General features: G+C 39.1%; 2 protein-coding genes across 3 annotated transcripts; both read right to left on the reverse strand.

Moving 5' to 3' along the window:
* Positions 1-5,319: 5,319 nt before the first annotated feature.
* Positions 5,320-20,816, reverse strand: RBP1 (retinol binding protein 1). Of its 2 annotated transcripts, none has more exons than XM_054386058.1 (4): positions 20,744-20,816; positions 19,965-20,143; positions 8,977-9,078; positions 5,320-5,373 (listed from the first exon to the last, which is right to left on the reverse strand). In XM_054386058.1, exons 1-4 carry the CDS (start codon positions 20,814-20,816, stop codon positions 5,320-5,322), a joined length of 408 nt encoding a protein of 135 aa, XP_054242033.1. The 2 variants fall into 2 exon arrangements, with proteins under 2 accessions (XP_054242033.1, XP_054242032.1); XM_054386057.1 differs by lacking the exon at positions 5,320-5,373 and adding an exon at positions 8,428-8,507 and having other exon boundaries at positions 8,979-9,078.
* A 1,359-nt stretch (positions 20,817-22,175) lies between these two features.
* NMNAT3 (nicotinamide nucleotide adenylyltransferase 3) lies at positions 22,176-41,076 on the reverse strand. The gene is made up of 5 exons (XM_054385994.1): positions 41,044-41,076; positions 37,156-37,292; positions 31,089-31,272; positions 26,817-26,926; positions 22,176-22,664 (listed from the first exon to the last, which is right to left on the reverse strand). The coding sequence occupies exons 2-5, from the start codon at positions 37,262-37,264 to the stop codon at positions 22,255-22,257; spliced, it is 813 nt and encodes a 270-aa protein (XP_054241969.1). The 5' UTR covers positions 37,265-37,292; positions 41,044-41,076; the 3' UTR covers positions 22,176-22,254.
* Between the last annotated feature and the right edge of the window lie 31,013 nt (positions 41,077-72,089).

Genomic DNA, 72,089 nt, shown 5'->3' on the forward strand with positions numbered 1-72,089 from the left:
GAACACATCTTACTGAGAAGTTGGGGGTAAAAAAATCTGAGTGGTATGGGAAAAATAGGGAATGGCTGCTTCATATTTATTAGAGGACAAGAATTAGGATGAATTACATTATAATTGCACATACTAGGTTCAAGGAAACAAAAATAAGTGTTCTCTCAACAACTGACAGAGGCTGTTGTGTTTGTTAAAAGCTTAGATTGATCCCAAAAGTGACTGAAGAGTTTTATGAAAGAAAAACATGGGGAAGGTTATCACATACAGAGCTAATATCTTCTTGCTTGAGCTATAGATCATTAAAGGCTGGGAGAACATTGTGGTGTACAGCATTAGCCCTGTTATGTGGAAATCATGGAGGGTGCTGTTATACATACATGGCACTACAGAATATGCCTGAAGTTGAAATGCTTTAGCAACATTAAAGGTGTTCACAAGATTAATGAATACCACTCATTTAATAATATTAATTAATATTAAATTGACTTTTATTTGTATTCTTTTCTGTCACCAAAATATTTTGCTATTCATTAAGAAATTCTGGATTTCTAGAATACAGAAACAAAAAATTAACAGTCCTTAGACATACATGTATATAAATTATATTATATTTGATTTACACTCATATCAAGAACAACAGAATCAACAATGGAATCAACAGAATCAATCAGGTTAGAAAAGACCTCAGAGATCAAGTCCAACCTATCACCCAATACCTAACACCTCATGACAACTAAACCATGGCTTCAAGCGCCACGTCCAATCTTTTTTTGAACACCTCTAGAGATGGTGATTCCACCACCTCCTTGGGCAGCACATTCCACTGGCAAATTACTCTTTCTGTGAAGAACTTTCTCATCTCGAGCCTAAACTTCCCCTGGCATAGCTTGAGACTGCGTCTTCTTGTTCTGGTGCTGGTTGCCTAGGAGAAGAGACCAACCCCCACCTGTCTACAACCTCCTTTCAGGTAGTTGTAGAGAGCAATAAGGTCTCCCCTGGGCCTCCTCTTCTCCAGGCTGAACAGCTCCAGGTCCCTCAACCTCTCCTTTGTGCTCAAGACCTCTCCCCAGCCTCGTTGCCCTTCTCTGGACACGTTCAAGTGTCTCAATATCCTTCTTAAATTGAGGAGCCCAGAACTGGACACAGGACTCAAGGTGTGGCCTAACCAGAGCTGAGTACAGGGGCAGAATGACTTCCCTGCTCCTGCTGGCCACACTATTTCTGATGCAGGCCAGGATGCCATTGGCCTTCTTGGCCACCTGGGCACACTGCTGGCTCATGTTCAGCCACTGTCAACCAGTACCCCCAGGTCCCTTTCTGCCTGGCTGCTCTCCTGCCAATCTGACCCCAGCCTGTAGCTCTGCATGGGGTTGTTGTGGCCAAAGTGCAGAACCTGACACTTGGACTTGTTAAATGCCATCCTATTGGACTCCATCCATCTGTCCAGCCTGTCAAGGTTCCTCAGCAGAGCCCTCCTACCCTCCAACAGATTGACACTTGCCCCCAACTTGGTGTCATCTGCAAACTTACTAATGGTGGACTCTATCTCCTCATCCAGATCATCAATAAAGATATTAAACAGGACTGGGCCCAACACTGATCCCTGGGGGACATCACTAGTGACAGGCTGCCAGCTGGCAGTGGCACCATTCACCACCACTCTCTGAGTCTGGCCCTCCAGCCAATTCTTAACCCAGCACAGAATGCACCTGTCCAAGCCATGGGCTGACAGCTTGGCCAGTCTTCAAGTACTGAAATATTTTATACCATTGTTAGTCCCACTAAAAGTAATATGTTTTGAATTATTCATATAAACCAGACAACAAATAATTTTCCAAGTGAAAATACAATCAGTACAGATTATGCTATTAGATCGAACATAATCAACTTTCATCCTTCCCTCTCCTCCTGCTCATAAAAGACCATCTTGTTTTCTTTATGGATCATGCCACTCAAAGGGTTTCAGTTCTGTACCTGATCAGCAGAATCTAGTCACTGGGAGCATTTACCGGGGAAAAGAGCTTTGTGTTCAGTGAGGCTGTTTCCTGAGAAAATAATTATAGGAACGTATGGAATAAAACCTGTGGCATTTGGGTAAAGATGGGAAATTATAAGAAAGCCAATAGAAAACTAGATAAATTCTAGACCTTCTTACAAAGACTATGCAACACTAATTGGAGAGTGAGTTGAAGAGAGAGAGAAGAGGAACAGGAGGAAGTAAGAGGAGCACTAAGTGAATTGTAGATTGAATACCTAAGACTGGAACAAATTTTAACATCTATGCTGCAGTCACTCAGATCTGTAAGGAAAGGACTGAATTTTGGGGAAAGAAATAAATTAACAAGATAAGAAAGATATACAAATTCAAACTTGTGGATGCATTCCAGTAGACATGTCATAAGTATAGTGGGCTTATAATGAAAAGATCTGCACAAAATATTTCCACAATGTTGCAGAAAGTTGAAGGTGACATTATCAACCCCCATTTAAAAAAAATTTTTTTTCTTCCCCCAGGAAAAATCAGGTGCATATCTGAGAAATTTTGGATGACCTTTTAGCTATAGTACTGTTACATCCCTCAGATAAATTGTTTGATTTATCCCTAAATTGTTAAATTGCTTGATTTATCCCTAGTGTTTAATTCTCTGTGTCTTCAGTAAAGCTAAACAGGTTGCTTATAGCTGTATTACATATTGATGCCCCTGTTTTCAGGTAAGTTTGGCCAGCCTGAACTTTCAGGCTCTGAATGTTGCTCTGTTGCACCACGTATGCTAATCTCTCTACTTCCATGAAGCTGAAACTTCATATGCACATTTCTCCATGTGCAAGTGTGTATTCTGTGGTGCCCTTCATTGAAAAGCCACAGAACTATAAAACATGGCAGTGAGCTCCTTAATCATATTCAGAAGATCACCTTGAAAAGCCCACAGTACTCTGGGAACTGAAGTAAAACAATCATGATTATGAACACTTTTGTCACCTAGAGTTTTCTGGACTGGCCATATTAGCAAGAGTGGATTTAATTTTTAGAAGTAGTGAAATGAACCCTTTTGCATTTCCATTCACACTGCTGCTGTGAGCAATGGTTGTTCCTTGCAAATTTAAAATGTCCATTATCTGAGAGTAATGCAGCTGTTCAGAAATACAGGATTGGTGTTGTCAAATCATAGCTGAAATTCTGTGGACAATCAATGAAGTTTCATTCCTGAGAAGTGAGCAAATCTGGATATGAAATCAGTGTGAAGGTCTTGGCTAAGTAGCTTTGAAAGTAGTCACGGAGGCTGATGTTTGTCAAGTAATTGTTGAATGTTATGCATTCAGTAGGCAGCTATTTTATAGAGGAAATTTTAAATTACATTTTATGACACCAAGCTGTTACAGGTTTAAGGAAATAGCATGGGTTGTTTTACAAGCGTTATTTGGAGAGCATCATCATGGAAGCAATGTATGAACACAATTTCCTTTTCCAAAGGAAATGGCTGCCTCAATAGAGATAAGAGGCTACAATTATAATGACAAGCAATTGAGATGATTTGAAAAGAATATTCAAAGTTCACTATTTCTGATGTTTCTTTGTTTCACATCTGTGAACTGTGGAAGTGTTTGTTGAGCTTGCTTTTTCTCTATTATTAGAAGCAGGTTACATTCCTTCTGGTTGACACACCATTTGTCACTAGCATGGTGCTAAATTTGCCCTTACACAAAATGACCCAAAGGCGAAAAGCTATCTGATTACAATAATAATAGCTTTTAAAAATTGGATTTACTTAGCTTGATGTTAATTGATCCACCTGCAATCTTCTGCAAAAAAGAGTTTGTGAATGTTATGCAAGACAACAGGGTGCTGCAGGAAAAAATTAGAAGACATCTGCTGAATTAAGGGTTATGAACTGCCAGGTTCTGTTGAAGGAAAACTACATTTCAAAAAAAATCTTAGTGCTGAACATTTAAAAGAATGATGCAAAGTTTAATTGCAGGTAGTGGTGTGAGCCATCTTGTGTAGTTTCAGTTTTCACAAGAAGGAAATAGATTGGTGAGCTAAAAAAATTCAGATCTGCTATAAATGGGAAGTTGGAGTTCATTCCTTGTTTTCCATTGCTCTCATTTTCCTTGGGGTTGAAGAGTGGAGAGTATCTGAATGGTCTCCATGGTTATAAAATCAGTACTTTAGAAAAAAATTTGGAAAAAAGTATGTTTAGGTATAACTTCCTGTGTTCCAGGTTGTGCCCATTGCCCTTTGTCCTACCACTGGGCACCACTGAAAAGAGTCTGGCCCCATCCTCTCAACAGTCACCCTTTAGATATTGATGAGTATTGATCAGATCCCCTTTCAGCCTTCTCTTCTCCAGGCTGAACAGCCCCAGATCTCTCAGCCTTTCCTCATTCCACTGATGCTCCAGTCCCCTCAGCATCTTTGTAGCCCCTTTGCTGGACTCCCTCCAGAAGTTCCCTGTCTCTTTTGAAGTGGGGAGCCCAGAACTGAACACAATACTCTAGATGTGGCCTCACTACGACACATGAGGAGGGAGAGGAGAACTGACCTCAACCTGCTGGTCACACTCTTCTCCATGTACCCCAGGGCACCATTGGTCTTCTTGGTCACAGAAGCACATTGCTGGCTCATGGTGAACTTCTCGTCCACCAGGATTCCCAGGTCTTTCTCCACAGAGCTGCTTTCCAGCAAGTCAAGCCTTAACCCCTAATTTAAGCATACAGTTATATACAGATCCTTGCAGCCATCTGTTTGAATAGGTAGATATTGGCTACAGTATTCAGAAAAGAACTGCCCCTTGGCCATGCTTCTGTAAGTCTTTCCAGACTATTGATCTGTACCTTTACTTATTTTGAGAAATTAGATTGTTCTTTTTGATGGAATGCTTTCAGTGAAGTACTGCTCCATTGGAGCTGATGGCAAAACTCTCATTGGCTTCACTCAAATCAGGATTTAAGTGTAAGCCACATACCACAAGCTCTGATCTCATCTCTACAACATCTCTACAGTTCAACACTGGAGAACAAGACTCCTTGAAGGCCCCTTGCTAAGGCCTTTTATACCAAACAGTCGTATTTTGGTGTGGTCAAGAAGTATGGTCTGCACGCTTTTATAGTGTTTAGTATATTTAATTGGCATTTCTAAAAATAGTTTTATTTGCAGTTATTTCTTTAAAATTGTCAAAAATATTTTATTCATTCTAATGATGCAGTTCTAATGTGATCTTCGTTTCTGTGTTTGCTCTTGTCACTGATGATGCTCATTGCTAGCATTTGGAGATTTGGTGGCAAGTGTAAATTCTACAGTTCTTCAGTTCCGTAGCAGCAGTAGGATCACTGGACCTTCTTAAAGACCTGCTTACACTTGACTCCACACACTCTTATTTCCTAGGAAGACAAAATAATTAAAAATTACAATTTTAACATAGGACATCTATATTACACATTCATCTGTATGTCCAGCTTATTTTGAATCCAGAGTTTTCTGTCAAATCACACTGGGTAGCTTGTACATGTTTTAGCCTACTTCCAAGCCTTAAAAGAAATCAGCTGGTTTGGATTTTTTTTTTTTCTGGTGAAAAGTGGAGCAGATTATTTTGGGATTTCAGATCTCCAAGGACAAAATATATTCCTAGTGCGCTGTTTTCAACTTGCAGTTTGTGAACTGCTCACGTCTCTGAAATGGGCATTCTCTATTTGGTGATGGATTTGTACAAACAGTTCTGAATCTGTGTGTAGATGACAAAACTAGAAATCAGCTGAAAGCCCACTATGATCACATCCAGAAAAGGACAGGTAGTTGTGTACAAAAGACGCAATCTAGGTCTATAAACCACAGCACAGCAGTTGAGTTGGGACGGAACTGGACCATACTAGATGCCTAATGCTCTCTACTCTTCCTTTGTGTTCACAAGAGCTTCTCAAAAATCCCAGCTTACTAGTCATTGGATCATCATGAACTGTGCATAAGTGGCTGTAGTGATGTTCACAGCTTGGACACTAATCTGCCAGGCCTGCTGTTGTTCACCTAACCTCACTGAAGATCCAGTTTAACCTTCTCCATTCCTGAAACTATTTAAGTTAGACTTGAGAAGCACACATAGTATGTGTGAGGATGTGTGCAGGGACTTCTGGTTTTGGTAGAAGGAGAAAAAGGGGTAAAACTTTTTAAGGAACACAGACACAAAAGGTTATGTATGAGCTAGCAGAAGGGATGTACCTTCTATTTCAAGGCAAGACTTTTAATAAAGCTGTCAGAATATTCTGATGAAAAAAGAGGCAGAGTTTCCTGATAAGTAATGCACATTTCTTCACGGGGGACTTTGCTAAAACAAAGTATTAAAAAGACCTTACATTGAGTCACAGAATCGCAGGATCACAGGATGTTAGGGGTTGGAAGGGACCCAAAGAGATCATTGAGTCAACCCCCCCTGCCAGAGCAGAACAATACAGTCTAGCTCAGGTCACAGAGGAACGCATACAGACGGGCCTTGAAAGTCTCCAAAGAAGGAGACTCCACAACCCCTCTGGAGAGCCTGTTCCAGTGGTCTGTGATCCTTACAGTAAAGAAGTTCCCCCCTTGTATTGAGGTGGAACCTCCTGTGCTGCAGCTTACATCCATTGCTCCTTGTGCTTTCATAGGGAGCAAGTGAGAAGAGCCTGTCCCCTCCTTCCTGACACCCAGCCCTCAAATATTTATAAATGTTTATTAAATCCCACCTAAGTCTTCTCTTTTCCAGACTAAAAAGCCCCAGGTCCCTCAGCCTCTCCTCATAAGGCAGTAACATCACTGGCCTATATTGCTAGGCCCTAGCAAGAGAAAGCCCTTCATGATGAACTGATGAAACAAGCAGACTGATACAGTATTTTAGTTAGATTTTAGTTAGGACCTGTTTTGTTCACTTCTATATGGTTAACACAGAAGAAGGAGTGTGCAGCAAGGGCTAAGAGATCTGCTGACAGTGACAAAAACTTACAGAACAGAAGCAATCAATATAATAGGAAAGGGCAATAAAACTCAAAAGGAAATGGAGAATGGTCAAATAAGTCACTCACATAAAGCAGAATCTAAGGAGGAAAAAGAACTACAAAGTACAGACCACAGAATAAAATGGAGAAAATAGGAGGCGATAAACTACTAAATGATGTGGTACTACTCTCTATAGAACTGTGGAAAGAATTAAATTAACACTTGGCTCATTGTGTAAAGTTCAACAGGATCATAAAGCTATCGAAGTATCAATTTTTTAGAGGTAACTGCCCATTGTATCAAAGGACTCACAGGAGTACAAGACCTAGTAATCTTGGCTAGTCAAAAATGAGATACTAAATGGGACTCTTTTACTGTGTGCTTAATGGAAACAGTTATATTAACAAGGATTCAGAGAAATAATGAGGACATCTTTTGAAGTTACTGAAATATAAAACGTGACAAAATTGAAATATCGGGGACTGGCATCTAAAATACTTGGATGCTTCTTTTGCATTAAGTAATTTTGTACTGACTATGGTGTACACATGAGACCATTGTGCTGAATTGTACAAATACCAATGACCTGCATGGACTGGCAAGTGTGATACAGTACTTTTCAGTCTTCTGAAAAAGCAGCCTCAGATCAGCCAGGTTACCTTGGGGTACTTAAAGTGCCACTAGACATGTATGTTTGTGCAACTGAATCTAAATTTATGACCTCTAAAATCAAACTCTTGACAGGGTAAAGTATAGAAAGTGATCTGGCCTGGAGGTCCATGGCTAGGCATGGTATGGTATGGTAAAGCAAGAATCAGAGTTCAGAGAGCAGAAATCAGAGCTAAAGACATTAGTGTTGGACACAGGAAAGGGGAGAGGTAATGACTGCAGAGCTGGCCAGAAACAGAAACCAAGATACAAAATACAGAGAAGTTCAAGAGCAATTAGTGCTATTGCTGCATATGGGTGTAGATAAATGCATGGATGTGTAGGACTGAGTGCATCAGGGTGTAAGCTGATCTAGACCAGGCATTGTAAATGGCCAACTGTTGTGAAGCTGGGAGGTAGTGCAGAAAGTGTTAGTATATAGATAGAGTGAATACATATATATGGGAAATTCTGGAGTTTCTGCTTTATTGCTTCTTGCTTCCTCCCTCCTTTCAGTGAGCCCTAACCTCAGCTATAGTGAGCACTTGCATAGTAACTTTCTCCCTAACTGTATTCTATGAAGTATGTAGTACAGATGGTAAGATCTGTCATATACATTCCTTTCCCAAGCTGGTTTTCATGACTTCTAACACTACCTCAAAACTGTTCAGCAGTAAGGAGTTTAGGGTACTTTTGCAAAGATTTCATAATTCTGATACTGATTTGAATATTTAGAGAAAATCCACTTAGCCTGTGAATGCTAATAGAAGAGCAGTGAACAAAAATGAGGGCTGAATTTTATTATTTCAGTAGGAAACTACCTTTTACCCAAAGTGATGAAAGAGTGAGGATGCTATAACTACATGACAAAAGACTAGGCATCTTGTTTCACGCCCTGTCAAGAAAGATAAAAATTATGACCTGAAAGAACACAGTATTTAAAAAACTTAATTGCTGTTTTAGTTCTCCAGGCTAGAATGCAGCCTGGCCTGCGATTATTTTAAAACAATAATGGTGCATTTTCCTCTCATGGCTTATTGTTGGACGCATAATTTCACCAGTTCCCATACTATGTATGTCACAGACTGCACAAAGGACATTGTTAAATGTCTTTCTCAGTGTAAACATTTCAAACCGGTATGTCTAGCTAGACAGTTAACACAGAAAGAGTTCTGCTTTGAAATCAGACAGTCTTTTTAAGGGACATAAAAGTGTAATGGCTCCAAGTGAAACAGCTGCTTTAGAAACAAGTCAAATGTCACACCAATACATAATTATGTCAAAGTAATACGAGATAACACAGCACACAGCCTGCTGCATTACATCTAACCATTTTAATGGGCTGGTATTTAAAACCTGTTACATGATCTTACCAGGTGCATTTCATCTCCTTCAATCCATTGGGTCCAACCACGACCTTCCTTTTCTCCATTCTGTACACAAAGAAGCTTATCTCCATCCCATGATACGGTGGTCTAACAAATAGATATGTTCAGTGTTACTGTGGTATTCCCTAGTATTATGATTAGTTCCCTTAGAAGCAAAACTTCTAATATAAGAAATGATTAATGCATCTCATAAGAAGAATAATTGTAGAGTGTTGTAATACTTTAGATAATTACAAAGGAAATGAGCTTAAATACAAAGCTGCTGCCTGCCTGTAAAAACCTGGACAGATAAGATAAAGCTGTTTAAATGCACAAAGATCATAAAAATCATTGTGTAGAAGCACACTCCTCTCTCCCTGCTGACAAATACAACAGCAGAAGGGATGTGCAACCTAACACCACATTTACAAAAGGAGCTGAAAACTTGAGATTCGGTTTTTCTCCACTATAGGAAGTATGCCCCAGATGTACCTGAAAAAAGTACCCACCAACAGGCAGCTACAGATGAACAAGGCTTTTACGTCTTTTCTCCCATGTCTTAATCTGCCTTCTGTTTTCAAGGAGAGTGGTTTGGAAGTATCAGCAAATTGGTAACTTTGCCAGCATCCTGCTTTGTAACTAGCTGCAAAAATACTTGAGCCAGGCCTGGCAGGTTGAGAGTGAGACTGAAGCATTGTGGGATCCAAAAAATTGCTTTTATGAATGCTGCTGTTCTGAGTGGTTTAGTAGAAGCTGACTCATAAAACTACTTAAATGTGTATGGGTGCATCTTAAAGGTTGCAACTCTGCTTAGTCTTTAGTGCCAATTTCTCCTTCCCATCTCTCTAAGATAAAGAGAAGCAAAACTCTGCAAATGTATTTAAAGAGGGAATAGTGACAATTTGTACTGCTTGAGGATAGTTTAACATCAATGGCTCATGGTTTTTAAACCAGTTTGTTTGAAGCGAATCTAAGGACTAAATATGGAATTACTGTCTACCTTGTACAAGTCTTCAGCCACTGCATATATGAATAGTCAGATAAGGAGAGAGGACGAATTCTGATCTATCATTAAAGGAAAATTTTCTGCATCCATCCTGTGTAGTACCTGAGAAAAATCATCAGCCTTATATTTGTCATTCTGGGAGCTAAAATCAGTTCAACATTCAAGAACTATGCAGCCCTATTTATTTAATTTGTCACAAACAATTAATTCTTAAATGATAACCATGATAGCCACTATCTTTAAATGAGTGCAGCCAGCAGTCTCCACCCTAGGAATCCTTAGACTAAACAAGCATGGAAAATGAATCAGTAGAAAGACAGAGAATCATAGGCAGAGCATGGTTACTGATCCCATATAGTCTGTTAGCACAGTATGTGGTCTCTGAAAGACAAATTCATATCCTTGCTAAAAATCTCTTTGATTTGGAAAATGCATTCACAGATTCTTCTGTTCTCTCTTGTAAAACGCTGTATTTAACCCAAGTACTAGATCACATTTTTTTAAAAACAGATAGTTTTGCATAAAATGCTAATGCAGGAAGGAACAACACACCTGGGAAAAGCTGTAGTTAAAGTGCAAATGTGTGTCTGTTTTGAATCTGTAGACATCCAGTTTGAGACAGAAGATAACAAACAATACCAAGTGAAAAACGTTTAATGTATACGTTAATATGACTAAGAATTTCTGATGAATCTAAAAAAGGACTATATCAGAAAAAGAACGTAACTTCTACTCATGAGTTGTAGATGTGATAAATACTGTGGAATAAAGGAGCATTTGTCTATGCAACTTTGCTTAGTAACCACACTTTTATTTATCCAGTGAGTATGAGCTTAGCATAGTTTAATCAAAGGCAATATACCAGCATAACATAAGACCCAACTTTATTAGTACCACTTCAGTTGTGGAAGTTATTAGATATTCAAAGTCAGTTGTGGAAGTAATAGACTTGATAATATTCACTAGCTTGGGGGTAACTGAGAAATCTTTCTAGCAGTGCAAGGAAATGTTAACTTTTCCAGACTGAAACTGAAACTGTTTGATCTCAGAAAACAACACACTTTTTTCCCCCTATGGATTTCTTGTTTTTCAGTCAAGATTAGATATTGCTTTGGGGAATTTGGTGATAACCACATCTAATGCCTAAGTATAATACCAAAGACCATTAACCAGGCTGTTTTTTCAGCCAATATTCTTGGTTATCATTCTCTGTCTTCCCTTTGAGAAATACAAATACTAAAGGGATATGAGTAAACCATACACTTTTTCAGTTTTGTACATGGCTGTTTTGCTATAAAGGTTATGAAGGACAGATTATATTGCAGGAGAACATAATGTCCTATTCTTTGTTAGCAGGAACAACCACTTTATGGCAGAAAGATTAATCAGTAGCATTTTTATCTTTTCTTTCTTTAGGTCAAACTCTAATGTCTTATATAATAAAAGACACACAAGACAGAAACTTATAACTCACGCTGAAATAAGTTGTTCCCTTCCAAACACTTCTATTGAGAAATTCAATGAGTATTAGTTGAGGTTGAAGTTGCTATGGCTATTATATATGCACTAGTTGCTACTAATATTCCACCAACAGCTTAGATAATGGAATGCTTGCCCTGAACATTCCCAGTTTGAGACAGAACATAAAAATAATATTCCCAAAACACCACTGTAAGGAAAATGTTGGTAAATATCATCTCTTTAAGAGCAAACATTTATTTTCAAGGACTGGATCAGGATATGGCCATTATGTAATCAGGGGTCAAGCACATGAATAGACCAAAAAGGCAGTTCTGTATGAACCTTTGGTTCCTCTTGTTCTTCTATCCCAGCACACACTATCAAGATAAGTTATTTATCATTTATGTAAAGCTGCTTTTCTTAGAAAAGTAGGGTTTTATAATTAACCTTTTTGCCACCATTTTGATAATAACATTACCTAAGGTTTACCTGCTTACAGACAGAATGACTGAAAACCTTTGCCAGGGTTTGGGGAGCACAGCATCCTCAGGCAGACAGTTTCAATTCTTCATCTTCCTCCACAAGCAAGAGGAGGAGAAGTAGACAAACGGAGGATGCTGGAAAACTGCAGTTTCCTGATGGTAACAGAACCAACTAGATGGAAATGTAGTATTTCTCTAAAACTGAAGGATCCTGCCTTTTTGAGCATCTTGTACATAATTTATTCCTTTCAGCTAGGTAGCACATAATCTAGTTCATTGTAAGCAAGCTTAACCTTTGCTTACTTACTAATTGATCATACTTAAATCTAAGATTAATATTACTTAGGTCAAATGCATACAATCCTACAGGAAACATTAACAGAAAATAGTGATGAATGTGATTAGCCAATATTGACATAATACTGAAGATGCACAAGAAAAGCTAATGGAGTGAGGTAAATAAGAGTGACTCTTGCCTCCATTTAATGTTTCTAAAAAATTCTAACCACCGCATCTTTCTGATTATATACTTGTTCTTGAGGTATAATAATAGAGGATGGAGCTCCTTTGGGAGGTGAAGAAGCCTGAGAAAATAAAAAAATTTCAAATGTTCTTTCATTTTTATGATGTGATTTCTGTAGTTTTGTGTGTGTACTTAGATATTTTCCTTTTACTATTTGTTAGTGATTTAATCTCTTTTAAATATATGTGCACAGCAACACAACCTTCCTGAAAAGTAAAGCTAGAAGAAATGATGAAGTACTCTCTTTACTGTTTGCAGTTAAGAGACAAGGTAGATCTATTAAATGAAATATTGAGTGAACTCAAATCTATTGACTATGCATTTGCATTTTCTCTAGTAGCAGTAACAGCAGTAATATCTTTCAGAATTACAACAGATATTACTTCCAGCTTCTAGTGGCAAGTCGTATTGACCCACAGCCATAGACACTGACTTTTGTAACTTGCTGAAATAGTCAAACTATTTTGTGAGAGAAATTTGCACTTCCCAGTGAAATCTAAGTGCAAAATCATTCAATGCTGCTCTGCATAATGTTCCTTATTCTCATGTTGGTTATTTCTAGTGTGTTTGCTTGTGTCATGTGCTCTGTAGCTCGAGGTATATAACGCATTTTACAGGTGAATGGAAAAAAAAAAACTTTTTTTTTAAAGTAGTCCATGAGCACTTTTTTAGTGTTACATAAATTTTTGACACATTGCATTTACAAATATCAATTGCAACTACTGCTTTTCATCAAAAATATGTTATTGATTTCCCATCTGTAGGAAAACACAGCAGTATCATTTGTAGTTTTCTTTTACTTCCCTTCAGAGTGCTGCCTCTATAATGTGGTGCTGCAAATTACTGCAATGCTCTACAACTGCACAACACACTCCCTGCTTACGAGAATGACCAGTCATTCATTTTACAATTGTAATCATTGTTTTAGAAAGATAAACAACGGCAAATGTCGTCTCGTAACAGGTATCTATAGCTACATGGCTTTGAATTGTGTCTTGCTCAGAGGGGCTTAGGACTAGACTGACAAATTTTAGATCAAAGAGTAAGCTGCTGGCATAGAGGATCAGATCTTAAACGTTCAAATTCCTCATTTTGATTCCTTGCTTATAAAAGCAATGAAGGAAAGCAATGACTACAGACATGTCCCAGGGAGTAGGAAGTAAACGTGCCAAAGCTCCAGGCCATGCACGTGACAATATGTGGAAGGAAGAGCAAGATCAGTATTTTGAACAGTGAATAATGTTTTGGTTTTTTTAATCAGGAGTGGTGGATTTTGTCTTCTAACTGATACAAAATTGTATACAAATAATACAAAAATAGGAAGACTTGTGTGTATCCTATGCCAGCAAAAATACGAAGCAGAACATCTAATTCACTTTGTGCAAGGATCAGAATTGATTCTAAGACACTTGCTGCTTAAACTAACATGCAATAATTGATTTATCCTCTGTGCAATTTACCAAGATACAACTGCACATAACAGTAATGTTTTTTTCATTCAAAATTGGATTTGGTAAGTCTGGTTCACAGGTTTTCAGCTGATTCTTTCTGCTTGCGCTTTCTGCATTCATAAATCTGAGCTTTTTAGGATTCACAAAAACCTGAAATGCTAAGCCCATCCAAAACCACCTCCCTACAGAACTCCAGTATGTTAGGAAAGGTTTTATGAATAACTGGCTCAAAGCTTTTGATCAGTTTTGGGTTTTAGACATGAATTCAGCACTGCAAAATTTGAAGTTAATGACATCTTAAATTGTATGGCAGAAGATTCTAGAGATCTCATTTTATATCACTGCACAAGTGTGCTGAGCATATCACTTACAGGTAATAAGCAATAATGCCAAAGACCAGACTGTGTGAAATAAGGCAGAGCAAAGGAAATGGCTCCTCTTTACTGATGCACAGAGACAGAATGAACCAGAGTTTTAGAGAGTCTGAGACAGATCCAAGAGTAAACCTCTGTTCTCTGGAGGACAGTTCTTCCTCACTTGTGGACAATAGTTTGCAAAGGGCCAGACGTATCAACAGAAAACCACATGAAGACTACCACCTTTAAATTAACCCCCTGAAAAAGACAGATTATTCCAATGAGGAGCTGGGGAATGTACAGAGCTGCAGAGAGAGATGGCACTGGATCTGAGAAAAGACAATGACATCAAAACACCTCTCAGCAGCACTACATGAGAAAATCCTAGTAAGCCAAAAATAGACAGCATTTGAAGATGTAAAAGAAACAAACCAGTAGAATCAGAAGACTCAAGTAAAGACATATTGCTGATCTTGCATCTTACCAGACAGCACAATTTATTTTGAGTCTTCTCACCCTGTGGGGGATCCCTACTGAAATTCCAAGTGCTGGACTGTTGTTGGGTGTTGTTTTTCTGGTGATAAAGTCTTCATTCCAGTACCTACTCTAAACTAGATTAACAGCTGGGAATTCTGTTTGCAGAAAAGAGTAGCCCTGCCTACACAGTTAAATAACCTTCATAAGCCATGTGATTTTATAACAGGACTTTATTCTGGCCTTGCAGCAGTATAAGTAAAATGTCAAACATCACATTTTTCCTAAAAACGAACTAGAGAGGAATCAGTTTCACATTAGGCATGTTTGTTACGTATAACAGAGCCACACAACTTACCTCTTTTCACTAGGATGAAACATGCAACTATCACTGTTTTGTGACAGGAAGATTGGTCAGGTGCCTATGAACAGTCCTTATGTATCTGCCTTAAATGTTCAATGAAGATACTTCATATGGTAAGATGTATGATAGATCTGATGACTGAATTCTGCAACTCCCAATCCCCACACTCTACCCCATCACAGCAAGACTTAACTATGACTAAAATTCCATTTTCCATTCCTTCCAGTAATGGAACCTAAACACCCATTTGGTAACATATTCATTGCTGTATTCTGATTTGGTTAACTAGATGGTTAACATGTAAGATTTCCCACCTTCGATTCCAAATTGCTGCTGTTTTATCTGTTTACCAGTCCCCAGTCACTGCCATTTCCTTTCCTGCTTCCATGTAAGAAGAAAACTACTATGCCAAAGAGCATAGTCAAGCACAGCAGAAGGCTCTGAATTACTGAAGCAACCTTCACTTGCTTAGCCAAGTATAAAATTTTAATGCAGCTAATGTTGTTTCTAGTTATCCAAGAGGTTCTGCTGTTCTAGATATAGAAAACATAGACTCTTCCTTGATGTTTTCAGCAGATCACTTGCTCTTAGTCTCTGTCAAATGACAGATTAATTCTGGATAGTGTGAACTAAAGCAGTCCAGTCTCATTCAAACACTTCGACATCTGAGAAAAATAAAGCAAAAATGTTCTCTGATTTAACAGCAAAATCATCAAAAAAGTAAAAATTTTAGAGAAGCAATTTTTGCATCTGAGCTATCCCATTCTACATCTGCTTTGATTCATTGGGTGCAAAGACTTGGAACACAAAACTTCAGCATTTCATTTTTTTCAGTTAACTTTTTAATAAAGTTTTTACTGCTGTATTAAGCCAACAGACAGTGAAGGTATATAAAGCAAACTTTCTCTGCTCAGTGTCAGATCCTGCCTTGTTCTTAGGGTTACTGATACCTATTTCACATTATAAGTGCTTCCTCAGCTTCACTGTTTATTACTGATGATGAAAAAGGAAGGCAAAATTATCTGGTGATGAAAAAGACAGTTTTGAAGATGGTTTTCAATTAATTATTCTTTCAGTAAGATGTTACTTCTCTCGTGAACAGCATCTTTTTTCCACAATACTTTATTTACATGAAACAAGGTTTTCTACTTAGTGCAATACTCAAGACTCACTAAATTAATCACAACTAGGAATTACAGACTATATTTGAAAAGGTGAGGAAATTTCATTATGCAACTGGAATTTCACTGAGAATGAAGATGGCAGGATCAAATAGTTCATGAAAATATCAAAGACATAGTTATCCATTTAACTTTCTTTGTATACCATGCGTCTGATAAGCATTACCAATTACAGCCATGAACGAACTCTTCAAAGCAGTAGAAACTTTATCACACAATCCAACTCAAACTTTACATGCTGAGAAATAAGGCAAGGCAATATTAATGTTCTAAACCTCTTTCTATACCATCTAATGGGCACCTTGTAACATTTGCAAAGATTAAAAGAATCTCCAGAATACATCAAACTTTCGTTTTACTTTGTGGTTCAAACTGCTAAGTTTTTAAGAACCCTAAATATTAAGCATGATTAAACTTGCAGAAACACATCTTTCATGAAACTGCACAAAACCAGAGAAAGTCCTGTTTATTTAGGAGATCAATCTCTGGGCAAAAGCTCCAGGAGAAGCATAGTGGCACTATGGAGCTAAATGACTGCAGATGTCCTGTCTGCAGTTCTTAAAGACATGCTGTGCTGCAGCTGGCTCCATACAAGGTGCCAGTAATACTTAGTATGCATTGAGTATCAACTGTCTTGGAAGTATCTTGTGCTGTGATGAGGGATCTCTCCTGTGCCCACACATTTATGGGGTCAATTATCCTAATCTCTTGTTCTATGAAAAAAAAAGTATCCTTAACTACAGTAGCAGGGCTTTTGGGTTTCTCAAGATTCCAAAGTAGCAAATTTTCATTTCCCAACAGAAACAAAATCTTCAAGGAACTGTCACTAACTGCTGTTACCTATATCCCTCAAGAAAACAGAATTACCCAAGAACATGTTGAATGAAGGAAAGCAACAGTAGAAGGCAAAACAGGAGAAACTGGAATTGCTAAAGTTTATCCCCTTCAGTTAACTCATTGTTCCAGAAAGTTCAGACAGGCTTCCAGAGCAACCAACTACAAAACTGAAAAAAATCCTTACTGAAGGGGAGGAGAGGGCCTATATTGTCATAGGAATATCAATTCCTGCTGCCTTTAGCCTTTACTCACCACAGACAGTATTGATTTGGAAATACTATAGTTAAATTCTACCCTGAGCAACTCAAAGATGTGTTTTACAACTGAAAGTTGAACGCAATTTCAGTGAGTTATACACAAGACCTAACTTGTTCACTGTACCAATATTACTTTTACAGATATGTTAATTCTAGTCAGATGACATATTCTTCATTAAAAGAAAAAATTATCCATACCTATTGGATGGATTATTTCTAAGGTTCTTTTTGTTTGTCTCCTGATGATTGCTCTGCTATATAGATTAATATTTAATTTGCAATTTGTCTTATCCATGTACTTACTTTGTACTTCTCATACATTGAGTTACTTGGATAAAACTTGCCCAGTGGTCTGCTCAGTCCACAATATAAATAACAGTATTTGATCCACAATTTCACCCACTACACAGGGTGACTATTAATGATTAAGCCATTTATGGCATGCAGTTTTGCAAGCTACAGAAAAGAAAAGGAAACATCATGAATAATATTCAACCTTTGCTTTTATGGTGTTTTTCTTCATAAGCCTACTCAGGGAGTGGTCCAGTATCTCTTATATCACCATGACCCCTCTCTCATGAGACTCTTTCTGGACCCTTTGAGCTACTTTGTTGCTTAACAACTGCAAGTTCAGCCTGACATTATGGTTATCAAGATTTGGAATGAAGCAGTATCAGAAAGACAGCTTCTTGTACTATTTTTCCTTTGAGAAAACTGAGGTATTATGTAGAAATCTTTAATAAGAGAACTGAACAGACATTGCTAGAAGGCAAGTAGAGAACCAGTGACCTTAACTGTAGAGCTGCAGTTGGCATCAGCTGTTGGAGGTCATCAAAGGAGATGGAGGATTTCTGTAAGTTTTTGCGTGATGTGCCTAAGTCATTCTTATTAAAACAATCAGGGTTAGTGACTATGCCTTGGACATTTTGGAAAAGGCAAGAAGATGCTTTACCTTCTGCTTCCAATGCTCTCAGAATTTTGACCTAAACAGCCAACAGATAAAATGTTGAAGCAACTCTTGGAAGTAGGTGAAGCATGTTCCACTCCAAGTCAAATAGCTGCTGCAGTGACTAGAATAATCTTTAATTTCTTTTTTCTGGTTCAATATTTAAAATTCTTCCCCATCATTCAGTTTAGTAAAATAGAATAGAGAATTCTGACCTGTTACAAATAATGAAATACTTAGTGCATTCATGAGGAATTAAGAGTTGTCTGTTGAATCTTTTAATCATTTCAAAATCAGGACTAGCCAAGGGCAACATTTCCACACGTTCTGAATCTGATTGTCCAGCACAGTAGCTGTCAGACACATTTTGCAAGAACTCATTTCAGGTGCATACTAGACAGCCTCAAAGCAAAGTTACTTCTTTCTACCATGTAGATGTTTTAGCCCTCCTTTAAATGGAGTTTAATGGTACTTAAGTACAGATAATGCTTAGATGGAGACAGTCCTGTACAATCCCAAATCAGTACCTCACTGACTCAAACACTGAGGCCTTCAGACATTTTCAGCACTTAAGCAGATGTTCTGATCATTGCTATCTTCTGATAGCTTAATTCCTTCTTTGGGCTGGTAACTGTTCAGTGTACCTCGTTATCCTGATGCCCTCCAGCAGTCACTGGAGCACTTTCCTGTACACAAAAAAACATTGCTTCTCTCTTTTGTGAACTTTGTATTCTGCACTCTGTCATGCTTCTAACCTTTGTAATAAGAAGTCTAGAAGGATTAGTTGAGGCATTCACTAGCTAGCTGTTATTATTTTCTCATCTTCACAATCTTTCCCTTTACTGCCATGGAAATTTGCATATTCAGTGTTAGAGAACAGTATCAGTTTTAAATGGCACTATCTTTCTACCAATTGAAACCTATCAATTCCCTTTTATGTGATTTCTCCTCTATAGTCTCTCCTGAGATAATTTTCTTTTTCTTATCAACTTCCTCCCAGTAGGATATTGCAGGCATCATACTTTCCAACTAATGGGAAAGATCTAGATATTCTCAGGGTTTTCTGCTGTTAATTGGTATTGATCAATCATAAGTTAGAAAATATTGTCTCTCTGGCAAGGAAAAGGAGCTCATAAGGCAGAGTCCTCCATTGTTTTGCTTATTGATTGCAGTAAGATTTGTTCCAGTAGACTAATTAATGCCTCTGTTCTCAAAAGTACACCCAGGAAGGAAGGAGCACAAGAACAAAAACATGGAAAAAAAGCTGCAGTTTCTAAGCTCTTGGCCATTCTTACACATGGGGAACAGTGCCTGACCCTGCACTTAGTGGATTTCCTTTGCTGTAAGACTTTACTCAGAGAAGAGATTCTGAAAGTCCGAAGCTAAAAATCTTTATTGACAAATATCCCAGTGTAACTCAGTAACATTTCACTGAAGTTGCCATTCATTTGTTGATATGACTGTTTTGTGCTCCTGATCAGAACTGCCATTCCTTTAATATAAACACATGCCAACAACTGTGCACATCTCGGCAAACTGAGAAACACAGAAATCATTTTAGGGATAGGCACACAAAAGAGTTAGCAGATATGCTCTGTGAAAGGCCTCAGACTATTAAATTTTTTTTGTGTCTGTTGTTACAGTTCTAATTCTTACCATGCACTTGCGATCATCCACCCCAGCTAAATCCTCCTCAAACTCTTTTCCTACGTCAAATTCCATGATGTAGTTTCTAAAAGTGCTTAGCGTTTTAATGATCATATGATCCCCGTTCTGAAGGATTTCTTTGTCAGGTTTTAGCAAGTTTGCTATTTTTCTTACGGCAACATTAACATCTGAAAAAGAAAAAGAATTGTAATTACAAAATTCTACCACAAAAAGAAACTTGTAGCTTTTGGGAGAACTAAAATGAACAAACACAAATGTCCAGATCTTTCAGACCTGCTTTCTCATGAGAAAAAGTCCATTGTAATTCTTATAACAAGTTTATATTTTGATTTTCTGATAATGTACAATCCTCAAAAATACCATTTGGTTTTGGCAGTTGATAAAGCCTTCAATATTTCTATAGAAATTGTAGTACTTTACAGCAAACACCAGCACAAAAAAAATGTGTATGCTAAATACATTATCGACTCTTTACTATGCATTAAAATGTTACTCTTTTTGAAATTATGGGCTTTTTTAGTTTGAAATCTGCCACTTACCTCTTCAAGCTGTGTAGTGTAATCTCTGTTAATGAAAGCTTCAGGACAATAAAAAGTAGAGGCTGCTTAAGACAAAATAATTTTGCATAGGACACTTCTTAAGTGCATTCCTGAAAAAAGAGTTTCTCACACAAGTGATTTATGACTGTACAAGAAAAACCAGACTTATGTGAAGATAAAGATAGGGTGCACTTATTATTTATTAAAGAAACATCAAAGGAACCTTACCCAGTGCTTTCAGATACTCCTCAAAATTGTCATTGCTGACCATTTTCCAGTAGCCATTGAAATCTGCAGGCATCCCAGCTTTAGGTAATTGTCCAAATCAAAGTCCCAGAACAGTGTGTTGATTCTGCACCACACAGCTCACTGCCTTTCTTTGGGGCAAGTCTGAACTCTGGTTTCTTTTATCGTTTTTTAGACCATGGAGCTATGCAAGTCCTTCTAATCCGATTATTATTGAAGTGTTGCCTTTAAATCCTTCCACAAGGCTGAACCTCCAATATTTCTAACGACAGCAGGATGACCCGATTTCAAATAGAATGAAACATTCAACTTCCATGTAACTTCTATAAGGGCACTGATTATCTGAAGATTCATTTTTAACCATATCACTCTTCATTTTCCATGCCTCTCAGGAAAAAAACCCTTTTAAATAGCTTTAGTTTAGGATATTAGCAAAAAACCCACAAGTGATTATCTGATGTGAGTTTAGAGGCAAATCCTTCTTCCTTATGTTCTGGCTACTTTAAGTGCCCCTCTTTTCAGAACACAATCATACAGACTCTCAGTAAAAGCAGTTTGTGTCTGGCATTACTTTAATTTGTTCCACAAGATCCTTAACTCTAAACTACCATTGGCTTCTCTGGCCAACTGAAGGCTCAAAAAGGGCCAGTTAGGTGGAAACTTCTATTAAGGAGCAGTGGTTAACTCTGTAGCTTGAGAAACGCTACACCACTACTGCATGCATGCTCTCAGTTAATTTAAACAATGCTGAAACACAGAAATAGCATTTTATAGAGATTCCATATTCTTTGGAGGCATCTTCTATCAAAAATGAAATAGATTGAATCAGTAGAATAGGCAACTAATGTAAGAGAATGGATTTTTCTGGCTAGTATTAGGGCATGAATACTGAGACAGCCTCTGCTATTTTCATTTATTTTTCACTGAGTAGTTTCTAATGGACTGCCTGTCATTCGTGAATCTGGAGGCTTAAAAGTGACATGAATGATGCATGCATTTTTAAGTGCTTGCATGAAAGCAATAGTTATTTCCATCTCTTGTCCAAACTGCCAAAACACAAAAACTTGTTCAGGGTCCTAAAAAGTCAAAGTTTACCAGTAACATGTTTTTATCTATCTTATCTATCTATCTAGATAGATATATAAAGAAAAGTTTTCTTCTGCTGCTAAACTAGCTGCATGCTAAAACTATCTGTAGGATTACAGAAATAAGATTCAAGAAAGTAATATTTTTGACTCTTAAGTAATACTTAAATATTGTTAAGATCTTATTTCTTTTATTTTCACAAGGAAGCTGTTCTTTGTATATTTTAAGCTATGCTGCTGAGCATCCTGATTTGCTTAAGCACTACCACATACAAAAACGTTAATTTAAAACACGACATGAACTCAAGAAACTGATGTACATTCCCTTTATTAACAAGAACCAACTTTCTCAAGAACTTCACGTGAAAACACATCAGGTGGGTCCACTGCACACACTGCAGACAGACATCAGTCACTGAGTGGGTTTACTGTTGTGCTGTGCAACTTCAGAGGCTGAAGCAAGTCACCTTCATTCTTCCTCTCACTTTCTTCAGTATAAATATTATGCTGTGAAATATAGGATATCACTGAGTCTGGCATGAGGTATTTTACACTCAGTCCTCTGCACAAGGCGGTGCGTATCTGTGTTGCACTGATTTCATTCTGAATCCATTCTTTCACCAGAAAGATATTGTGCTGAAATTTAGTTAAGAGGTCTGATTCATTGATGTACTGAGCAGGATCAGAGCCAGCACGGCTAATACAGACCAAACCAAACTTCTCCACTATTTCTTTGATGTGTTCTTCCTTCCAAAGATTGGGTGTCTTAAATGTCTGTAGAAAATCAGCCCCACAGAGCAGCTTTAATTCCGGTTGAACTGGAAAGACAAAAGGAAATGAGATATTTCTATACTTGCCTCTTTTTATAGGAATTTAGTCCGGTTTAATGTATCAGTATTTAAAAAAAATAATTTACCTTTACTCCAGTTTTCTTTCAAAAAGTTTTCAAGAAAAATTCAGCTTAGTTAGACTTTATGTGTTTGGTCACAATTTATCATCTACTTCAGTATCACTCACGTTATAACAAATATTATCTGTACCATTATAAAGGAGAATTATTCCTCCACTCAAGTGAGTGAAAAAGGGGAAGAAGCAAATAAAGATAATTACTGCAGCACAAAGACTGGCCTTGGTTGAACCTGGCCACTACACCCTAGCCTGCCCTGCTCACTTTGCTCAGGTGCTGTGGGACCATCTTCATCTGGTGAGCCCTTGCATGTTACCACAAACAGCTCCCCAGCCCTCAGGGGACCACAGACACAATACATACTGCCACCTTAGCCAGACAACAACCCAGAATGTCTCCTGGCTTTGCACACCTGTATCATCTAAAACATGATGGAGTCTGACTACCCTTACTGGTACAACAAGATCAGTAGTTGACTTACCAAGTTTTATTTTATTTTTAGAGACATTTGAACCAGCAGAATATTAAACAGATAATATTTTCTGTCATGTGGCCTTGGCTTTTTTGATCTTTTTGATTTCTCTCCTTTTCTTAATTGCTGCTCACTGCCTAAGCCCCAGTACAGAAATATCTTTTTCCTGTAAGTCTATTCTACAGCACTTATCATGATACCATCCAAGTACTTCACAAATATTGACTAAGACTTTCACAGCCTTGCATTCATGTGAAATCAAGCGAAAGGATAGAAGGATTGTCTCCATTTTACATTTATTTGTGATTGTAGACTATTAGCATATATGCAACTCATACAAACACTTTAAATCAGCTATTTGAGAGGAATCATGAAAAGGATACTTTAGGGTCTTAAAGACTCAACTCAGTTTTGCAGAGGTTTAGTATATACCACTGAGTTAAGTACAGCAAGCATTTCTTCTAACACCCCTCACTACACACCTTCTGACCTCTACAAAGGCGGAAGGGTACTGCACTGCACCTTCCTCTGCTCTGAATGCAGAATCATGACAGGAGGACAACTGTATGAGAATAAGGCTAGTTTCAAACATTCACAGACCGTCCACATACTTAAAAGTATAATTATGGGTGTTTTTTTAGAATTTATAATTAGCATATTTGGTAGGAATATGTAACAGCCCACTCCCCACAAAACACCCAGTAAATTTTTTTATACCCACATCTGCAAGCTTGGAACCTTTAGATTCAATGCTCTCATCTTGCCACTGGAGGTACGGCAGAAGCACTTGCAACAGCTGTCTGTGATCCCTGTTGGGACCAGGGCTACAGAAGTACTGAACTCTGAAAGAATGTTCCAGGTACTTTTTGACAGCTGATGAACAATGCAACACCAAGAACCTTAGGATTCACATTCCAAGCCATCCCCTGCTCATCTATTTCCTTATGCCAGTTCCAATCTTACTGTCTTTCCACTCATAGATTGTACTCTTGCTTTCCAGTTTCTTGTCCTCACTTCCTGTTTAGACTGTTTCCAGTCCATTGCTTTCCAGAGCCTTACCTGGGTTTCAAGTCACAGCTTGTTACTTACAGCAACCTCCACAATAAAACAGTACTCTATAACCCAAGCTCTATGAGTTACACCAGTTACACCAGAGCTTTCATAGTGTTGCTGGGCTTTCACACATTGCAATCCTAGGTTACTGGAAGCTAACTCAACCGATCTCAAGCTTTACAAATAGGCTGTCAATTCCACACATATATCTCTGCCTGTTCTACATCATCTGTGCCAATGAGAAAAAATTTTGTTTGGCCTTTCAAGGGCACTAAATAATGATCTGCAGCTTCCACTACAGACAATGGCATAAAACCCAAATGGCTGCTGCAATTCTTCATATGTGGATAAGTATGACAGCCTTTATTTCAGGCCATGATACGTCTGGATCAGGGGAATTTCTGCTTGCTGTCGATTGGCATAGCTCAGTCAATGATGGTGGACAGAAATAAATTGAAGTTCTTTAAAATGCTGTGCAGGGAGAAAGGAGAGGGTAAGCTAAAGAAGAAATAAGTATTAACACAAAGGAAGTAGCTGGATTTAAAGTCTAATTAAGGGAAACTGCTGTTGCAATGTGCTAGAGAAAAGCATTCAAGAAGCAACAACAAAGTTGTTCATGTAAGGCAGCTGAGAGACCTGAGGTGCAAGGGATTCAATTCAAAATGAAATTAAGACAATCAACCATCTAAGTAGAAGAAATACTGCATGTGAAGCTGTATTTGGTGAATCAAGGAGAGATGACAAATCCCTGGACACTGAAATACAGAGAACAAGAACTCTGTAGTCTTGTTATTTTTAGCTTCATCCTGAACAACTCTCACCGAAGATATTTTAAGTTTATTAAAACTGCAATTGTTTGTCTATACCTGTCCTCAGTGAGCCTTTTTATTTTCACTGTGTATTTAAAGGAGACGGTTATTTCATGTGGAATGAAAAATCATGAGGTTCATCACCATGCAAAGAAGACTTGCAGTTTAGCAGGCATATATTTAATAGAAAAATAGTAATTATGGAATTTTGCCATTGCTAAATTCAGCCATCAAGCTGAACTTTGGGAAAGCTTCCACTAGGTGATTGAGCCTTTCTGCAAACTTCACAGAAAACCCCAATTCAACATATTTAATTGTTGTTTTAAGGGGGGGAGGGAAGGGTGAGAAGGAAGGAGGAACTGAGTAACAGTTGCCTGTCATTATACAGTTTGTGCTGAACATTTCTTTCTTATAATGGGAAAGAATTCTGTTCTGCTCTGCACTTCTCAGTAGCTCTTGATTACTGCCCATGCTATACCATGCTAGTGACCAAAGGAAGTGGGATGAAAATATCCTGCCTCTCTTGGTGGGCCACATGTTTAATGAAGCCAAATCCATATCACTGTCCAGTCAGTCAAAGCACTGAAGGCACAGAAACTAAGTAATGGCAGGACGCTAGCCTTTCTCTGTTCAAAGTAATGGACTGTTCTTTATGATAGCTGACAGGCAGAACAAAAATAAAACAAAAAATTCCAGCCACTATGTACTAGACAGAGAAACCTATTTCTTGCCCATCCTCTTTCTCACCTCATTTTCATTATGCCTTTTGGTTTTGACTGTAGAGAAATCCTGTGAAGATGTCTGATGAATTCTAAACTAAGACTATTTTCTGGGAAAGAAAGGCTAGTTTTAACATTTGTTTTCTGACCGTTTTTACACAAAATGCTATAGAGCTTGAACGAACTACTGAAAAATAGCCAAGCCAATTTTTTTGTAATGGAAAATGAAAATAGTCTTCATTACTTTCACACTGATTTTCCTTAGTGTGGCAATGTGGAATAATCTGACTTGTCACTTGCCAACAATCAGCAACCCCCATCAGACACAAGATTCAACCACCCTCTAAATGCCTTGAGATTTTTTTCCCTTACCATCTATATAAAACACAACAACTTACCTTCTGGAAAACTTTTGTGTAACCATGAACAACATAAATGTATTATGCTGTAATACTACAGGAAAATATGTGCTTTATCAAAAATCTAGCAGCATGCTAGCAAGTCAAAGGGCTAATTAGGGAATGCAATCAAAACTGACAGTGTTTCAAGAACCTGACACATTTTACTGTCAACAGAAGCTTTTCTGTCCAGAACTGCAGTAAACACCAATGCATCAGCATCACTGCTGTTGTATCCATGTACCCTGTTCATTGCCTAAACTAGAATTACAATTCTAAGTAATCCTTACACATCTTGATGTTTTTTTATTCATATATTCTGCACTTTGCAAAGCCAAAGGGGCCACAACATACAGCTCTGTCACAGCTAAACTGATCCTTATAAACCCAAGAACTCATACAATTCCAAAATAAGTCTCCTGTCTATGTGAGTCACAATAAAGTAACTGCAGAGCAGCCCTACTGGCATTTGGCATGGCTTGGTTTTGGTAGGCAGCTCCAACCCACAAAACTTACCAGCTATTACAGTCAACCTTTTCATCAGTCTAGTTTGGTATAGGTATATAATTTTTAATGCTAAAGAAAGAATTGTGGTTACAGTTATGAACCAACCTGAGTGCTGGTAGGAAAGGGAATCCTCTGCAGATCTCTCTATGGGCTGTTTGTTTTTCATTAATTCCTTCTTGGACTGGAGCAATCTGAGTGATTCATTGTAATGGTGCCTGCATTTAAAATAAAGGCTTCTGTGTGAGGTAATCGTCTCAGAGATGCACAAAGTGATTACCTGGCACTTTCAGATTCAAAAGCACAGTCTGCTTGTATTCAAATCCAAAGTGCATAAAATTTGTTAAGAATTTTGCATATTAATTCTACCATGATATTAGTATCAATGTAGTTAGTATTTTACAGAATTCCCAAGCAATCTCTATTGTACTCTGGTTTTCAATTCCTTTTTGAAATTCTACCATTATGACAATTTTGGTAGCAACATTACCTTCAAAGCAGTATGGAGTGAAACAGGATTAAAGCACACTTCAATCACTAGATTTAATTTTTTGATTAAATACAACCCCTCATGATGATGTTTCTGTAACATGTGCTCAGTTTTTAGGAGGAGCCATTATTGTTGAGAATAAGAGCTTCCTCTGCTCCACAAAAGATGTTCCCTGCTTTTTCACCTTCTGGTTTTCCCTTTATTTTTGATTAAAAGAATCACAATCCTGAGAAACTCAAAATATACAGCTCAGATTTTCTACTTCTGCTATGCTTCTAATTTTACTGAATTCAGACCAATGAAGGCAAGCAAGGATCCTTTTGGCAGTTTTTCCAGGTTTATATGACTTCCTTCTTTTGCTGCTTCTGATCATGGGCGCCCCACTGCAATACTGGTACTGATGGTAGTGGTCCCTTCTTTGATCATGAGGGCAATCTTAGATCTGAACACCTAAACTCGTTCTGTCCAAATCAGCATGTGTTCAGAACAGTCCTTGACTTGCACCATCCTGAAGCCTTTCTCACACTGGCAGAAGCCAAGACTGCTTCAGGAAACAAGCTCACGGTTAAACAGGACAGGCAGCGACAGAGTGAAAGTGGTGTCTCTCTAGCACATATACAGCCTAAGTGACCACCAGGTCTCGTACAGCTGTTTCAAAGCAAAGACTACAAGCTACTGAATTCAGTATGTATACAAAGCCCTTTGAATGCCCAGCCTAAGGAATTAATTTGTAGTTTAGTGATTTAAATGTACACTCTCAAAGCAAATACTTCTAGTCACAGGAGTAAGTTGTCAAGTGTCAAGAATATAGATCTAGATAGGGTGCGTAATTACCTCCAGTAACTTTTGATGTTCAGCCATTAGCTGAAGAAGCTACACGGGCAAGAGGTGAAGGACATAATGGTAGTAGGTAGCAGTAACTTGGCCTGTGCCTCCCTACATCTCTATTTTAAATCCTGCCTTATAATAAACAGGCTGATGCTATGTAAAAAGTACACTAGCTTTGTACCATGGACTGACATTCTTGAGCCATGATGCAAAAACAACTCTTGGCAAAGAGCTCACTGCAGGACTAATGTTACAAGTACTGCAAATTCTGAACTGCCAGAAGGCCTGTTCAACAGCTGTTTCAAGTGCTGGAGCAGGGAGGGCCATGTTATTTTACAGACACACCAAAGAGTACAATCTGCCAGTTTATCAAGCACTTTCTGAACTGTGTAGGAAGCTTTGAGTAATGATGCAACTATATCACAAGCACAATTCAATGGAAGTTGGGTAAGAGAGATCTTAGCCAGTTCTAAATAAATTCATAGTATATCTGCACCACAGTCAAATCTACACTACAAGAGAATGAAAGTAGTTCTTTGCTTACTAACACAATACTGTTTTGTTGCATAGGAAAAATATTCAGGAACAGTAGCTAAGTGGAAAATAGCTCGTTACCTGATTCTCTCTAAAAATAGCCTTGATATAGTCTCCAAAACCTCCATACTCAATGGAACAGTCAGCTAACAGCACCACCACAAGTGGGATATGAGCCTTGCTGCTTAAAATTCTTTTATGTCATAAGTATATGAGAGCCTCTGCAAAATCCATAGATTTTGATGAAATATGACAATTTCATTGCACTCAGGTAAAACAAGTAATGTAGGAAAAAGCCACTTGTGTGTCTTGGGACACAATGTTCTGCTGTAGTTAAGCGTACAATTCAAAATACTGATAAGAAGAGACATTTTGGTACAGTAATTTTTTTGTCTCAGAATAGCAAAATCTCTTTCTATTGGTACTAAAGTTTCCTACCTGAGGGAGCTTATAGTGTGGGCAGCAACTGGTTCTTTGACCAGGGAAGAAGCTATAGACTAAACTTCACCACTTATGAAGCTGCACAACTCCATGACAAACCATTATCAATTTATGGTAAGGATCTAACCCTAAATTTAGCCATCTTTTTTTTTTAAATATTCATGTCTGACAGTCAAAATACAACACAAACCCCAAATACCTACACATCTGCTATTTCATCAGGATGCTGCATCCCCATTCTAGGGATCAGCATTAGATTATGGTGCTGGTTCAGATCTGTGTAGGTCACCAACTAGGAAAAATATGCTTTAAACTTGTTTATCTCTGTAATAGGCATCCATTTTAACATTTCGTGCATTTATAAAACCAGAGGTTCACTTTGTAGGGTAGCAGGAAATTGGGCTGTTCATACTACATTGATACTACTTTCCCTGAGTAGAAAACTGTACATGCAGGTTTTATCTATTGTACCTCTTAAACTAAAGAACTCTGAAGTGGATTTTCTATTCACAAACCAAATCTGGCAAGCAGCACTCACTGGAGCTGTGTGAAATCAAAGTCTTTGTAAGTAGGATCAACTGAACGGTAAGATTTATGGCTGCTTCTCTGGAGGAAAGTAGTTTTACAAAACTGAAGTTTAGGAGACAAATCCTGTACCCAATCCATAATGCAGGACAGACCTTTAGGTGATTTCTCACACTGGAATATACAAACATGACTAGAGATAAGAACAGAGATGTTTTCTGCAAAGACAGGGTAGCGCTGCCTAGCCTTCCTCCTGCCCTGATCCTATGCTGCTGGCTGGAGGGAAGGGGCAAAAGAAGCAATGAGATGTCTACATTCACTCAAAGTACATAAAAGCAGAACTAAAAGGCTCTACTCATGTATGTATGTAGGGCGGTCTTGTGTATGCTGGAGATATTTAAATATAAGTTGTGCAGACACGGTGCATAGGGACATGGTATGGTTTAGCAGTGGAGTTGGCAGCATTAGGTAAATGGTTGGACTCAATGACCTCAAAAGTCTTTTCCAGTGTAAAACATTCTGTGATTCTATGCTTTTGTAGAGTAACAGGTCTGGGTTTTAACTGCTTTCACACTGGGCCATAGGAGCATTCTAGGCAGTTGTTGGAAGGCACTTTTAAAGCCCCACACTATACAAACAACTGTTTCCAGTTAGAAGGTAACTTCGAAAATGTGGACAAAAATGAAGAATCATTGATAGATCTTACAGCACATTTGCTTTCTTGAAAGCATACATAACATTTTAAGAATAGCTATTGATTTCTGTAGTGTCTACCTTTCCAAAAAGTGGCTAGCATAAGAAGTGCTATCATACCTTGTCCCATAATATCAAGACCAGCCATATGGAGAAAAGCCACATTTCAAGGTCCTTACAACGGCTGGTTTTGGACAAATTATTTTATTTTTCCTTCCAGTAATAACCCCCAGCAAACTCAGTGATTCTGAAGAAAGCATCAGCAGTTCTGGCTTGGGTTTAACTTGCCATTACAGTTAATAAGAAATCTCTTCAAGGATGCATGAATAGATAAACCTGCAGGCATCATAAAGCCAACAGAACTCATCTGGAATAGGGATGCTCCTGAAGAATAGGTTTGATTGCAAACTCTCTTACATTCTGATTAAGATCTCTACATTACTTGCTTAGAGACTTAAAAACAACATAAGTAACAGGAATGACAAGACCTCTGCTGCAGAACTCTTTCAGTGACTACAAGTTTGCAAGACTCTTCCTTGTCAAAGGTTTTCTACATGCATCTAACTACTTAAATGGCACAAGTGCAGTACTGTTGTGTGTTCCATTTCTGGGGAAAGTCTCTACTTTGCACTAGGGAAGGAAAGAGTCCTGATGGGGAATACTGACTGCACAGCCTTTCTGAAGGAAAGTGATGTCAATTTTCACTGCTCACGAATCTAATCTGTATGTCACAGCAGATGATGCCATCCACAGACACGTTCTGCTTGCTTGACTATTGTACATCAGTGAGTTCTGTGCATTGATCTGGTAGTCTGACAGGTTTTTGGCAATCAACAACTTCATGAGGAAAAGAAAAAAAATGTAAATACCTTAATACTTTTACTGTCTCTGTCCATGTCTCCTGCTCACTCTCCCATGGATCAACCCGGATCCAATCAGATGTCTCCAGTGCTAGTTTAGCCATTGCTATGCGGTGCCTTGCTGAAACCAAGCCTTTCTTTCCATAGTTATCATTAACAGGAGACATTATGCCTTCAATCACCTGATATCTTCCTTTGAAAAAAAGAAAGGAAAAAAAAATGTAACCTTCACAGAATCTTGACATTCAGGGTGGATGGGACCTTGGGAAGTGATCTAGTCCAACCTCTTCAAAGCGTGGTTAATTTGAAAGTTATAAGAGGCTATGCACAACCTGATCTAGGTATTATTTTTAATATAGAAACAGCAATTAAATTAAAAAGCAGCCTTCTTGTTCAATATGTTAATCCTATTAGATGATTCAAAGAAGGAAAGTTGGATGATCTTACAATTTTCTAGCAAGTATAAATGTTTATAATTTATGATGCAAGCTATCAACATTGCTAGATGTAATTCAGTTTTACATTCCGTAAGTACAGCTTTTATATAGCCAGAGCGATGGATTATTTGACCACTGCTTTGTTCTTAAGCATCTGATGTTTGTTATTTATCAAAATAATTGTGCTTTTTATTGTGTTAAAGCAAGAATTATAGGGTATTACTGCAGCTGTGATTCATGCAATTCAGACAAATAAGAGGACTGAAGAACAAAGATGGAGCTAAAGGAATCCAAATTGAGACGTACAGCACTATGGTCCAAATATCAGCTTAGCAATGTTAATGACCCTTCCTGTATCAGGTTAATCTAATTGAAAATACACTCATACTTTTCCACCCTTTTTAACATAATGTAATCATTAATACCACAAGTTCTTTCTGTTAAGACTTTGCAGTCCTGATCTCAAATCAGGAAACAAAAATGTATCTCTCATTTTAATAAATCAACAAGGAATTATGAGCTGTGTCCCTCAAGAAACAAAGAGAGAATGTTTGAAATAAACAAATGAAACAAAATTATTTCTAATGAACTGTGATAAATATGATACTCAAAAATCCTCTTCATTTCTTTTCTAATTCAATTATTTCAACAGAGACGCTTCAAGAAGGCGGCAAGTTCCCTCTATTGCCTTGTACTGAAAATGATATTTTTAGACTCATAATTTCTGATACTGGCATATGACAATTTAATAATATAAAATGATAGTATAGTAACCTTTTTTCCAAAAGAACTTAAGTGAATTGGACTTAAAAAACAGCATTAAAATTCCATGAGATTTACAAGCCTTTCTCCTGTTAAAACGTCAGTCCAAACTCTTCCCTGTTTAAAACATTCTCATTACAGGCAAAGTGATCAACAGAGAAACAAAATTTTCCAGAAACATGCAAAGATGAAGTCCGTTTCTTGACATGAAAAATTTTCACTTGACATATAAGCAACAATTATTCTCTGATACTTTGATATTACACAATGCCAGAACAAATTCTCACTTAAAGGGAATAAAATTAGGGTTTAAATTAATTAATGTGTTACCTTTATTAAAAGGGTTTTCTTACCCAGTAATTTTTTTCATCCTTGCAGTTTCTATTTTAAATTAATATATTAAATTAAAAAATTAAACCTGTGAGATCATGTTAGCCAAGAATGATTGCAACTCTACCGTATCCTTGTGAGCTGTAGATATTTCAGTTTCTCAACTGGCCGAGCACTGCACAAACTGAATAAGCTAACAGCTTCAGATGCCATATTAGCTTGTTCAAAGCAGAAATGAAACCAAATGGAGGAAAAAAAATAAAGTTCCTACTACTTAAGGTACCAAAGTCAAATACAATAACCATTTGAGAAACTTCACAGCAACTGAGTAATGCAGCTCTGAGCAAATATGATGCACATAGAAACTTCCCACCTCAAAATATAAGCTTTATCACTCAAAATATAGGAGAATATTGTATTAGTGTCTTGAAAGAGCTTCTGTATTGAAGTGCTAGTCATGATTTCCCTCGAGCCCACAAGAAATCAACAGTTATCCTCCCAGAACTCTCAGTCTAGTAATGCTAGGAAAACAAAGGCAATGATTTTTCATTGCTCCATTATAATTAAGTGGGGTGGATGGATGTTCAGATGCTACCTAGGGGACAAAATGAAAACAAATGCACCATGTAATGACTAGATACAAGTAATCCCAAATATTTCAGTTCAAAGCAATTTACTATCTAAATATCAAAAAGATACCATCCTGTGCTTACCTTCCCATGACATGTATGTACAGATGGCCAAGCATGAAAAAAAAAAATAGGCAAGACTTTAACTGGATAGTCACTTTCTGTGAGAAGAATTCAACAGAAGGAAAATCAAAGGGGTAAACAATTCAGCAATCATTGCATTGAAAGTCAACATAAACAACAAACACAGCAGAGCAGTAATGGACAATCTTTTAGATTAGCTCTCCATAGGATGGATGACTTCCCCTTCACCACTTCAGAGTGCCTGAAAGATGCACTCACTGAATTAGATGAGGTGTGCAAACACTGTAGCGACAGATGCCACATGAATACTGAGACAAACATAAACCATATCCACCCGGCTGAGTGAACCACAGGGCCTGAGGGTGCAGATTTACCTCTGTAGTCAGCCAGCCACTCAGGTACATGGCAACTTCAGGAACTCTCCTTCAACAGCTAAGTGACCACACACAATAATCAGTCCTCAGATAAATGCTGACTGTCTCCACACACCACATCTACAATAAACATTCCATATCCAGACCTCAAAATGCAACTTCTATGGAGTTCACTGGATTTGGACAAAAAGAATGAAAGGCAGTTTCTTGACAGACCATGAAAAGGAAAGTTAAACCCATCACCCTCAGAGTATCAATATGAATAATAAAGTATTGTAGCTCTACTCACAGGATACCCTATTCTAAAATGCTGTCATCCAAACTGACTTCTGCCACATAGCATGACTGGAAGCAATGGTTCTCTTCATAGATGCTACAAAACAGACAACTAGGATTCCAGTGTCAAATACAGGGCACAACTCAAGCATCATGGCAAGCAGGGGATGCCCACCTGTTAACCTGCTGGGGTTTAGAGTAAAACAACAGAACTTATGGAAGAGAAAGATACCTACATTTCTTCCACTTAGAAAAACATTCCTTAAATTCAGGAAAAGGCTAGGAGCCAAACTATATGCGCAGCTAACAGTATTCAGAAAACCAAGTTTTATCTAACAGAAGTGTTTTCTTTAGGGATGTGGTATATCTTGAGGTAACATTTATGATTCGCTTCTTTGATTTGCACCTCTGCAAAGTGCTCTCTATAGCTTTAACTCTTTCTGAATGTTGAGACACATGTGTGCCTCTTCATGTGTCTTTCAAGGTTAGAGCCTAACATAATTAACCAAGTACTGCTCTTGCAAGCAGTGCTTGCTTCAATCATTAAAAATTTTACTGTAAATCATGTAATTGGAAAAAAAAAAACACAAACCAGCGAACCAAACATTTGTTTCATTTTTAAAGTTCAGTTAGTTTTGACTACCTGTCTGTGAACAGTTATTGTATATGTAGTAAGTAACTAGGAATGATCTGTATTACTCTACACACTAATAGAGAGTAGGATCAAACCAGGGTTCTCAAATCCCTGATACCAGAACTGTTGCAGGGAAACAACTTGAAGATGTGTATTTATGCTGACTGGCTGCTGAGAGAACCATTTCCTACCCTTTTCTTGAAGTATCAGCTAATTTTAATCAGATGCAGCCCTTGAACAACATAAAACTCTAAATTCCCAAGGCTGGTGAGTGACTAATTAGTCCTTGGACCTCTCAGCTATACTGTCCAGCTCTGCATTTGACACAATCCATTGATTTGCCACATTTTTTCCCCAAGTTTCCCTAAGATGTTACCTTATTTTCCTTCACCTCCCCCTTTGCATCTGTCTTGTCAGAAAGAAATATCTCCCTTTCATCTTCACCTTCGTTTACCTTCTGTCCCTTTTGTTCTTATCTAGAGTAAATATCATCCACTGGCAATACCTAGAAAAAGGGTTTTAAACATCTTCCACAGGCTGATTTTAGCACTATTTCTTTGGACTTTATGCTCAGTTAAGAAATACAGTCAAATAAAAGCATCTGGCATTAGATCTTAAACAGATTAGAAAGGCAGTTGCCACAGCCAGTACAAGTTTAAAGAAACAATTTTAAAACAATGGATTGAATCTTAGAAGATTCTAGCTTTGTGCAAGGATGTGTAAGGAGTCAAATTCACATGAGCAGAGACAAAAGCCAGCTAAAGAGAATCATTAGAGTTATTCAGTCACACGTAGCTACATTTGTTGTATTTTAAAAATGGCATGACAAGATTTGTTGACAGATACTAACAGTGAAAGGATGAATTACTTGACATGTGGCAATGAAACTTAAAGTATCAGAAACTCAATAAAAGCCCCTACTTAAAATAGGGATGTATGAAAAATAAGGTTAGACAGTATTTGAAACTGAAGTGATGTGCAAAAAGCTAGTAGACAGAATTACTGGAGATGTCAGTCAGTGTGCACATCAGGGACAGTCATGTCACTCTTAACAGTAAAACCTGACTGTGAAGCCAGCTCCAGCCAAGCTATTGCACAACTGGTCATTTCTCTCTGATTTGTGGTTGAGCAGAAATACTGAAGTGGCACTATAAGTGATTCTCATAGCCTAAGAAACATCACCCCCCATAGAGTCATATAAGATTGGAAAAGACCTCCAAGACCACTAACCTAACACTGCCAATTCCACCACTAAACCACATCCCTCAACACCACATCCACTTGTATTCTGAATGCATCCATGGACAGTGGACACCACTTTCCTGGGCATTCTTTCCTGGCAGACTTAACCACTGTTTCACCAAAGAAATTTTTCCTAATGTCCAATCTAAATCTCCCCTGGTGCAACTTGAGATCATTTCCTTTCATCCCATCTCTTGTTACCTGAGAGAAGAGCCCAACCTTCCACCTGTTACAACCTCCTTTCAGGTAACTGTAGAGAGAGACAAGGTTTCTACTCCACGCTTAAGTAGCAAAAGCAGTTACAAAATTACAGTAAGACAGTTCAAATTTCTTCTTAACTCTTTACTTCTAGTCCTACAGGAACAACAAAAGCATTTTGCAGTTACAACAGAGACTTGTAGAGACAGGCATCAGAGCTGGCTATGTAAATTCTTCCTCATGAAAGCCATAGAATATGTAGCTGCTGCTTTTACTGCCCAATATTAGTGGGTTAGCAAATTCACCCCTCTCCTTCAACAGCCAAATTCCTTTCACTATTATTTTCTGTTCAGACTCCTACTGAACCACCTCTTTAGGAACTTCTCTGCCAAGATCCAATAAACCAGGAAACCTCTTCCAGAAACATATGTATATATTTTAGCTGCCAGATGAGGGGAAAAAAAAGCCTCCGCAGCTAAAGACCTGATCAAGCTTAGAGTTCAGTGCTTCTCAGGAGCTTTTCTGATCCTTGCTTAAGTGCCTGATGTTACCTACTTTTCTCCTTTGCTAAAGAAACTTCCAAGTGCACTGACGCCTACCTTTTCTGATCTCCTTTATGAGTGAACTGTTTTGCTATGGGAGATAACTTGTACATCTTAGTGAAGATGAATAATGAATAATTGATGTTTCATCTTTTCTACAGTTTCACTCAGCTATCAAAACCACTAACTGTAACGTTTCTTCAGATTAAAACACAGTATACAAAAAAGCATGAAATTCAAACACAAGTGTTTCTTCCCGGTTTTGAAATTATTAAGCATACTCTTCACAGCTCAGCCTGTTCCATGAATACAATTCTAAAACTGCTGATAAAACTTTCAGTTTATTTGTATCAATGCGCATTACCATGTACTGAGCCAAAGGAAAAGGTAATGATGGACTTTCTATATAGAATATGCCATGAAAACCTCATATTGAACAATCAGTAAATAGTATGAAGATTAAGCCAGCTGTAAAGTGATAGCTTACCTACAGTGAGTGGTGAAACTCTTTCTTCCCTTTTCACAGTAAAATGTGGTGTGTGAGTGGTCCTAACAACACCTTACTGACCTGTTTGGTGCAGGTGATCTCTAGCCAGCTCAAATAACCGCATATGCATGTTTGTGATGGGGTTAAAGGAGCCACAGGCTAGAAGAATGACAGGTATCCTGCTCTTCATTCTGACAGCAAAACATTAAAAGTCCACCCTAAAAAAAAAAATAAAAAAAATAAAATATAAGCACGACAAAGAGCAGCCTGCTTATTGTTCCTCAATCTAAAAGCACTGTGTTCTGAACTCCCTACTCCTGAACACTGGTAAAGTAGAGCAGCATGCAGGAAGAACTACCTCAGAAACATGCATTCTTTCATATTCATTAGGAAAGCATCAACAAGTTCTGCTTCTCCATACACAGAGATGGCTAGAAAGTTTTCCCAGAAATTCATATTGTCACTGTTACAAACTGCTGTCATCTTTTTCACACGTTTTTATATTTTTAACCTGCTTTTTCCACAAAGAAAGGTTTCATTCTGTTTGTTAATCCTATTAATAACTTTGGATCCCGCAGGCCAGATTGTATTTTTTTAAAATAACTTCTTAGAGTGGACCTTTGCAACATATGGCAAAACCCCACATGCAGCACTCAAAGCTAAGTTTGACTTTCTTAGGTGGGCTGGTGGCCTATCAGACAGCCAGTAAATACTTCTAGCTAGATTATCGGCAACTGCTTGTCCAGTTGAGCCAGTGATGATTGATCAACAACAGGGAAGAGCAAGCAGGACAAACTATAGCCCTTACAGGAAAACACTAGGGACAGTAAGAAGCTATGAATAGGGTGAACAGGGGGAGAACAATGCTGTTAAAAGCCTTGCAGGTGCTTTTACAAACAATCCTTTGATAATTTGGTTAAACTCTCAGTTACCACAATAAAAAAAGCAGCAGAAATCAGTTTAAATTAGTCACTGTGCTTGGAGCCACTTATTTGCATAGCTCTTTTTAGAACTGATACAGAATATATTTGGCACAGTAGAAAAACAGTTGTGTCCTACATACATATCTGTGAATTCCATTTTTAGATGGGGCTCTCTTCTTTCCTAGGAATTGAAGTCTCTACAATGCTTACACTCATGTATCACACATACACAATTCTCTTCCTTTCCCCTGGCCTCCAGTCCTCTCCATCAAGTAAAACAGTCTTCCTCCAGAAGACACTTGCATCCTAAACTTCCGGTCAGTCCTGGGTTAACAGACTGAATGCAGGAGACTGAATCCAAAGGATTCTGTGCTCTGTTTAGTCAAATCTTATTCTCCACCTGAAGTATACCACAGTATACCAGAGTAGCTCAGAGACTATTTCTCACTGTTTCCACTTCTTATATACCTTTTTTTTCCCCTTCCTCTTTTTTTTTTCCCTTTTCTTACTTAGAAAAGAATTAAAAGCAATGCTTAAGTCAATGTCAAGTTGATGTTTAACAGCTGCCAACTCTATCAGTTCATCTGCAGATGATTTACAACTCTGAAGCTTAGGACTATACAGCATTCAGTGCATCTAGCAACAAGTTTTAATATTTTCACTTGTGACATGCTGGCAGTTTACAAACCTTTTATAAAAAAAAATATTTGAAGAATACATGCTGTATGTACCATGATCATCTAGTACTTAATATAATTAAGATTCTTTTATGACCTTTTAATTTTATTTTTCCTATCTCACATCATACTAAGGGAGCCATACTCAGGCAGAAAAGTCTCACTGGCTGTGCAGCCATTTGAAAGTTCGCAATAATAACAGAATTTTCAGGGTTGTAAGGGACCTCAAGGATCATCTAGTTCCAACCCCCCTGCCACGGGCAGGGACACCTCACACTAGATCAGATTGCTCAGAGCCCCATCCAGCCTGGCCTTGAAAACCTCTAGGGACAGGGCTTCTACCACCTCCCTGGGCAGCCTGTTGCAGTGTCTCACCACCCTCATGGTGAAGGACTTCGTTTCATAGGATTTTCTTCTCTGATCTACTATCCCTGCATAGGCACTAACAAACTCATATGTGAAAACTGTATGCAAATTTCACAGGTTCTTTATTCAGAAAAATCACACTCAAAGTGTTCTTTTGATCTATACAAGCAGTTCTGTAAATGTATCTTCATTGTATGAGGACAGGCCTTTTTGCCTTGAAACAGGTAGCAAGACATTAGTGTCTGTGATGAACTGAAAAAGAAATAATTGCTAGAAGTGTTCTCAATAGTCCCAATTTCTTGCTAGATAAGTTGTTGCCACAGTCGATGCTGAACTCCCAACCACAGAATCACAGAATCAACAAGGTTGGAAAAGACCTCAGAGATCATCAAGTCCAACCTATCACCCAGCACCTCATGACTAACTAAACCATGGCTTCAAGTGCCACATCCAATCCTTTTTTGAACACCTCCAGGGAAGGTGACTCCACCACCTCCTTGGGCAGCCCATTCCAATGGCAGATCACTCTTTCTGTGAAGAACTTTCTCCTCACCTCAAGCCTAAACTTCCCCTGGTGCAGCTTGAGACTGAGTCTTCTTGTTCTGGTGCTGGTTGCCTGGGAGAAGAGACCAACCCCCACCTGTCTACAACCTCCTTTCAGGTAGTTGTAGAGAGCAATAAGGTCTCCCCTGGGCCTCCTCTTCTCCAGGCTGAACAGCTCCAGGTCCATCAATCTCTCCTTATAGGGTTTGTGCTTGAGACCTCTCCCCAGCCTCACTGCCCTTCTCTGGACACGTTCAAGTGTCTCAATATCCTTCTTAAATTGAGGAGCCCAGAACTGGACACAGGACTCAAGGTGTGGCCTAACCAGAGCTGAGTACAGGGGCAGAATAACTTCTCCGCTCCTGCTGGCCACACTATTTCTGATACGGACCAGGATGCCATTGGCCTTCTTGGCCACCTGGGCACACTGCTGGCTCATGTTCAGCCACTGTCAACCAGTACCCCCAGGTCCCTTTCTGCCTGGCTGCTCTCCAGCCACTCTGACCCCAGCCTGTAGCTCTGCATGGGGTTGTTGTGGCCAAAGTGCAGCACCCGGCACTTGGACTTGTTAAAAGCCATCCTGTTGGACTCTGCCCATCTGTCCAGCCTGTCAAGGTCCCTCTGCAGAGCCCTTCTACCCTCTAACAGATCAACACCTGCTCCCAACTTGGTGTTGTCTGCAAACTTACTGATGATGGACTCAATCCCCTCATCCAGATCATCAATAAAGATATTGAACAGGACTGGGCCCTACACTGATCCCTGGGGGACACCACCAGTGACAGGCTGCCAGCTGGATGTGGCACCATTCACCACCACTCTCTGGGCTAGGCCCTCCAGCCAGTTCCTAACCCAGCACAGAATGCACCTGTCCAAGCCATGGGCTGACAGCTTGGCCAGGAGTTTGCTGTGGGGGACAGTGTCAAAGGCCTTGCTGAAGTCCAGGTAGACTACATCCACAGCCTGCCCCACTTCCACCAGCCAGGTCACCTGATCACAGAAGGAGATCAGGTTGGTCAGGTAGGACCTGCCCTTCCTAAATCTATGTTGGCTGGGTCAGATCCCTTATAAATCCCTAATAAATCAGTTCATTCCAGATGAAGAAACAGAAACGTTTTAGAACCACAGCTCTCAAATGACAGTTCATACAATGACATTCCTGAGTATCCAGCCCTGCAAACAGGCTTATACAAATCTGACAATCTAAACCAAATGACAGTCCCAACTGCCAAGCAGTATCAGTCAGCACCTGGCTCAAATACGTGTTCAGGGAGGAAAATACACCCTCCTTCTTCCTTGCTACACGTCAATGGCAGCTGCAGCTCTTAGAGCGCTGTTATGTTCCCTATTCAGAGAAAGTGTAGTTTACATTTCCTTTGCTATCGTGACTGTCATAAATGGAATGATATTTTGGTTTTTGAAAATAAGTTTTTAATCCTATAGACTTCTCTATTTCTTACCTAAACCAGATGTGTTGAATGGTTTGATTGCAGTTCTCACTCATTTATAGTTATTTATACTTCAGAGGCTCGAGGGAAAGACTCCAACCTGTAATTTGTAACAATAACAAGACACAGACTCAAAATTCAAACCAAAACAGCAAAAAGAAAAAAAATAAATTCAAACCAAGAATGTACTAACAGTAAGCCTATAGTAGAGGGGCATTTCTAAAGATACTTTCATACATATAGACACCCTATGCACACATATATAAAATAACTATGTAATCACAACAGCAGCATTTTTATTGCAACTATAGTGTATCCTAAACTTATTCAATGGCTATAATTTTTAAGATTTCAAACAATACCTTTTGGTTCAGCCACTAACTCATTTGGCATTAATTAAGGGGTAAAAATCATTAGATACCACCTAAAATAACACACAAAAAAATAAAAGAGAGTTAACAACTGATTTCTCAGCTAAGCTCCCCTGAAAAACGTCAAACAGGAGAAAGCCTCCTGACCTGCTCATCGTACATGATGCAGAGACAGTTACACTTTCGTTGTGTTCCTATTGTTACAGGCTTCTACAAATATTCCATTCAAAGTCATATGCATTTTACCTACACACATGAAGCAGATTGTCCTTAACTAGTTTCACCAGCTGAATACAAACTACAAGAAAGTGGGTGACTATGTTGTTATCAGGCATTTACTGAGTGTGCATATTATGTCAGGGGAATACATTTCTATTTCATGTGTTCCCTAAAAATAAGCCATTAAGACAGCCCTGAACACTTCACTAAGTTGTCTCTCCTGATAAATGTCCTACAGACCAAGACAGCAGTCATTTCTGCATCAATTTAAATATGCTAATATCAATTTGTACCTATTAGTTGCTGCACGTTTGCAAAAAGTCACCCAAGTGTAACATCAGCAAGGTACTTTGTTAAATAAATAATCTGTGATTAATTTGTTCCCTGGAACATTCCATCAACAGTACCCCATAAAACCTCAGTCTGTCCTCCTACTGCTGCTCCCAAGTCAAGCTAAAATCTGAAGTACTTTTGAAGAGGTTGTACACACATGACTCAGCTGTAAATCCAGTTTTATTGCAAGGCTGTATGAAGAAATTCCCATTAAGCCAAATGTGTATCTTGATCTCCAGCAGGAAAAGATAATTAAAAATGCTTCCACAACTGTGAATTTGGAACTGCTGTTCAACTATTTCAGAGGCTGGACCTGACTTTACTAATGGCTTAACTAAAGTGACTGTACTTGTAGGCATCTTCATCATGTCTTCTCCTTAGTTCTCCTTATTACATCTGTGACAAACTTGTGTGTGTAAGCTATATACATGCAAGTGCTCCATAATCAGCAAATGATGACCTCAAGAATCTACTGAGGGTGATTAATTCTATAAAGGAATCACTTCTGTACTTACGCACTCTTGCATAAAAATATTCTACCAACTCAGAAATTGAAACAAAGGGAAAAATATAGATATAAATATGCAGCATTTATGTGCAAGAAATTCCAGTACCAGTATCCCCCCCCCCCTATTTTAATAAACATCCCTTATGCATTACAGGGAACAAGACATTGCTATGCACATAAAATTTTAGGACCTTTTCTCTCCTACCCAACAGTGCTGTGTCCCATCCCACTATATTTAGACACTGATTAAGCACAGGTTCCAGAGAAGGAATGCAACCAAAACTTCCAAGAACAGGCTCTTCGTTTCACATAAATTTTCTCATCATTCCCTTATTAAATTTATAAAGTGGCACTGTTAAGTTATAGGAAAACAACCATTTTTCTTTTACAGTCACTCTCATTAGTACAGAATAGTAATTTTTAGACGTTGGTCATGAAAGAGACAAACCCCTGTAACTGCCAAACTTTTAGTCAAAAAAGCAGAAACAGTAAATGGTACAATAACACTTTAAACTGTTTAGGCATTCACTACCTGGCAAATGAGTTTAAAGTCACAGAATCACATAAATCCTCAGTTTCCTGAGACAAGGGGAAGAAAATCATCTGTACTGAGGCTCTCCCCACCTGCCATAACCACTGCACCTCTGAACTATCTCCATATGATTTAAGTGATTCCCTGCTGCCTTGCTTAAAATCAGCAAGATATTAGCAAAGGCTGCTCTGCTATTCAAGTGTTTGCTGCATCAGCACCATGTCTGTGTGTACACCTCAAAGGATCAAACCAAATTCAAAGCACTTGAAATCACACTAGGTAAAACCACCAACAGTGTTTCAGAATTGTAAAGAAAATACTTAGATCATATTAGTGAAAAAAAGCTTGTTAAAGCAAGAAACAAAGATGCCTGGCTGAGCTATGAAAGTGTTTCTGGCTAATGTGATTAATATAACAACATAATTTTTAAAATTCATAAATGTTGGAAGCAAGAGAAAGCACAATCTCTCTGGCCAGAGACTGTGAAGGTTTTGCTTTTGAACATCATAGGTATTTGTTTTAATGATGAAAGAGATGACCTAATAAGGTTTGAAGGATACAAGTTAGAGGATGTTCCTGTTTCATGTAATAACTGTGTATGGCTGCTCCTGGTGAGCACTTCCAAGTCCAAGTGCTCTGCCCTGGGCACATGCACCAACAGCTGTGGCCAAGCAGTAGTCTGCTTATAAATGCCTATTACCAAAGGTGAGCATCTGCAGTTTCGAAAACTTTCATCAACAGAGTATACCACGTGGCTGTACATACAAGAGTAGATATCTTCAAATGAGGCCACTGTAGAAGTCTTAAGACAGAAAATTCATTATAATTTTCATTAGACAACTCCTACAACTTCTTTTTCTACTGCCTATATTCCTCCAATATTCCAATAATAGGCGACGTTACAGATGACCAGTTAAGTTCTGCTGAAAGTCACTAATTAGAACTATATCTCATTAATTATCAGAAGCATAATGGAGTGCTGAGCGGTGCAGTCTGATTCATGAGCTGTTAAATTAGTAAACTGGAGGACAAGACACTGATATGTACATGTTATGAGGCAGACTCACCCTTGAGGTAAAATTTCTGCACAGAGCAGAAATAAAGTGAATCCTAGCACAGGATAAAAATGTTATCTCCTCCTGTGAGGGTGAATGTAGACTAATTTAGATGAAATTTAGATTTGAGCAAGTTCAAAGCTGCCCATATTAATTCTTTTACTGGGCCACATCATTACCTCATATAAATTCATGCAGCTGCACTGAGCCCAGCAGTGCAGCTAGGTTATGCTAGGTGACATTAAGGATGTTATGGTTGCAAGACAGATTTTCAAAGTACATTTTAGAAGCAAACCCAAATCATAGCAAAACACAGTATACAAATATTGCTTAAAAATATGACTGGATATCAGATTTTCTCATGCTGTTACTAATGAGAGTCACTGCCACAATAAAAGGTATTCCAATCAGTAAGTTCCCAGCATGTGCTGTCACTGAAATCAATCCTCCGAGTGACAAATATTTACCTGTATATCCACACCTTCTGCTTTAATAATAAACACATCATAAATATCTGGGTGAGAGAAAAAATGAAAAATGTATAAACTAGGGTGATATTTTATTTATTCATCAGAAAGTTACTCACTCCAGTCAAGAAAAATTTTACATGGTGTACATAAATATTACACACAGCCTAATATGACACTCTAGTCCTCCAAAATAGCTTTCTCAGGGCCACATGATGGATCATAGTATTGTCAAATTCCACCCACTCAGGTGCACTTCACTTCTTTGACTTTCACTCTAAAGCCATTGGCAAAGTCTCTGATAGGATACATGTTTTCTATCAGGCTCCACACATCAGAAGTATAAAGTTGCCCCTTCCAATCCCCACACTAGCCTTTCAGTCAGAAAAGCAAGTCCCATCACACTTTCTAAATCAGCCTCCAAGAAATCCCCAAATCTAATCACCTCCAAGGTCACTGCAGTCTTCACTAGAGAAGCAGCTTATAGAACCTTAAGAATCACCTGGGCTTTTTGATATGTAGTAGTGAAGATGACCCACAGCACAGTCAATACTGTCTTCAGCAATGCATAGTTTTTTGGGTTTTTTTTCTTTACAGTAGAAGATCAGCTTGCTCTTGGAGTTCTTCCCATTCTTCCTTCAGCTTTGTCCACATAGCAATTTTCCAGGCAGATGGTACTGACCAAAAACTTATCTAAGCTGCTTCTTCTACAATTGCATAAATTATTTGAAGTAAGCAACATACTTCTATCTGCATGCATGTGTCAGTCATCCACAAAGAACAATATACTGCTTTCTAAGAAAAGAGAACACATGCAGAACTGCAACCTTGAGTGGCTATTTTTAAACAACAAAAATTGGTTGATTTAGTGGAAAAACCATTTTACCTGTCAAAATAAACTCTTACTAAAACTTCAAGTGTTCCTTCTGAGAAGCCACAGTAATTTTTTCCTTCTACCAACTTCTACAATTTCCTTACAATTAGCAAAATACATTCAAAAGAACCTAAGCAACAGAAATACAGCTTGCACACAGATGGTAGATGTCTAAGCAATGAAGAAAGCACCTTCAATCACTAAAATCTGCTCTTATAGAGCTGGCTTTAAAAGGTAGCAAATTAATGAACCTCCTAAACGTACTACTGCTCAACACTCAGAAGCAAAATAGTCATACACAGGAACTAGAGGGTAGTGCAGGATTTCCAGAACGTCCAGGAAGACCCAAGTTAAAACATCAACACCCATAACCCCACTACTTACTTTTCTGTTTCAGAAAGGGAATAACCACTTGGTAATTAGGACTATCTCCTGACACTGTGTAGTTAGGAAAGGAAATCTGACTGATTCTATAGCTCTATAGACAAGATCTTCTACCAAAACAAAGCATTCAAATAAAATTAAAGACTAAATTGACTGCACTTTTTCATCACTTTCTAAGCACTGTAATCATATCCCTTTTCATTCCAGTCACTCCACTCATGCATCCAGGGAGGTTGTGGAGTCTCCTTCTCTGGAGACTTTCAAAACCCATCTGGATGTGTTCCTGTGTGACCTGCGCTAGATCCTATGCTCCTGCTCTGGCAGGGGGTTGGACTTGATGATCTTCGAAGGTCCCTTCCAACCCCTAACATCCTGTGATCCTGTGAACTATCTTTCTTTGCAGCTTTAAATAGAAAAAGAGAATTTTACAATATATACAACTTCTCAGGTTAAGTATTTGATAGGTTTCCTCATTTCCCTCTGAAAATTCTCTATTAGTTGCTGCCAGAGGGAACCCCATTCAACAGCTGAGGTTAATAATGAATACATAAAGCTGCTGTTTGAAACCACATGTTCTCCTGCACCAATTCATCAGCATCCAGGTGTCCCTAAGTGTAGCATACTTGACAGTGAGCCAGCTATTTGCAATTAATTTTTTAAGCCATCAAAAGTGAAAAGCATTATGTGCATTTTTGTGGTAGTTTGAGGCTATGCCTTTAAAATTTGTTTCAGATTTCAAGCAAAAAAATAGGAAAATGTAAATAAATCATTATTGGGTGTAAAAAGGAAAAATAATGATTATTCTAAACAATTTCATTGGAGGCATAGCTCTCATAAGATTTGGTTCTCAAAACAATCTTTAGCAGTGTGTTCTGCTCTCTTGCTTCTTTGCTGGGGAGATATACTAACAGACTTTGCAGACCTTGGCTGCATCACTTTGTTTTGGTATTAACCTATTCTGCTCCTTTCTCTCTTCCCTTTGTACAGGGGGGTCAGGGAGGTGGAGGCAGCTTTCCCTGGTCCTTTGGCCAGGGGGGTCTTCGTGATGTTTTGTTAATTGTAAATACTGTAAATACTGTAAGTACTGCATATCTGTACATATTCATTGCATTCCATTGTAGATTGTAGTTTTGCTTGTAACTGAGCTAGTCTGGTAAAGTTAATGTTGGGAGGGGATTTCCAACCCACCATAATTTCTAATGCTCTTACATGAACTTCTAACACTGAGGATTTTGCATAGCAGTGAGGCAGTTTAAGTAAATGGCTCCTAAGCTCAAGAGCTCACATTGCTTATCTTTATATTTTAATGAAACAATCAGAGTTCTGCTTCATTTTGTATAACCAAAGAACTCAAGGAAATTACACAAGCATGTGTGCCCTGCCTATTAGCCACAATGTTTTGCTTGCTCTTGAAGGATATGGTGATTTCCATCTACCGAAGAAAAACTGAGCTTCTGAAACCACTACAATGGTTGCAGCTATCACTCTAAATGCTTGTAAGTTGTTATAATAAGCAAAATAAAATTAATAATAATATAGCTACATCATCTTAGGGCCACCAGGATGATCAGAGGGCTGGAGCACCTCTCCGATGAGGACAGACTAAAAGAGTTGGGGCTGTTCAGTCTGGAGAAGAGAAGGCTCTGAGGTGACCTTATTGTGGCCTTGCAGCATCTGAAGGGGGCCTACAAGAAAGCTGGGGAGGGACTTTTTAGGCTATCAGGTAGTGACAGGACTAGGGAGAATGGAATAAAGCTGGAAGTGGGGAGATTCAGGCTGGACATGAGGAAGAAGTTCTTCACCATGAGAGTGGAGAGACCCTGGAATGGGTTGTCCAGGGAGGTGGTTGAGGTCCCATCCCTGGAGGTGTTTCAAGGCCAGGCTGGATGAGGCTCTGGCCAGCCTGATCTAGTGTGAGGTGTCCCTGCCCATGTCAGGGGGGTTGAAACTAGATGATCCTTGTGGTCCCTTCCAGCCCTGCCTGATTCTATGATCTTAAAAAGTTTAGGGGTTTGGTGGCAGACAAAATGCCAACAAAATCCTGGGTATTGTGAGAAGTATCAAGCCTACCATATAGGGATTTTTTTTAGCACTACAGAAAACCTAGATGTCCCTGTCTTGACTACTATGAATACTTCTGGTCTCAGCTCAGGAAGGGCAGTTCAAATAGTCAAGTAAATGGAGCTACAACTGTTGAAGAGGCAAAAATAAATAAATAAAAATGTCAGGGACTGTTTGGTTTTGAGAGGAGGAGCCCAGATTATGCTATAGCTGAGCTTTACACAGTGATGAAGGCACCAGGTCAGTTGAATGAAAAACATCTTGCAATTATAGAGTGAGGGAGCAGTAACTGAAAGATTTTACCAACAGGCAGAAGTGTAGATTGGGTAAATACATGAAGGTCTGGTGTTCCCAGTGAAGCAGCTGTGGCTGGTGGCAGGGAACACAAGGAAAGACAATCAGCCAGGTTACGTTCCTTGAATTGTGTTTTTTCTCTCTCCACTACCTCTGAGAGATCACTGGCCTGGACAAGTCATTAGTCTGACACAGGATGGCATTTCTTATGTTTTTGAAGACATCCATTCTAGCTTGTAAGCCTAATGGCTAATTTCCTAGTGTCTTTTTGATATTGTTTAAAAAATACACAGTATTTGCTGGGCAGAGAGGGTTGTACAGAACTTTTTGAGTGGTGCATTGCACTAAACCAACAATATGGGGAAAAAAAGTGTAGTTGTGAAGTTGGCTCTTGAGATGCCAGGCAGATGTCCTTCAGGACAAATACACCATGCTATGGACAGGGCTGGCAGCTGCGGGTTAACAGCTTTACCCAGCCAATTTATCCTGCTAGGCCCCATGCAGCAGCAGCTACTTAAAAATTTTGTGAATTAAGACCTTAGAAATCATCACTGCATTGAAATCTGATTTGTCTCATTAAATTGTTTTAAAAGACAGAACCTTAAATAACTCAAATTCCCCTCTGACAGGACTGTTGCCTATTGTGTCCTCAGTGCCCCTCCCCAGACATCTCTGGGCTTCTGAAAGGTCTTTTAGATCATCTGAATGCTAATTAGCTTATCATAGCTACGGTACATTCTAAAATCTGCATTTCTGAAGTTAAAGGCATAAAGCCAATTTACTGCTAGAATCAAGCATTTAACTAGACTGTAGAAGCAAATAATAATTATGCCTGAAAAACTGACTCCTAACAAATAGTTTATTTCTACAGAGATTAAAGAAAACAAACATCAAGGATCATTTATAAAACCAAGAAACAGCTGTTGCACAAAGGGGGAAACAACCTCGAGGTAGGAGAGAAAAATTAGTAAATTGCACAATGAAAGCCATAAAGATATGGGGGTTTTTGTTTATTTGTTTGTTTTTTAATGAACCATGCATCCTCCTCTCACTGGCCCTTGAGCAGGCGTTCTGGGGAACTGGCTGTATTTTGCACTGCATCCCCAGCAGCATGGACAACAGATTAAGGGAGGAGATTCTACCCTCTGCTCTGCTGAAACCCCACCTGTAGTACTGTGTCCAGCTCTGGAGTCCTCTGCACAGGAGACACATGGACCTGTTGGAGCAGGTCGAAACATGACAATGATCTAAGGGCTAGAATGCTTCTGCTGTGAGGCCAGGCTGAGAGAGTTTGGGTTATTCAGCCTGAGTAAACGGCAGCTCTGGGCAGACCTTCCACTGGCCTTTCAGTACTTGAAGGGTGCTACAATAAAGATGAGGGCAGACTTTTCAGCAGTGTCTGTTGTGATAGGACCAGGGGTGATGGTCCTACTTAGAGAGGCGATTTAGACTAGGTGTAATGAAGACATTTTTCACAGTGAGGGTGGTGAAACATTGGCACAGGTTGCCCACAGAGGGGGCAAATTCCCCATCTCGGGAAACTTTCAACGTTAGGTTCTACAGGGCTCTGAACAACCTGCTCTAGTTGGAATGTCCCTGCACGCTGCAGGGGGATGGACTAGATAAGATTTAAAGGTCCCTCCTACCCCAAACAAGTATGTCATTCTATGAAAAAAGAAGTTTTAGAAAGCTTTAGTTTGCTATTGTAGCGACCTATTGATCTATTTATCTATCTGTACGTTCCTGGATAGATGCTTATCGTGTATTGGAGGTGTAGAGTACGGTAGAGCAGTTGCTGCTCTCAAGCCGTGCCTGTGGTTTCGCAGTGCTGCCGGGACAAACCGGTACCGCTGCCAAACCCGACTGACAGCCTCAGCCCCGCAGCTCAGCTCGGGCCAGTCAGGCGACACAGGGCCACTCATGAACTCCCAGTAAACTGCCGTTTCTTCACGCCCAAGCTTTGCCCTCCGACTACCTCGCGTTAGGGTGTTGTTTCTCCTCCCGTCCCGGCACAAGGGTCGGGCACTCCGCGAAGCATCGATGCCGGCCCCACCGTGCGGGCCGCCTGATTCATGCCCAGGGCCTGGCCGAGAGGAGGTGCGGAGCCGCCGGCCGATACTCTCCGGTGTCCCCGCCAGCCCCGGCTGCCTGGGGAAGCACGAAGCCCGAGCGCAAGCGGCACCGGGGGCTCTGAAGGGCCTCGCCCGGCCTCAGCGCAAGGTCGAGCCGCGCCTGCAAGAGTCGCGCCGCGCCGTGCCGTGCCCCCGTCGGGCGCTTCTTTCCGCTGGCACCAGTCGCCCCCCACCCCCCTTTCCTTACCGCTAGATGGGCGCCGGGGCCGGGCCGGGCCGAGTCGGCCTTTGCCGGGAAAGGCCAAGCCCGGTAGCACTGCCGTTGCCTCTCCCGTTCACGCCCACAGTGCCGCCTGCCATTGGGGCCGGCTCCGCACTGCCACCTGCTCAGCGTCTGGGATATGGCGCCTGTTTCGACAGCTGTTAGGCGTCCTGCCCTAGTCGGAGAGCAGGGGAGTTGGTGGTTTAACTCCCTTACTCACCTCAGGATGACATTCCAAACTTCTGGCTCTGCTGTTATTTCTTATTATAAGAATGGGCTCTGCGGCTCCAGGGTTGTGCTTTCTGGGCAGCAACCGATTTGCAGCCGGAAAGAGTTTCCCATTTCTTGTGGTTTTCTCAGAGGCTTGGAATGCTGAAGCTCAGCTTTCTCTGATGAGTAGTATCATAGGCTAACAGACTCATGGAATCTTCTAAGTTGGAAAAGACCTTTAACATCATCGAGTCCAACCATTAACCCAGCACTACCAAGTCCACCACTAAACCATGTGCCTTGGCATCACCTTCTCCATCTGCTTTTGAAAATTTGCAAAACATACAAATGTCATAAACTGTGTGTTAAATAGATTCCAGGAAAAAGTAAAGTCCAAAGAGTTTTAAGTAATGTGCTTATTTGCCCTAATTCTTAGGAATGTAAAATCCAGGTTTATGAGATGTCAGAAAGTCACTAATTAGTTTTAGAATCTATCCACTATGTCCTGTTTTTATAATGTTAAAGGAAAGCACCACTACTCTTCTGGCCTGACACTGTGGTGAAAAATATAAAATAGTGGATTGTGTTTTTAAGCCTTACGGTGTCAAATACACTTACAAAAAGCAAACCTGCGCTGCTGCGTGGAGATAAGAGCTGTCCTTCAGATTTGTGGTTGGCCTTGCTGAAGGCTGACCAAGGGATGGTTTCAGCATTTGGGGTTTTGGCTTATGACTGGAAGCAGGGTATGTGCTTTCCAGACATAACTTTACAAAGTTTGAAATCATAAATTAGACTCCCAAGACAAGGTACATGCTTAAAAAAAGACCCAGTTAAGCATATAAAGTATCACATCATCTGCTTTTAAGCATGCATAAATGTGGGTTTGGGTCTTTCTCCCTGATGCTAAATTTCCCACACAAGCAGATCATCCCTGGTGTTGCAACTGTGGGATGATGAAAGTGGCAATGTGGGCAATGCCAAAACTGGTGCTTGCCTGTGTGTGGCTGTGTATGTCTCCATGACTCTTCCTTGCACTTTTTGGGTCCTGGCCTGTTGTCATGAAGTTTTAATTTAGAATTTAATTTATAATTTAAGTTGTTAGGGAAATAGTATTGTTAGTGGTGGAGTAATTTTTTTTAATTGTTCAATACAGGAAAAATGTATTGAAATGTATTGAATGTAAAAAAAAACTACGCAAACAAATCCTTACATATAAGCAGCCTAGGCTATAGGTATTCAGGCTTTAAAGTCCTCTGGGTTTATGTAATGATGAAAAGCCAGTTTTGAAATTACCTAATGTGTATGTATAAATAATGTTTCTTACCAAACCATCTATGCTGTTATAGAAACAATAATTAAAGAATTGTGTTATACTGGGGTGTTGGAAGGGACCTCTGGAGATCATCCAGTCCAACTGCCCTGCTAAAGCAGGATCACCTACAGCAGGTTGCTCAGGATCACCATGTCCAGGTAGGTTTGGAAATTCTCCACAGGAGACTCCACAGCCTCTCTGGGAAGTCTGTTCCAGGGCTTCAGCAACCTCACAGGAAAGAGTGTTTGTCTTATGTTTAAGTGGAGCTTTCTGTGTTCCAGTTTGTGCCTGTTGTCCCTTGTCCTGTCACTGGGCACCACTGACAAGCCCTGTTCTTTTGCCCACCCTGCCCTTTAGGTATTGTTAAACATAGAGAAGATCCCCTCTCAGGCTGCTCTTCTCCAGACTAAACAGCCCCAGGTCTCTCAGCCTTTCCTTGTCAGAGAGATGCTTCAGTTCCCTCAGCATCTTTGTAGCCTCCTCATTGAACTCTTCAGTAGTTTCCTGTCTCTCTTGAACTGGGGAGTCCAGAACTGGACTTAACTCCCTCTGTGAGATAATAGTCCCTTTTGAAAAATACCATGAAGCTGACATCATAGTACATAATGGATTGGTTATTTTTGCTGAATAATCTTACTGAACGTATAAAGCTTTCCAGAAAGTAGTATCTAGAATTAAAACCTCCTCTTTGTAGATTTGGAATTACTGTTATGTATTTTGGAAATAAGTATTCTATAAAAGGAAACATTGTGCATCATTTACAAAACCAAATCATGAATCCAAAGATTAAATCTTATGGATCAAGCTTGAAAACTAAGGGTTTAAGCTAACACAAATTAATATGGCTTCACTAATTTCAATGGCTACTGTTCTATGCTAGCTGAGGTTCTGTCCCTTGCTATTTTTGTTGTAAACAGAATCATAGTTGTACTAATAAGCATTTATTGTTGTTGCTGTTAACCATAAGCTTTCCGTTTAAAAGTAGAGCTTTTAAGAAACTGTTCAATAAATTAAATGCTCTTTGAACTCAGTTGTATCTAGAATAATTTGCTAATGGTAAAAAAAATAGAGCAGTAGGTCTGATCCTAAACGGTGTTCTCCACTGAGCACTCTTGAAGTGGGTGAAATTGCAAATGGTGCCTGAAGTACAGCAATACAAAAGAGAGAGTTTGGAAAGAGATGTACAAGATCTGGGAAGAAAGTGTGCAAGAGCTAGAGCTCTGAGATGCCGTACTACAAGGCAACAACCAACCAGAGAAAGTTCCAAGATGATTATGAAAGATGAACTAATTAAAACCTGTCTTCCAGCAATTAAGACAAAGTTACCTCTGCAAAATCATGTAATGTTCTGAAAATTACCTAAAGATAATGGTAATCACTGAACCAGCTACTTCTCTTTATCACACTAGGCTTATTTTCTTGGGTTTCAATTCTGGAGTAGTTCCAATGGGAGTTTGAAGCAGCAATACTTTTCTGTTATTTTCTATTGCTATTGAACAAAACATTAATTAGAATACCCATGTCCAGGTGTTAAACTATGAGTATAAAATTCCAAGCCAGAGTTGTTCCAGATGCTGTGAATCAATAGCCATACAAAACTTTGGCATTCACTGCAGTTCTTGAGACCCAGAGCTCCCAAGGTCTTATATAAGTTATGTCCATCAAGGCACTAGAATTAGGTCTTGTAGTTGTAAAATTTGCCAAAAGAGCAACTCAGCAAGTCAGCATAATCTTTGAGTTCTTGGCATCTGGCCTTTACTGATGTGTAATTCAGATCTGAAAAAAATCCTGTTGGGAGGAGATAAGAGAAGGGAAACATAAGGGAAGCATTCATTAACCTTTACTCTCCATAGCAATATCAGAGAGCCTTAGTTTGAAGTCTTGGCCTGAACAACAAGGTGATCATTCACTCAGCTTAATCTATGAAGTAAATACATAAGCTTTTATTTTTAAATTACTTAACTGCTGCAGTTACAGTTAGTCTGAACATTAAATCAAATATGGGTGGATAAGAAAATGTTAATTTCTTGCAGATGAAAATCACTCAGTTGCTTGATTACTATTAGAATTAAAGGCAAACATTAGCAAATATGTTTTTACTGTGGTGAGCAATGGAAAACAAAAGGCTAAACTGCAGTACAGAAACAAAGTGTAGCAGGCTCCAGTGGGCTATATTCCTCTGAAGATAAATGAGCAGAGGAAGAGACAGGGCAGAATACAAAGCTGTGTTTGAAAGCTAAGAAAAAAAGCTCTAACTCAAAAGGGCTCAAATAACAATCATAAAACTTTTAAACTTGGCTTCAAGAATGACTTATCTAGAAGATAAATACTGAAAGGCAGATAAATAAAAAATTCTTGCTTGTTTTACTCTCCTCCATGATGATTAGAGCAGGCTTTTGTCACAGGTGAACAGAATGGAATGTATGGTTCATGTCTGTCTTTTTATTAGAGAGTCTGTCACACATGCATTTTAATATATATCACTTGTGTCTTGGGAGGCATTGGCTTCCCATCAGTTTGTCTCTTCCTTTTGGTCATTGATTGTAAGTGTTCGCATTTTGAGTTTTAGTGAAGTTGCAACAGCTCATTTTGTTATCATTTTTCAGATAATATTCCATATTATCTTTCCAGCATAGTGAGTAGCATTATTGGTTGATTAAATCTCAGTGTTAGGGTTATGTTTGGTAATTTAATGGCTCCTTAAATAATTGTGCAGTGTATCTGGAAGTAACAACAACATAGATGCAGTCAGAGAGAATTTTTGTAACATCATTTAAAAATCATTTTTTTTAATACAAGAATCATGGAAGTGACTTTTTTTCCAATTGAATTTTATAGAAGTATTTAGCACCTTGCTTTTAAATCTTAAATTCTTTGGGATATCTTTTGATGGATGTTAGCATGCAACTGTATTCTTCCCAGGGAATCTACAGAATTTTACCCACAGGTTTTGGTTTTTTTTCCACTGGAAACTGCATCATCATTTTTGTGAAACTTCTGCTTTCCTATGTCTAAAGCCTCTGCATCACTGGGAGTTAGAAGCTTAGTAGTTCTGCTGAGATGAAAGTGGGAGTAATACTGTTATCGAAAGGAAACCATTCCTGTTCCGGTATGTCTCTATTCCAATTCTGAAAGGACTGGGACAAAAGTTCCCGGTACTTTAATATGTTTCTATACAGCGAAGGTGCTGTAATGTCCTCATGGGTAAACCAGAAGGGTTAAAACTTCTCTCAGTGATGTGATCCAATATTGTCACTTGTTGGATCTCTGCATGCTGGTGTGATCAGACCTATGACCCAGTGCTGAGTGGGATAGTGGCCTGGTGAGAGAAACAGTGGCAGGATCAGTGTTGGAAGCAGAACACTACACAAGGAGGGTCATGTCAGCAAAGCCCCCAGAGCAGGAACTCCAGTCATAAAAAAGATTGTCATGAGAGGACAGTACAAAGTTTACATCTCGCTACCAAGAAGGAAATTGATTTGAAAAGAAATGCTGGGTTTTGTACTGATAGATCACAGTAGCTTCCTTTTTTGCCTGAACAGAACCTTTCTAACGTTACACTCGTATATGTGAGAGGGACAACAAAGCTTTCAGCGTTAGGAGTTTATAAGTGCAGGGAACAATCCTGTAATGTTTGGAATAATTAAAATACTTTTAGTTAAAATATAGCTCTAGTCAAAACTGAAATGTATCATGGTGACATAGTTGTTCTGATAAGGTTGTGACTGTATATCTATTACAGAGATAGGGCAGGGAGAAAGGAAAACAAGTGTCGTGCTGGAAAACGTGGGTTTTCATAAAATTTGCTATCTGCCACAATTCCATTCTACAAAGATACTGAGAGGATTTTGTGTTCTTTCAATACAGAACAAAGATTGATTTCAAAACCTTGAAGATTTGTTGTGAAACAGAGCTTTCATCTTTCAGGGAGCTCTGTAATTTTTAGAATAGCTTCTTCATAATATGGAGTTGTGTAACATTGAAAAATGGGTATAATATGTGGGTTTCATTATTGCCTATCTGAGAGAAATTGCTGTAAAGGCTTATCATTTCCCCACTCTAAGTAACGTAGGTAATCCAGGCTTTGATTCCTGCTGCCATAGCCACACAGGCTTGCTGAAATGCTCGTTTGTTGCCATTTTCTGACAGCAAACTACAGTTAGGGTTTTTCTTCCTCAGGTGACCTCCTTTTGTTCTCTCCTAGTGATATCAGGAAGAAATTGAGGAAGGTTTTGCCTGCTAATAACTGACCCTACAGTTAGTACATCAGGATTATTGTGAACAAAGTGGTCTGTAGAGTGGGGTTTGTGTTTTAAGGAAGCATAGCATTTCCAGTCTTCCCACAAGAGAGTTGCCACTGTGCACACATGTTGATGGTACTCATGCTCTTCAAAAGCTGTACAATTTCAGCAGGCAGTAGAAAGTGTTCCTCGGGCAATGGTCAGCTCCAGTCCTTTCATGTCAGACAGATATTGCCTTTCCTCAGCAGCTGATATTGCCATCTACCTCAAGGGATATTGATGCATAACCCATGATGATGGGTTTAATGAAAAAGAAAATTTCCATTTTTTTTCTATCTATACACTTTAAAAAACCGTAGTATTTTACTTTAAGGCATAACAACTACATGGGAGGTAAATATCACATTTTACCTCTTTTAAAACATATTCATCTTTCTTGGTTTCTGTTACATAAGTCGGCTAGGGGATTTCTCTCTCAGCCCTCACTAGTCTAGTTTTTAATGACTTGCCTAGAATATTATTGAATCTGTTTTATATAAACTTTAAAATTATATGATGAGGCATAAATATAATGCTCAAAATCCTGTTTCTGTATAATTTAATATAAAGGATCTTTTACAAAACAGTATTGTGCAGCACAAAGCATCAAGGCTTTCATCCATCTTTATTGTTTCTCATTTAGGCCCAGATCCACGCTTCCATGCCAGATGGCAACTGCAGAGGAGTTTCAAGTTATGGCTGCAATAGATGAGAAGATAAGTGCCTCTTGAGGAAGGGAAAGCCATATTGCATATTCCTTTCAGTTGCACCTGATGGACTTATTGCTACTCACTAATTGGCTTGTCCGTACACAGGCCATTCAGAATCTGACAGCAGTACCTAACTTATCTGTAGCTCTGCTCTTCCTGCAGAGATCACAGGTGAAATAAACCCTCACAGAGAAGTATATTTTATATGAAGCTTTGTGAGAAGCAGACCTAAGGTTTTTTTTTCTTTCCATTAGTGCTGTGTCAAGGTTTTTTCCTTTAGGAGAGACATACAATCTTGCGTAACTGTCACTGTTAGTTATTATTGCAAAACACAGGAACTGACTCTGATGTTAAGAAAGCGACAGAAAACTATGATAAGAAGGTCTTGGTCTATTTTTTATTAAGGATATGAATGTTTTAATAGAGATTGTCTTTTCCCACATATTTCTGAGTGCATTTTCATTTTACTCCTGGTTGGGTATTCAGACAACATACAGAGAATCAAGCGATCCAACTACGAAAAGTGTAAAACAACTTAGGAGTGAGAAACTGCTGATTTATTTTCACTACTTAGAAGCCATTGGCAGCTAAAATGGCTCTAGATCTTTAGAACAGTGTTGTTGCTTGCCATTGTTGTTGATGAAAGGCAAAATCTGTGTGGAATGGTACAGTGTATAGCCAACCTTGTAATAAGTCCTTTAAAAGGTGAAGTATCCACTTAGAAAATAGCATCCCTCATGCGATGAAATGTCAGTAATTTTCCAGCTAAAGCAGAACCTGCATTATCTCCCAATATCTTCAGATTAAAACATTTTCCCTAGATAAATTTTGCTAAATGCAGTGACAGTTTAACAGAGTTATGTGCAAACAGAAAACAGCCAACCATCTTTCTGTGTTATAAATGGGCATTAGTTGTCCTGAAGAAAAATCAAGGACAAAGAGCCTATGTAATTAAGATCTTAATGTTCAGTATCTTTGTTGCCCACGCATCTGTAATAACAGGGTCCAACAAAACCAGAAATATAGATGTTTAAGTGCAATATATCAGGGCTGTAACACCAGGTAAACAGGTAAAGAGCATATCTTGTTAAATAAACATGAAGTAAAATAGATTCCTGGGAATCAATGGTACCTCTCAAAGGTATTCTTCACAAAGAAAAGTATGAAAGAGTAAAAATACTTTCAAGTACACCAGGACCACATTAAACATCTAGAAAAATCACTGGGAACATTCCCAATACTTTAACTGGACTGTGAATTGAGTCCACATCTTATAAGATATTGTTTGCTTCAGAGAATTGCTAAATTGAGTTTTCCTGCTGAGGGCTCCGTGAACAGCAGATAAGACACAATCACAGGCAAGTATCCAATCAAGAATAAAGTTGTTTAACACTTGGATAATTCTGTAGTTAAACCAGCATCCCTCAGGGAAATGAAATTTAGACATTGCAAATGTGTTAAAAGTCAATGAACATAGATTCCTAAACATCCTGGTCAGGCCTTTTAATTTTTTTTTCTTTCTCTACACAGCATCCAGACCTAAAAGATAGTGGGGTACTTGCAAGTGAGTCTTGCAACTGCTACAACTGAGCCAATAGCTCACAGCTGAAAAGACTTTAGTTCCTTTCCATATATACAAAGGAATTACCTTACTCAGCAGCAGGCAGAGGTGAGTGACAAACATTGATTTAATAGACTACAAAAGCTCTGCTTTGTTGGTTTGGTAATAGCAGGGATAGGTTGTTTATCCAGCTAGACATGGAGGACATCTGTAGGATGCTTTTGCTTTGGCAAAACTGTGATCTAGTTTAATGAAATGCCTCTTGAGCTGTGGCAGCATATTTGTGGAGAAAAAATGCTTGTCATACCCTTTGTCATTTTGCCAAATAAGGGCCACTTTGTTGTCTAACACATTCCTAAAACTCTGAGGGAAAATAAATAATCACAAAGTAAGGGAAGAAAGTCTGATATAGTTTGAAGTGCACATATTAAAATTAAAAACAACTGGGATAGATGACAAAACCAAAAGGTAATCTTGATGAGAGATTTTGGAAACAGAAATATACTCTGCAGTTGCCTAAGAACAAATGCTCGCTAATAATAATGATGAACTAATGCACATTCTGTAGCTGAAATACCTGAAAATGCTAAATTGAATGTTATTAATTGTATAGCATATATTATAACATGATTTATGTTAGCCTGTGTATATTCTAATGTAGTAGAGTAGTTAAAATTATTAGAAGCAAACTTTGACCAGATTTGACTGATGGAATCAAATCTATGAAGGGTTGGCTAATTACTTTTTAATCTTTCCCTACTCTACTCACCAGAAGTAACCTGAGGTGAAAGTGAAGACAAGCAAATTTGGAATAAGTAAGTGAAATCATTAAGGCTTCCCACAGTCTCTAACAATTTGTAGGATATCACTGACATACCACTGTGTTTGGGGGAAGGGGACCATCTTATAAGAACTGGATAACTGGCTAACAGATCTAACATTTGTGGTTTTTCAAATCAGAATAAAAGTTACCTATTAGCAGCCTTCCAGTACCTGAAGGAGGCCTACAACAGTACTGGAGAGGGACTGTTCACAAAGGGGCTAGAGATAGGGCAAGGGGCAATGGTTTGAAATTAGAGAAGAACAGATTTATATTGGATGTTAAGAACAGGCTCTTGACAATGAGGGTGGTTGAACACTGAAACAGGTTGCCCAGTGAGGTAGTTGAGGCCCCATCCCTGGAGATATTCTAGGTTAGGCTCAAGAAAGCTCAGAGCAACCTGACCTAGTGGAGAATGTTCCTGCTTACTGCATTGGGATTGGACTAGATGAACTTTGGAAGTCCCTTCCAACCCAAACCGTTCTATAATTCTATGAAAAAAAACTGTTTTGGCTACTGTACAGCTAAAGATAGGTTGGTTGGTTGGTTTTTTTCAATGGAGAAAAAAAATGCTGCTCTCAGAGATTGAATGTCAGTTGTTGAAAATGTTAGAAGTCTTTTTTTTTTTTCAGTCCTATTTTATTCATTCTAAGATTGTACTGACTGAATTCAGTTTAAAACTACCAAGGCTGATTGACATTAGTTAGGATTGAGAACAGAGATGATGGAGATGCTTATTTTTTGGTGAGATGGAACATCCTATGTTTGTGAATGAGGGCTTTGTTACAAACTTTTTTTTTTTTCTTTTTTTCTGAGTTGGTAGTGATGGGGTAACAGCTTTGCATAGGACAGCAGGGACTTTCTTGTGCATGCTGTTCTACCACAGGGATGTTCAAATGTACGAGTAATAGCAATAATGTATGTGGCTTTTTTTTAAACAACATTTTAAATACTCCAGCCACTGTTTTTATTTGTTAATATGCACACATCTCTGCAAACACAGCAAGGAGTAATTCTGTGTTTGAGGTCAGACCTCTTAAAAGGGTACTCTTTTCCAGATAAAAGATTCAGAGTGCTTGTCAATGAATCATTGCTCTAATAAATCATTGTATGTGTATACTAGCATGTACAAGTTAGGATATTAATTTCCAAGCAATGCCTGTCAAGAATATGTAGCTGAAAAAACCTGAGCTGAATAAAGCATGTGGCCTTCATATTTCAAGCCCCTATCTGTAATTCAGTGTACATTCATGGTGATACACCAACAAAGGTGAATTAGTTCCAGACAAAAATGCATCAATGCCTTATTGAATAGTCAATTATTAAACACATAGTGGAATATGTGGTTATTGAGGCATGCTCAGAATGTGTGTATGGTGCATAACTTGTACCAGAATGGAACAGAATCAGTAGAATTTTTTTTTTTTTTAAATCTTGGCAAACTTATATTAACATGGGATTAAAATGAGATATTGCTTCTGCTGTGCAAGGAGTGGGCTTTACTTCATTTACTTTCCCAGGGATCTAATTTTGAAATCTTATTCTATGTACAAACCTAGAAATACAGCAGTAAATGTTATTTTCATTGCCCTCAAGAAATAATCTATCCAATTTTCAGTGTTCCATTTTGTGGAGAAATAATGGTTTTGAGAAGTACATGTGAAGGTAAATGTTACAATGTAAATATCCTGGCAGCTGTTCTTCTAGCAATTTGGCTGAATAAAATGGAAAAAGTGAGTAAGTTATTGCTGAATGACGAGGAAAATATCTTATGAATGTTACCTGTGTGAGGTTTTAAATATTAGTCATTCCACTAAGTCTGTGGTGAAGATTTCATTCGGGGGTTGGGGGGGCGGGGGAAAGTGTTTGACAATTGACTGATGACATTTGACATTGTCAACAAACTGTAAACATTATCCAGTCTGTGTCTGCTCATTATTTTACTGCAGTTGTAGACCATGATTAATACATTGGATCACTGGTCAAGTGCATGTTTCTGATTAACGTTAGGCAAACTGCAGATTTATTGCAGTATGTTTCAAGACACCATTTAAATCAACAAAGCAAAGTGTCATGCTGGCTGTATCACTTCAAGTGGAATTTAGCAGAACTTTATTCTCAGTTGCATTAAGTGTAATTATGGGTATAGTTAACCAAGATGTTACTGTATATATTTTCATGTTCTAGAAAAAAATTTCCTCATCCATGGCATTGAAAATGCTTTTAAACTAACTTTTGTTTTTTCAGTGTTAAAAAAAAATATGTATATACACATACAAAGAAGAAACTTCATAGAAATTGCATAACTTTGTAAGATATTGCAAGAATTTCTTGGCTAATGAGATGACAAATATAAGCTAATTTGTCTGTATGAAAGTACAGGAATTCACTGGAAGAACTTCAGAAGACTGTCCTTGCATTGCTTTCTGAGATACCTTTGCTTCTAGTAGTTTCTGCAAGAATTTTAATGCTAAAATTAGTTTTTCATTCTGTAATTTGTTAGAGTATTCTCATAAAAATGCTGACCCTCTCTGCATGGTTATTGTGTTGTGAAAGATGCTTAGGACCAGAATGATTTATATGGTTATATTCAACAAATTCTTATCTGAGTTACTTGGTGTATAAAAACAGAAGGAAACTTAGCAAAAGACATGGGATGACATTTCTTCATAAGATGCTTAGACGTATCTTCAAGTAGCTAACACTTTTACTGTAGTTAAATACAGGCAGAGGGCATGCCATGGTTGTGTAAAAGCTGGTGGACCATGTTTCTCTTCATGTTGTGAAATACTTAAGTCTTAGCTGTTTAAAACACCCGTCTGAAATAGCATGATGCCTTGTGATGACTTCTGGAAGTTAACTGAAATGCAGTAAGCTTTTAACAAAGGATTTTAACAAATAGTGAATAAGTGTAGTTAAAATGAACAGCCCAAATCCTCAACGTATAATGTGCCATTACGTCTAACTCTCAATGCATCAATATTCTTACAAAGCTTTGAGAAGAATTATCTTTGTTGCTGACCATTTGTTCCATGGGGGATTCTGTAATTGAGTCCTTCAAGTGGGAACCTACCATTAATAATAATAATAATGACCTTGAAGCTCCTGTAGTCAGGGCATTTGCTGTAGCTGTCAGTCAGCTAGGCTTCTACTGATGAGCTCATTTATCCTTCTGGTCCAGTCATTGATCAAACAGCTTCTGATACCATTTTTTGAGTACTGTGTTGATACCACAGTGGATGTAATTGCCTGCTATTATGATTCATGCTGTTACTACTATTGACCTTTCAGTATTGTTTTACTCTTTCCAAAGAGGAGGATATTTCATTACCTATGGGGCCTTTATGATTAATGATATGATCAGAGTGTGGTGAGAACTTTCTGGAGTATGAAGTTATCTTGGTATGCAGGAAAGACGTATTTATGAGATTTCTTTGCTTATGTTTTTGTAGGTACAGGTATAAACCTTGGAATAAGCCTGCTTCCACCTCGTTTGTACTTCAGGCAAGGATTATCTATTATATTAAAAAGAGTTTGGGAGGGAGATACTGTTGCAAAAGCTTTCTCATAAGTTGGATTCTAGAAAGGAAATATACAGCTCCTCTGACAAATTCATTAAGTCCTGGAGGAAGTCCTGAGGTAGCTCAGATGTTTAGGGAAAAATGTGCCTTCATGTTTGCCCTAGTTTTGGTGCCTCTGTTTGGGGGGGAGAGAAAGATGGGACAGTTACTACTCTCCACCTTAATGCAGTATCTTCATGGCTTTTTATTACCTGTTTGAGTCTTGAGGAAAATGGTTATTTGAGTTGTGCCCCTGAACAAAACTGTTACCAGGAGACCAAGAGAGTCTGAAAATACCTAGGTATACCCTGTTTAACCTGTGCAACATTCTAACATGGTGGTTCCTGTGACTAAGGACTAATATTATTCCTCCTTAGCTCAACTCTCACTTTGCTTGCAACTTGCCCATGTGCAAACCAGTAGCTGTTTCAGCAGCAGCAACCAGAGGAAATTCAACCATTTTAAGAGAGAACAGAAAAGGAAACAACAATTATGATGAAAATACTCATACTGTGTGGAGCAGACTGGTTAGTTTGCTTCTTTCTCCCCCTTAGACATCTGTAATACAAAAAAACAACCTCCTCACCCCCCAAACCAGCAATTCCATTTGTTCCAACATCCCTTGAGCTTTTCTGGGTTGCAGTATCTTTACCTTTGAGCTTCAACCCTGTTCTTGGTTCTACATGAGCTTTACATGAGGGCTGTGTCTGTGTCTCTGGATCCTGGTTGAAGGTTGCATGAAGGTTGCTTAATGTAGAGTATAATAAAACATCTCCTTGTCTTCTGCCCTATCCAGACTTTTCTACAAATGTTTCTGAGACTCATTATTGTATAACAAATACATTTTGATTGTTGTTATTGGTACAGCAAGTCTGCTGTTCTGCTGAAATTTGGTATTTCATTCCTTCCTGTTTGGTTCAACAAGGCCAAGTGCTGGGTCCTACACCTGAGTCAAAATAACCCCATATAACTCTATGGGCTGGGGATGAAAGACTGGAAAATTGCACAGTGTAAAAGGATCTGGGGATATTGGTTGATAGCCAGTAAATATGAGCTAGCAGTGTGCCCATGTGGCCAAGACGGCCAACAACATCCTGGCACTATCAGAAATAGTGTGGACAGCAGGACTGGTGAGGCTGCATCTCTAATACTGGTTTCAGTTTTGGGTCTTTCACTACAGGAAAGACATTGAGATGCTGGAATGTGTCCAGAGAAGGCTGGTGAAGCAGATGAAGGGTCTAGACTACAAGTATTATGAGGAATAACTGAGGGAATATGGGTTGTCTACTCAGGAGAAGAGGCTTAGAGGAGGCTTGCTCATACTCTACAACTTGAAAGGATGTTGTAGTGATGTGAGGATCGGTCTCTTCTCCTAAGTAACAAGTGATAGGACAAGAGGAAACATCCTCAAGTTGTACCAGGAGAGGTTTAGTTGTATAAGAGGAACAATTTCTTCAATGAAAGGGTTGTCAGGCCCTGGAACAGACTGCCCAGGAAAGTGGTGGAGTCACCATCCCTGGAGGGATTTAAAAGATGTGTAATGTTGAGAGGCTTGGATTACTGGTGGCTTGGCAGTGCTAGGTTAATGATTGTACTTGATGATCTTCCATCCAAAATAATTCTATGGTTCAGTTTCTCTGTGTTCCCCTTAGTAGTATTATTTGTTGGTAGCAGGGTATGACACCAGCACAGAGCCCTTATTGTTGCGTGAGTGCAGGACTCCAGTGCCAGCTGCAGGAGTCTTTTGGAATCTAATATTGTAAACCTCAGTGGAAACAATGTCAGATTTCATTGAAAGATAAAATTCATAAACCTTGAATGTAAAGCATGGCATTGAATAAAGAACTAGTTAAAACCAACATTGCAATCGTTTATGAGAGGAGCAGTGTCCTTTTGGAGGAAATATCACTTGCATATGCAAAAGGGTTAAAACATTTGTCTTTTCAACCTCTAATTTTTGTTTGTGTATACAAAGCACACAGTCAGGCAAGTACAGAATGGGCTGGCCTCTTTCAGAAAGGAAAGCGGAGAGTGAAACAGTAGTAAAGAGACAGAGAAAGAAATCCCCAAGCTTTACTATATGTCGAGATTGAAATGCAGTGAGTGACTTCAGTAGTGCTCCATTTCTTTGCAATTTGCAAGAAATGGCACAGCTCAGTGAACAAGACTGAAGAAGAAAAGGTAAGCCTGATGTTCTTATGGAGATAATGGACTTTCCTTAAGGGAAGTCTTAAACTCCAACAAAATACCCAGGGGAAAAAAAACCCGCATCAGTACATAGGGAATATGATACCTGATTTAAACCTTTTTACATCTAAAATAAAGCTTCTTAACCCAAGAACAGTTCAACCATCTATGGATATGATATTCCTAGAAATAGGCATATTAAAGGAGGGTTACGTTAAAGGAAACATAATTAACATTTAATTTATTCTCCTCCAGAATTCCGTGAGCCCATACATAATAATGCTGAACTGCGAGCCAGGCAGTAAAGGGGTCCTCTTGCAAAGTGTTCTGCCACGAGGATGCAGGTGCTCGTTGTCTCTAAAGTTGCTTTATGGAACTGAATTCATGTTTCCTACTAATTTGGCTTTTTTTTAACATGCAGGATTTGAATCAAAGCAGTAGTAGGAAAGGTGGGCTTTTTTTTTTTTTTTTTTTTTACCGCTAAGCCTTGCAATTCTGTGAGGTGAATGACAGTAGTACTGCTTTAGTCAAGAAAGGAATTTACCCTTAAGTGAGAATGAGAATCCTTCAAAGGAAATACTTCAAAAACCTTAGGTAACTTTCTCTCCTATCAGTCACTGGAACTTGTTGCAGAGGACCTGATGATCTTTAAAACACGTTAGCTTAATATCCATATTGGCTAAGGATACACCGTCTGCATTTTAGAGAGGAAAAAATTGATAGATTCTTAAAACTATTCAGGTAGATAGCCACAAACTAATCTTCAGCATCAGATTAGACAACCCAGGTTTGTGTGATTTGGCCAAGGTAAAATAGGAAATTTGTGAAATTTGAGTCTCAGGGCAACTCTCTAGGTAATGGACTGTCCTTGCCCTGCAGACTCTTACAGCTAATGAGCAACAGACTCCTCGGTATGAAGATGATGTTGATGATCCCATGGTCAGTAAGAAACTCCTTTTTTCATACCTTACTCAGAAGCATTTAGTAAATGGTAGTATATATTTGAACAACATTTCTTATAGTAGTTGTGAAGAATGATTTTTTAAATTATTTTTTTCCATCTGTAAGAGAGGTTTGTCAGTATGGGCCTAAAAGCAAGGAGAAAGACCCTTCAATGCTAGGTCAAGGGTTGGACTGGATAATCTTTGAGGTCTCTTCCAACTGGATATTTTCTGTGATTCAGTGATTCTGTAAGTAAACAGAAGTAAACTGCCCCTGCCTTGCAAAAGGGAAGGGTTAAAACCTAATGAAGAATAACTGAGTTATGTTATTCCTTTTAGCAGTAGTAACGGGCAATGAAACCTTAGTCTATATTTTCATCTGTGCAGTGTGAAATACCTAAAATTAATTCCAAAGAAGAGATAAGCCATGAAAAGTTAAAGGAACCAATATAAAAATTAGTAGGAAAGTGTACCAAACATTTGTAAGGATGAAGTTTGTTGGTAGCTACTTTCTATACATGTACCCTTCTGCATCTTTATATACTGCCTACTAGAATGAATGGTCAAAAAAATGTAATTTGGTACATGTATGTGCAAAAGAGAGTGAAATGAAAGCCACAAAAAAAAAAAAAAATCAAATACTATGAATGCCTCTTTGTAGAGTCTGTAATGGAATCTATGTCTAACTTTGATAAAATTACACATTAAATTGTGCCAGTAGTGCAACTGATACAGAGGTCCAGTGACTGATCATTTTCTCCTCAGATATGCTTACTGCATTAGCATGGAAAGCACTGCATAATTTGGATTTGATACATTTAGAACAGATGCTCTTTAGCAGTATTTTAAATGAAACATTGGCATCACTAATAAGAAATCCAATCGTTACAAAAAGTCCATAACTCAAGAAAATAGGAAGTGGGGAAAAGCCAGATTTCACACACTGGAGAATAGAACAGTACTAAGCTGCTTTAGAGGGATGAGTGAATTAATGAGAAAGACAGGTCTGAAAAAAATGTGTTGACTTTGAGGAGGAGATTGTATGTGGTGTTTAGCCTTCAGTTTGACACAAAAGAGAAAAGCACATCTTCCCATTCTGGGTTGCTGTGTTTAGGGCTTTGGCCATTATGGATGTGCTTTGGTAGTCCAAGTTAAATCCTGCATGGGTCATTTATATGCTGTTTCCAGATCCCTGGAAGTATGAGATATTAAAAGTTGGGCAAACTGCTGCCCAAGTGAGCATTACAAACCATGAACTTATTTTAGTTTCACATAGATATTCATGCAATTCAGTTTAAGAGCCAGAGCTGGTCTTACTGTATCTACCGTAACAGTATGGAAAAGAGTGCGAAAGTGAGAGGACAAATTTAATCTGTCCTGAAAACAGGTAAGGTTCCTAAGATGCTACCAAGCTTAAAAATACTGTGTTTTTTGTTTGATGTATTGTCTTTCAGCATTTCTTCCCAAAATCATTATCACCACCAGTTTTTGTTTCTACCTATATAATAAATTTCAACGGGCAAATAATATGTTCTGCTTCTAATAACTGTCCATGGCCATTTTGCAACCAGCTTCATACTTAGCTGAAAAGTCCTGTTCCCATACCAAAGAGTTGCCACAAGTGGCACAGTCCTGCCACAAATGATGTAGATACATTTGTTTCTTCTCTTCTTAGCTGATTAATATAATTTACGTTTCTGAATCTGGATCCAGATTCTCACTGATATTTAAATTACAGGTATCCAAAGCAGCTTAACAAGCTGCATCACTGAGGGAAATTGTTTCTACTTTTCCTGTGCATCCACTCTTTTTTGATTGGAAATAACGCCCCTTTTACCACTTGTGTTGTACGGTTGCATCCTGCTGAATCTTTGGCTGTTACAAAACCTGCATGAAATCAACCAGTTCAACAAGCTGTGATCGGTTGCTGAATTAAGGAAAACACTCACAGCAGAGTTCCTAGTGCTGTAATGGCATTTTGTCTGATCTTAGATTCAACTGAAGATCTTGCGCTTCAGTCTTAAAGCTTTTCCAAGGTATTTCAATGGGCATCCCTCAGCAACCTGCTGTAACATATGTGATAGCATGGCTAAGGATCTTTGTAGAACAATGTGTCGGTGTGAGCTGAAATTCCCCCCCCCCCCCCCAATAACCAGGCTAGCCCAGTCTGGAAGCAAATGAAAAGCTGTATTTACAAGCAGAGTCTAAAATCTACAATGAAATGCAATGAATATGTACAAATATACAAAAATTCACAACATTCACAAATATATACAATCAACAGAAAAAGCACAATCGATCTCCCTTTGCCTCCCCCCAAGGGGACCCTCCCAAAGGGGGCCTCCTTCTCCCAGGAGCTTCCCCCCCAGACCCCCCTGGACAGAGAAGCAGAGTTTAGTTAGAGCAGAAAGTTGTTAACTTAGCTGCCAAGGTCAGTGTGTTATCTTCAGCCAGAAGAGAAGAAGAAACAGCAGCCAGACAGCCCAGCAACTGCCCCCACTGCCGAACGCAGAATGTGCAGAATGCCTACTTTGTTTTGGGTAATAGTTCTTAAACATTTCTATCTATCCAATGGAAGTGTTTAGAACAATCGTTATTTTGCTTTCTTACACCCAATAGTGACTTATTTACATTCTTTCACTTTCTCTGTTCTGAACTTTGCAAGGAAAAATTAAAAAGACAGTTTCAAACCACCACAGTCCACCCCTTCTAAACAATTCCATTGGCTGCTACTATCATTTATCTAATCTAAAATAATATCTACAACAATAGGTGAATAAAGACCATAGTCCATTCCGGCTATTTCAGATGTAGATGATTCAAAAGAGTCAAATCACAGGAAAAACAGCAAACAGCTTGTTTCCTCGCAGATGGAGTGAAAAAAGGAACAGAGACTCTCAGGTGACTCAGGGCTCTCAGGGTTCGTGCACCGTAGATCTCATGAACTCTCCTCTTGGGCGCGATGCTGTATCTGCGCAACACTCTGAATTTAACCTCTCTCAGCCAAAGTTAGATTTCTTTGTGGAATACACTGAATTTCACCATTTTCTTGCATCACCCAATAGGTGTGACCAGGACCTTCAGCAGAAACCACCCCTCGGACAGGTTTGGCCTCTCCTGAAGGAGAAAATACCCAAACCGTTTTGCCTAACAGATTCTTTTCTCTGATAACAGGAACTCTATCACCTTCTTCCTTTCGCAACAAATCTGACTGGGCAGGTCCAGCTCGATTCACTGAACCTCTGCTATTCACTAACCAGGTTGCTTGTGCTAAATGTTTCTCCCAGTTTCTCAAAGATCCACCCCCCATGGCTTTGAGAGTGATTTTCAGCAAACCGTTGTAGCGTTCGATCTTCCCTGCAGCTGGTGCATAGTAGGGAATGTGGAATATCCACTCGATGCCGTGCTCTTTGGCCCAGTTTTTTACAAGATTGTTCTTGAAATGAGTTCCATTGTCCGACTCAATCCTCTCTGGAGTTCCGTGTCTCCACAGGATTTGTCTTTCCAGACCAAGAATGGTGTTCCGTGCAGTTGCATGAGGAACTGGATAAGTTTCCAGCCATCCAGTGCTTGCCTCTACCATAGTCAGCACATACTGCTTACCAGATGGAGAACGAGGTAGAGTGATGTAGTCAATCTGCCAGGCTTCACCATACTTGTACTTGGACCATCGGTCACCGTACCACAAGGGCTTGATCCGCTTTGCCTGCTTAATAGCAGCACAAATGTCACAGTCATGGATGACTTGTGTGATAGCATCCATGGAAATGTCAATGGATCTGTCACGAGCCCATCGGTAGGTTGCATCTCTGCCTTGATGTCCTGACGAGTCATGGGCCCACCGAGCTAAGAACAGCTCACCTCGGTGTTTCCAGTCAAGATCAGGATCAGGATCAGAGTTTGTGTCCACCTGGGAAACTCTTGCAGCTAGATCTGCCTGATGGTTGTGTTGTTGTTCCTCAGTAGCTTTGCTCTTAGGAATGTGAGCATCGATGTGTCTCACTTTCACTGGGATTCTCTCAATGCGAGCAGCAATGTCTTGCCACAGATCTGCAGCCCAGATTGGCTTTCCTTTCCTCTGCCAGCCATTCTTCTTCCAGTCTTTCAGCCAACCCCACAAGGCATTGGCTACCATCCACGAGTCGGTGTAGAGATAAAGCTTTGGCCATCTCTCACGTTCAGCTACGTTAAGAGCTAGCTGGACAGCTTTTACCTCTGCGAATTGACTGGATTCTCCTTCTCCATCTCTCGCTTCTGCAACTCTGCGCGTTGGACTCCACACTGCAGATTTCCATCTCCGCTTGTTCCCAACAAGACGACAGGAACCGTCTGTGAACAAAGCATATCTCTTTTCATCATCAGACAGATCACTGTAAGGAGGAGCTTCCTCTGCACGAGTTACTCTCTCCTCTGGAGGTTTTGCACAGCTTGTGCCTTCTGGCCAGTTTGTGATCACCTCCACCAAACCAGGCCTTTCGAGATTTCCCATTCGAGCTCTCTGTGTTATCAGAGCCATCCACTTAGACCAGGTAGCATCTGTTGCATGATGTGGTGAAGAACCTTTGCCTTTGAACATCCAATTCAGAACTGGCAATCTAGGAGCTAGAAGAAGTTGTGACTCAGTTCCAATCACTTCAGAAGCAGCTTTCACTCCTTCATAAGCAGCCAAAATCTCTTTCTCTGTTGGAGTGTAGTTTGCCTCTGAGCCTCTGTAGCATTGACCCCAGAAACCAAGAGGACGTCCTCGTGTCTCCCCTGGAGCTCTTTGCCATAAGCACCAGGTTGGACCATTGTCACTCGCGGCCGTGTACAGAATGTTCTTAATGTCTGGACCAGTTCGGACAGGTCCCAGACCCATCGCTTGGACTACCTCTTGCTTTATCTGGTCAAAGGCTGCTTGTTGCTCAGGACCCCATTGGAAACTGTTTCTCTTTCGAGTCACATCATATAGAGGTTTCACAATCTGACTGTATCCAGGAATGTGCAGTCTCCAAAATCCCACTATGCCTAAGAAACGCAGAGTTTCTTTCTTGTTGATGGGATTTGCCATGGTGGAGACTCTGTTTATCACATCCATTGGGATGTGACGGCGACCGTCTTGCCACCGCACTCCCAGAAACTGGATTTCTCTGGCAGGTCCTTTCACCTTGTCTCGCTTGATAGCAAAACCAGCTTGCAAGAGAATGTCAAGGATTTTATTACCTTTCTCGAAGACTTCTTCAGCAGTCTCACCCCAGACGATGATGTCATCGATGAACTGAATGTGTTCTGGAGCTCCACCTTTCTCCAAAGCATCATGGATCACTGCATGGCAGATGGTTGAACTGTGAATCCACCCCTGGGGCAAACGATTGAATGTGTACTGAATGCCTCTCCAGGTGAAAGCAAACTGAGGCCTGCATTCCTCTGCTATGGGAATAGAGAAGAAAGCGTTAGCAATGTCTATGGTAGCATACCATTTGGCCTGCTTGGATTCCAGCTCATATTGGAGTTCCATCATGTCTGGCACAGCTGCACTCATGGGTGGAGTTACTTCATTCAAGGCACGGAAATCAACTGTCAGACGCCACTCTCCATTCTGCTTTCGCACAGGCCAGATTGGACTGTTGAAAGGTGAATGAGTTTTGCTGATGACCTTCTGACTCTCCAACTGACGAATCAAGTTTTGAATGGGCACCAAAGAGTCACGGTTGGTTCTGTATTGTCTGTGATGCACAGTTTGAGAAGCAACCGGCAGCTTTACATCCTCTATCTCATGTTGTCCAACAACTGCAGATTCATCTGAAAGCTCAGGTCTAATGGACAACTTCAATTTTCCTCCATCAATTTCTACAGTTGCTATTCCAAAAGCCCATTTGTAACCCTTAGGTTCTTTAAAACGCCCTTCTCTCAGAAAATCAATTCCCAAAATACAAGGTGCATTAGGTCCTGTTACAATAGTATGTTTCTTCCACTGCTTCCCAGTTAAACTTATATCAACCTCTATCTTAAACAACTCTTGAGATCCACCAGTGACTCCCTGAATAGTTATAGATTCTCCCCCTT

Source organism: Indicator indicator, chromosome 13 (assembly GCF_027791375.1).
Source record: "Indicator indicator isolate 239-I01 chromosome 13, UM_Iind_1.1, whole genome shotgun sequence".
In the NCBI taxonomy this organism is placed as follows: domain Eukaryota; kingdom Metazoa; phylum Chordata; class Aves; order Piciformes; family Indicatoridae; genus Indicator; species Indicator indicator.

Excerpts from the sequence above, each read along its gene's own strand:
- RBP1 (XM_054386057.1), bottom strand. The coding sequence starts at position 20,816 with ATGCCTGCAGATTTCAATGGCTACTGGAAAATGGTCAGCAATGACAAT. Across the intron at positions 9,079-19,964 it reads TGGATGATCGCAAGTGCATG|ACCACCGTATCATGGGATGG; the intron begins GTAAGAATTAGA and ends TCTATTTGTTAG. Across the intron at positions 8,508-8,978 it reads TGAAGGAGATGAAATGCACC|TCTTGACAGGGCGTGAAACA; the intron begins TGGTAAGATCAT and ends AATTTTTATCTT.
- NMNAT3 (XM_054385994.1), bottom strand. The coding sequence starts at position 37,264 with ATGAAGAGCAGGATACCTGTCATTCTTCTAGCCTGTGGCTCCTTTAAC. Across the intron at positions 31,273-37,155 it reads AGATCACCTGCACCAAACAG|GAAGATATCAGGTGATTGAA; the intron begins GTCAGTAAGGTG and ends TTTTTTTCAAAG. Across the intron at positions 22,665-26,816 it reads CCTTTCCTACCAGCACTCAG|TTCAACCGGAATTAAAGCTG; the intron begins GTTGGTTCATAA and ends TTGTCTTTCCAG.